At 32.3% G+C, this 68,539-nt stretch overlaps 11 protein-coding genes across 23 annotated transcripts; 5 read left to right on the forward strand and 6 right to left on the reverse strand.

Moving 5' to 3' along the window:
* Positions 1-207: 207 nt before the first annotated feature.
* Positions 208-903, forward strand: LOC114164669 (peamaclein-like). Its single transcript, XM_028049409.2, has 2 exons — positions 208-388; positions 535-903. Exons 1-2 carry the CDS (start codon positions 307-309, stop codon positions 717-719), a joined length of 267 nt encoding a protein of 88 aa, XP_027905210.1. The 5' UTR covers positions 208-306; the 3' UTR covers positions 720-903.
* A 9,939-nt stretch (positions 904-10,842) lies between these two features.
* Positions 10,843-13,890, reverse strand: LOC114164555 (pumilio homolog 15-like). Its single transcript, XM_028049270.2, has 5 exons — positions 12,794-13,890; positions 12,500-12,662; positions 11,679-11,842; positions 11,323-11,581; positions 10,843-11,205 (listed from the first exon to the last, which is right to left on the reverse strand). Exons 1-5 carry the CDS (start codon positions 13,621-13,623, stop codon positions 11,095-11,097), a joined length of 1,527 nt encoding a protein of 508 aa, XP_027905071.2. The 5' UTR covers positions 13,624-13,890; the 3' UTR covers positions 10,843-11,094.
* A 6,139-nt stretch (positions 13,891-20,029) lies between these two features.
* LOC114163979 (metal transporter Nramp2-like) lies at positions 20,030-23,936 on the reverse strand. 2 transcript variants are annotated; one of them, XM_085667060.1, is made up of 4 exons: positions 23,125-23,936; positions 22,469-22,605; positions 21,657-22,309; positions 20,030-20,715 (listed from the first exon to the last, which is right to left on the reverse strand). In XM_085667060.1, the coding sequence occupies exons 1-4, from the start codon at positions 23,694-23,696 to the stop codon at positions 20,695-20,697; spliced, it is 1,383 nt and encodes a 460-aa protein (XP_085523186.1). In that variant the 5' UTR covers positions 23,697-23,936; the 3' UTR covers positions 20,030-20,694. The 2 variants fall into 2 exon arrangements, with proteins under 2 accessions (XP_085523186.1, XP_027904202.2); XM_028048401.2 differs by having other exon boundaries at positions 20,030-20,773; positions 23,125-23,912.
* A 2,438-nt stretch (positions 23,937-26,374) lies between these two features.
* Positions 26,375-30,707, reverse strand: LOC114162616 (RING/U-box superfamily protein). Of its 8 annotated transcripts, none has more exons than XM_028046564.2 (9): positions 30,319-30,707; positions 29,998-30,224; positions 29,805-29,880; positions 29,648-29,725; positions 28,857-29,077; positions 28,698-28,764; positions 28,277-28,610; positions 28,145-28,199; positions 26,375-26,701 (listed from the first exon to the last, which is right to left on the reverse strand). In XM_028046564.2, exons 1-9 carry the CDS (start codon positions 30,413-30,415, stop codon positions 26,648-26,650), a joined length of 1,209 nt encoding a protein of 402 aa, XP_027902365.1. In that variant the 5' UTR covers positions 30,416-30,707; the 3' UTR covers positions 26,375-26,647. The 8 variants fall into 8 exon arrangements, with proteins under 8 accessions (XP_027902365.1, XP_027902367.1, XP_027902366.1 ...); XM_028046566.2 differs by having other exon boundaries at positions 28,857-28,972; positions 29,805-29,904; positions 30,319-30,706; XM_028046565.2 differs by having other exon boundaries at positions 29,805-29,904; positions 30,315-30,703.
* An 849-nt stretch (positions 30,708-31,556) lies between these two features.
* Positions 31,557-34,694, reverse strand: LOC114162669 (DNA-directed RNA polymerases II, IV and V subunit 8B-like). The gene is made up of 5 exons (XM_028046623.2): positions 34,557-34,694; positions 33,609-33,747; positions 32,883-33,016; positions 32,174-32,268; positions 31,557-31,861 (listed from the first exon to the last, which is right to left on the reverse strand). The coding sequence occupies exons 2-5, from the start codon at positions 33,700-33,702 to the stop codon at positions 31,744-31,746; spliced, it is 441 nt and encodes a 146-aa protein (XP_027902424.1). The 5' UTR covers positions 33,703-33,747; positions 34,557-34,694; the 3' UTR covers positions 31,557-31,743.
* Positions 34,695-36,167: 1,473 nt separating this feature from the next.
* On the forward strand, positions 36,168-38,785 carry LOC114162348 (putative cyclin-A3-1). Its single transcript, XM_028046205.2, has 8 exons — positions 36,168-36,512; positions 36,615-36,847; positions 36,943-37,018; positions 37,141-37,217; positions 37,298-37,331; positions 37,420-37,569; positions 37,656-37,790; positions 37,874-38,785. Exons 1-8 carry the CDS (start codon positions 36,246-36,248, stop codon positions 37,937-37,939), a joined length of 1,038 nt encoding a protein of 345 aa, XP_027902006.1. The 5' UTR covers positions 36,168-36,245; the 3' UTR covers positions 37,940-38,785.
* Positions 38,786-40,031: 1,246 nt separating this feature from the next.
* On the forward strand, positions 40,032-42,353 carry LOC114164363 (putative cyclin-A3-1). 2 transcript variants are annotated; one of them, XM_028049003.2, is made up of 9 exons: positions 40,032-40,378; positions 40,501-40,655; positions 40,818-40,893; positions 40,995-41,071; positions 41,157-41,190; positions 41,271-41,420; positions 41,514-41,648; positions 41,738-41,918; positions 42,007-42,353. In XM_028049003.2, exons 1-8 carry the CDS (start codon positions 40,109-40,111, stop codon positions 41,858-41,860), a joined length of 1,020 nt encoding a protein of 339 aa, XP_027904804.2. In that variant the 5' UTR covers positions 40,032-40,108; the 3' UTR covers positions 41,861-41,918; positions 42,007-42,353. The 2 variants fall into 2 exon arrangements, with proteins under 2 accessions (XP_027904804.2, XP_027904805.1); XM_028049004.2 differs by having other exon boundaries at positions 40,033-40,378; positions 40,501-40,583.
* A 1,247-nt stretch (positions 42,354-43,600) lies between these two features.
* Positions 43,601-45,859, forward strand: LOC114164370 (putative cyclin-A3-1). Of its 2 annotated transcripts, none has more exons than XM_028049019.2 (9): positions 43,601-43,983; positions 44,064-44,290; positions 44,384-44,459; positions 44,539-44,615; positions 44,703-44,733; positions 44,822-44,971; positions 45,068-45,202; positions 45,289-45,476; positions 45,572-45,859. In XM_028049019.2, the coding sequence occupies exons 1-8, from the start codon at positions 43,738-43,740 to the stop codon at positions 45,349-45,351; spliced, it is 1,005 nt and encodes a 334-aa protein (XP_027904820.1). In that variant the 5' UTR covers positions 43,601-43,737; the 3' UTR covers positions 45,352-45,476; positions 45,572-45,859. The 2 variants fall into 2 exon arrangements, with proteins under 2 accessions (XP_027904820.1, XP_027904819.1); XM_028049018.2 differs by having other exon boundaries at positions 43,602-43,983; positions 44,700-44,733.
* Positions 45,860-48,594: 2,735 nt separating this feature from the next.
* Positions 48,595-51,380, reverse strand: LOC114162454 (putative cyclin-A3-1). Of its 2 annotated transcripts, none has more exons than XM_028046357.2 (8): positions 50,826-51,380; positions 50,506-50,732; positions 50,335-50,410; positions 50,133-50,209; positions 50,024-50,057; positions 49,782-49,931; positions 49,547-49,681; positions 48,595-49,460 (listed from the first exon to the last, which is right to left on the reverse strand). In XM_028046357.2, exons 1-8 carry the CDS (start codon positions 51,093-51,095, stop codon positions 49,395-49,397), a joined length of 1,035 nt encoding a protein of 344 aa, XP_027902158.1. In that variant the 5' UTR covers positions 51,096-51,380; the 3' UTR covers positions 48,595-49,394. The 2 variants fall into 2 exon arrangements, with proteins under 2 accessions (XP_027902158.1, XP_027902157.1); XM_028046356.2 differs by having other exon boundaries at positions 50,506-50,738; positions 50,826-51,375.
* Positions 51,381-52,491: 1,111 nt separating this feature from the next.
* LOC114196324 (WD40 repeat-containing protein HOS15-like) lies at positions 52,492-58,749 on the reverse strand. Of its 2 annotated transcripts, none has more exons than XM_028086931.2 (14): positions 58,532-58,749; positions 57,934-58,079; positions 57,431-57,800; positions 57,230-57,363; positions 57,099-57,145; positions 56,237-56,387; positions 55,879-55,942; positions 55,597-55,755; positions 55,381-55,502; positions 55,119-55,193; positions 54,703-54,756; positions 54,549-54,622; positions 54,129-54,203; positions 52,492-52,810 (listed from the first exon to the last, which is right to left on the reverse strand). In XM_028086931.2, the coding sequence occupies exons 1-14, from the start codon at positions 58,590-58,592 to the stop codon at positions 52,591-52,593; spliced, it is 1,752 nt and encodes a 583-aa protein (XP_027942732.1). In that variant the 5' UTR covers positions 58,593-58,749; the 3' UTR covers positions 52,492-52,590. The 2 variants fall into 2 exon arrangements, with proteins under 2 accessions (XP_027942732.1, XP_027942733.1); XM_028086932.2 differs by having other exon boundaries at positions 57,230-57,324; positions 58,532-58,747.
* Positions 58,750-59,117: 368 nt separating this feature from the next.
* On the forward strand, positions 59,118-59,881 carry LOC114162267 (MFP1 attachment factor 1-like). Its single transcript, XM_028046092.2, has one exon. It carries the CDS (start codon positions 59,214-59,216, stop codon positions 59,730-59,732), a length of 519 nt encoding a protein of 172 aa, XP_027901893.1. The 5' UTR covers positions 59,118-59,213; the 3' UTR covers positions 59,733-59,881.
* The last annotated feature ends 8,658 nt before the right edge of the window (positions 59,882-68,539 follow it).

The following is a 68,539-nucleotide window of genomic DNA, read 5'->3' on the forward strand; positions in this document are numbered from 1 at the left end:
TTAAATTCAAATAACATTTATTATTTATATTGAATAATACATAATGATGTTACGAGTACTAGAAAATGGCCAGCTGTATCCTGCTTGCAAGTTTTGATCGAACTACGAAGTAGTAATAAATTTCACACGTAAGATCTTCCCAAGTCCAAGTAAGTCCAAAAACCTTACATACCCTTCATTCGCTACTATAAATTAGATCTTGAGTTGCTCACTCCACCACAACACAACACAACACAACCTAGTAACAACCTTAACATTTCGTGACAAACAATACTGTGTTCTCTATTCTGGTGTGTGAAGAACAGGATGAAGGTTGTGTATGCAAGTGTGCTCCTTGTGTTCCTCGTCCTTAGCTCCTCTTTCATGGAAATCTCAATGGCTGGTTCAGGTAATTGATTAACATTCCCTCCATCACTCGGTACATGTATAACTGCATGTGTTTTGGTTCAAATGTTGGTTGCTGCATGATAGGAGTGTGTATTTGTTGAAAATGGTGTAATCAATTATAACTGGTGTGTTGTGTGGTGGATTTAGAGTTCTGTGACTCAAAGTGTGAAAAGAGGTGTGCGAAGGCTGGGGTTAAGAAGAGTTGCTTGAAGTTCTGTGGAATCTGCTGCAAGAAGTGTAACTGTGTGCCATCTGGGACTTACGGAAACAAGGACGAGTGTCCTTGCTACAGGGATATGAAGAACTCTAAGGGCAAGAGCAAATGCCCTTAGTTGTGTTACCCCTTCATTGCACAACACTTTCCATTTTCCATGTTCATTTCCATTCTACCATACTGCATAATAATACTGTGCCAACTTTATGTATTGGCTTCGCTAGCTAATTAGCTTACTATGTATCATTGTAATCATGTTCCTCTATCTACTCATTCATCAATCTTATATCATTATTTATTAATTGGGTGTGACGAAGGCTAATTTAATTGGTTTTATCGTTGGCCTTCTGTATACTTGAAAGGCTCTAGTTTTAATTAATTAGTCTTGTGTGAACAATCAATGTTGCTAATTCCTTTTTAAGGTATCTTTTACCTTAAACTACCTGAAACGTTACTTATATATAATGAAAACTTGGTTAGTTAACTCATTATATCATAAGTAACTTTAAGATGATTTTGTTAAGGTAACTAATAATTATAAAATGAAATATATAGATATGTTATTTTTAAACTTTTATATATTTATTCAAAATCCAATTATTTTAATTATATATTTTACTTTCAATTATTATGTTATTTTATATATATAATAAGTATCATACTTTTTATCTGAGCCTACATTTGCAACCACTCATTATTGATGGGGAAAACAACAACAAACAATATACCAGAGAATGCAGCGGATATAATTTCCCCTAACTTGCAAGAATCTATGAGGAGCAATAATCAAAGAGCAGCAATAATAAATCACCAAAAACACAAATAAAGGCACCAAGATTTTTAATGTGGAAAACCCCTCAAATCAAGGGTAAAAACCACGAGTCGTCCAGACCAAAGAAATAGCTCCACTATGATGTGGTCTTACGACTTTGCGGAGACCTGTGTTTTTGGTAAACAGTCGCCCGGGCCTGGTCACTGCGACCCCCTTTGTGAGGAGGCACCCCTTCTCCCGAAGTTACGGGGCTATTTTGCCGAGTTCCTTAGAGAGAGTTGTCTCGCGCCCCTAGGTATTCTCTACCTACCCACCTGTGTCGGTTTCGGGTACAGGTACCCATTTGTTGAAGGTCGTTCGAGCTTTTCCTGGGAGTAGGGCATGGATTACTTCAGCGCTGTAGCGCCTGGTACTCGAACTTTGGCTCGAGGCATTTTCTCTACCTCTTATTACCCTGAAAAAGCAGGGGAAGAGTACAAAAGAGTCTCAATCAATAGCACAAATTAGTGCCAACACCCAACCAAATAACAAAGCAACAAAGCTTTCAAATAGAGAAGAACAAGAGGGGAAAACCTCTACAAATCACTGCTGTTGTGCGAAATTAATATCTCCCAACTCAGACCTCGTATCAAAGATCCGACCGGTCAGAATGAAGAGCAATGAGTTCCGAACCTGCTGTAAAAATTTCAGCCCGATCCAACGGTGAACGAATCCGCAGCGCCGAATTTACTGTGACAGCTCTGTGAAAAACGTGAACAGAATTTTCCTTCTACCTCTCCCTCTATGTGTTAGGGCTTTCAGTGTATTCTGACTCTATTATTCTGCCTCTCTCTTTTTATAGCCTCCTCTCCACTAGGTTAAGTGAGACATGGGCTTCTCAAATTTTGGGCCTTTTCTCCACATAGGAAGGGAGCCCAATACCCAACAAATCTCCCCCTCACAACTATGTGGAGATAACCGCCAAACCGGCGATCTCACAACAAACTTCAAACTTTCCTCTTGGCAATGCTTTAGTCATCATATCAGCACCATTATCATCTGTATGAACTTTTTCCAACTCCAACAACTTAGCATCCAAAGCATCACGTATCCAATGATACCTCACATCAATATGTTTGGATCTAGAATGAAAAGTTGGATTCTTACCAAGATGGATAGCACTTTGGCTATCAACAAACAATGAATAGTTATCTTGCCTAAAACCAAGCTCCTGCAAGAATTTCTTCAACCATAACACCTCCTTGCATGTTTCAGTAATAGCAATGAACTCTGCCTCTGTAGTAGACAACGCTACACACCTTTGTAGTCTTGATTGCCAAGCCACAACTCCTCCTGCAAACTTTATCAAATAGCCCGAAGTGGACTTTCTGGAATCAATATCCCCAGCCATATCTGAGTCTGAGTAACCCATCAAAGTAGGTTTATCACCTCCAAAACAAAGCTTCATATCAACTGTACCATGAAGATACCTCAAAATCCATTTCACAGCATTCCAATGCTCTCTACCTGGGTTTGACAAAAATCGACTAACTGTACCAACAACATGTGCAATATCTGGTCTTGTACACACCATCGCATACATCAAACTGCCCACCATAGATGCATAAGGAACTCTACTCATATTGGTCTTCTCAACTTCATTTGAAGGACTCTGTTTAACACTCAGTTTAAAATGAGTAGCAAGAGGAGTACTCACAGCTTTAGCATTTTCCATCTGGAATCTCTGCAACACCTTCCTAATGTATTGCTCTTGTGATAGATAAATCTTCTTTTCTCTCCTATCACGTGAGATATGTATGCCAAGAATCCTTTTAGCAGCTCCCAAGTCTTTCATGGCAAAAGACTCGCCAAGTGTCTTCTTTAACCTGTCAATTCTGGAAATATCTTTCCCAACAATAAGCATGTCATCAACATATAATAACAGGATAATAAAGTCATCATTAGAAAAACTTTTAACAAAGACACAATGATCAGAAGTAGTCTTCTTGTAACCCTGCTCACACATAAAAGACTCAAACTTCTTATACCACTGCCTTGGGGCTTGCTTCAAACCGTATAGACTCTTCCTTAGTCTACACACGTAATCTTCCTTGCCTTTAACAAGAAAACCATCAGGTTGCTTCATGTATATCTCTTCCTCCAAATTACCATGAAGAAAAGCTGTCTTCACATCCATCTGCTCAACCTCCAAATCAAGAGTAGCAGCTAAACTTAGCACAGTTCTGATGGATGACATTTTCACCACAGGTGAGAAAATCTCATTAAAATCAACACCCTTTTTATGTCTGAAACCTTTCACCACTAATCTGGCCTTGTACCTTGGAAGCGTAGAATTTGAATCTTGTTTCACCCTGAAAATCCACCTAGTTTCCAATGCCCTTTTGCCCTTAGGCAATTTCACCAAGTCGCAAGTGTGATTATCAAGCAAAGATTTCATCTCATCTTGCATTGCATCCAGCCACTGTTTCTTCTCTTCACTATCCAAAGCCTCTTCAAAACACTCAGGTTCTCCACCGTCAGTCAAGGTTATGTACTCATCACAGGAATACCTTGTAGAAGGTTGTTTTTGTCTATTAGACCTCCTGAGTTGGACTTGAGGTGATTCAGGTATATCACCAAGATCGTCATCATCATCATGTTTCTCTTGAGCATCATCAATTGGAACCTCTACTCCACTTCCAAACTGTTGATCATCAACATCACCATGTTGCTCATTGTCTTGAGCTTCCGTTTCAACATTATCCAAATTGTGAGCGGGCAACCTCATCGGATTACCATCAGTGAGATTACTGTCTTTCTCGGGTGTGGTCTTCTCCACCTTATCAATGTCTTCAATGGTCTGGTCTTCCATGAATTGTACATCACGACTTCTAACAAGCTTCTTCTCAACAGGATCATAAAACCTGTAGCCAAATTCATCCTCACCATAGCCAATAAAGATACATTGCCTTGTCTTTTTATCTAACTTGGATCTTTCATCCTTAGGAACATGAACAAATGCCCTGCAACCAAAGACACGCAAATGATCATATCTAACATTCTTACCAAACCAAATTTTGTCTGGCACCTCAGTATTCAAAGCAACTGCGGGACTGAGATTAATAACATGCACAGCTGCAAGCAATGCCTCTCCCCAAAAGTGCTTAGGCGACTTTGCTTCCGAAAGCATACATGTAACCCTTTCAACCAAGGTCCTGTTCATCCTCTCCGCTAGACCATTTAACTGAGAAGTTTTAGGAGGAGTCTTCTCGTGTCTAATACCATGCTGCCTGCAATAAACATCAAAAGGTCCACGGTACTCACCACCATTATCACTACGGATGCATTTCAGCTTCTTGCCTGATTGCCTCTCAACCATAGCATGAAATTCCTTGAACTTTTCAAGTACTTGACCTTTCCGCTGAAGAGCATAGACCCATAGCTTCCTGGAACAATCACCAATAAAAGTAACAAAGTAAAGTGCACCACTAAATGACTTTACCTTTAATGGGCCACAAACGTCAGAATGCACCAATTCAAGCAATTCTGACTTCCTTGAGGGTGGATGCTTCTTAAAAGATACTCTGGTTTGTTTACCAGCCATGCAATGAGAACATTTCTCCAATTCTGCATTTCTCAATCCCATAAGCACATCCTTTTTAGCTAAGCAGTTAAGCCCTTTCTCACTTATATGACCAAGCCTCCGGTGCCACAAAGATGCCTCCATATACATAGCATTCACACTGTCTTTAGCAACCAAAGCTTTAGTCCAATACAATTTAGATTGTTTCTCCCCTCTGGCCATAACCAAGTTACCTTTAGTGAGCTTCCATTTACTAGAACCAAAGTGATTGTCATAACCACAATCATCAAGCAACTGCACAGAGATTAAATTAAAACGGACATCCGGAGCATGTTTGACTCCTTTAAGCAACAACTGCACTCCCATGTTGGTTTGCAGGCAAACATCACCAACACCAATCACTTTAGACTCACCATCATTACCCATCTTCAACACTCCAAAATCACCAGAAGTGTAAGATGTGAAGAACTCCTTCCTAGGTGTAACATGCAGTGTAGCACCACTATCAATAATCCACATGCTCTCATCAGATACAAGATTAACGGACTCAAAGTCACGAAAAAGAACAAGATCACCATCTGTAGCAGTAGTGACACGATCATCATCATGATGATCATTCTCTCTCTGTTTGCCCTTCCTGTCTTTGTTCTCCTTTTTCCACTTAAAACAATATTTCTGAATGTGCCCAGTTTTATGACAAAAATGACACTCTAAATTCTTGTATCTTGACTTGGACTTGCTCCTACTCTTCTCTCTACCACCTTTATGTTCCTTTTTCTGCTTTCTCCCCCTAACTTCTGTAACAAGCATCTCAGACTGAGATGAAGAACCATGTGCCTTCCTTCTCATCTCTTCATTAAGAGCACCGCTTTTTGCCATCTGAAAAGAAACAACATCATTCGAGGCAGAGTTCGTAATTGAAACCCGAAATACCTCCCAAGACTCTGGTAGAGTATTAAGCAACCATAATCCCATAACTTCGTCATCAAACTTTATGCCCATTCCTGACAATTGATCTAGGAGCCCTTGAAACTCATTTAAGTGATCAGAAATAGAAGAATTCTCCATGTACCTCAAATTCATCAAGCAATTTAACAAATACAATTTATTATTGCCTGACTTAGAAGCATACAAAGACTCAATCTTCTCCCACAAAGCTTTGGCATGTGTCTCATTAGCAATATGATTATAAACATTATCTTCAACATATTGCCGAATAAAACCACATACTTGTTGGTGCTCAAAGTCCCATTCTTCTTCAGACATAGAATCTGGCTTCTGTGTAGCAAAGACCGGAAGATGCAATTTCTTGACAAATAATAAATCTTTCATCTTGCCCTTCCACAAATGATAATTTGTACCATTCAAAGCAACCATCTTTGCATTTGCCTCCATCATTCAAGCAAGTAAATATAACCCAACCAAGAGCTCTGATGCCACTCTGATGGGGAAAACAACAACAAACAATATACCAGAGAATGCAGCGGATATAATTTCCCCTAACTTGCAAGAATCTATGAGGAGCAATAATCAAAGAGCAGCAATAATAAATCACCAAAAACACAAATAAAGGCACCAAGATTTTTAACGTGGAAAACCCCTCAAATCAAGGGTAAAAACCATGAGTCGTCCAGACCAAAGAAATAGCTCCACTATGATCAACAAGAGTACAAAAGAGTCTCAATCAATAGCACAAATTAGTGCCAATACCCAACCAAATAACAAAGCAACAAAGCTTTCAAATAGAGAAGAACAAGAGGGGAAAACCTCTACAAATCACTGCTGCAGTGCGAAATTAATATCTCCCAACTCAGACCTCGTATCGAAGATCCGACCGGTCAGAATGAAGAGCAATGAGTTCCGAACCTGCTGTAAAAATTTCAGCCCGATCCAACGGTGAACGAATCCGCAGCGCCGAATTTACTGTGACAGCTCTGTGAAAAACGTGAACAGAATTTTCCCTCTACCTCTCCCTCTATGTGTTAGGGCTTTCAGTGTATTCTGACTCTATTGTTCTGCCTCTCTCTTTTTATAGCCTCTTCTCCACTAGGTTCAGTGAGACATGGGCTTCTCAAATTTTAGGCCTTTTCTCCATATAGAAAGGGAGCCCAATACCCAACAATTATACTTTTCCGGTGGAGTCTGCATTACGGTGTGATGAGTAACACAAGTAAATAATGTTAACTTAAATATAATATCATCATTTAAATATAATTTTATTAATAATTTATCTTTAAATAATAACAATAATAATAATGATGATGAAGATTATGATAAGCATAATGGGACAGTATAATATAGGAAAATTATATATATATATATATATATATATATATATATATATATTAAAAAGGAAAATAATCAATCTCAAAATGACATATTTATATCATAGTAAATGATTTCTTCTTATAAAGAAAGGAAGGTCGTTGTTGACATGCAACAAAATTACGAAAGAACAAATAATATGAAAACAAAAAAAGAATTCAAAAATTAAGTAAAGGGATTAGTGTGAGATAGCATTATTTGATACTAAGGCACCCTGTTTTTCTTTTACAACATTAGTTAAATCATGTTATTCAGTGCATAAAATTGACATTTTTAAAGATCCATCGAAAGGTATTTGATCCATCAATTTGAGAAAAACTAGGCTTAATTAACACTCCTTTACGTGAAATGGTTTGAGTAGAAGCAGCAAAAAATCTCGATTTTGGACCAGTATTTCACCCTTAATCAAGCTTTAATAGTACTTGCTAATGACAAACTACCACGTATCCCTTTACCAATATTTCAATTTATTTTGTTCTAATTGAATTACTTACAAATAATAATAGTTACATTCATGATTTTTTTTCCTTCAGATTTGAACTTGACCCATAATTTATGGGGCTACAAATTTTCATGATTGTATTCATTTGATTTATAATTCTTAACCAATTACAAAAGATAACAATCACTTATCATGCCATAAACAAACCCTAAAATAGTAATTATTTATGCACGCCTTAAAATAAAACCTAGCTCCATTAACTAATTTATTTAAATATCACCTTTTATCTAATATTACTTTGTGTTACTTAGGCAAGTGGTTAAATATTTGAATTACATCTGATTATAAAATAAACTTGGTTCAATTTGTTATTAAAAACTCACATGAACTAAACATAAAAATTAAAATCAAACTATAATGTTTTACGGTTTTAATTAATTCGATTTTTACGAATTTTATCTCTATAAATTGTGAAGAATTTCTTTGTATACAGAATTTTGCAAAATATAAAGACACACTTGTTATTGTTTTAAATTGTTATATTCATCTTTTTAACTTGTTCTTGAAGATATACACTTGTTATTGTTTAAAATTGTTATAAAGCACGGTAGACACTTCTTGGGTACTTATCCCTAACACCGTGTAGGGGTTGGGCAACACTTCAACGTTCAATTAAATGTTTCGATTAATGATTAATGAAGATGTAATTATTTGTGTCCTCTAACATGTTATTTATATTAGTATATTTTGTAGATTCGTACTTGACTGGGTCATGACCAAGAGGTCCAATTACTTGAGAGATTCACATTATTTGTGAGATACAATCACTTGTGGACTCAATGACCTGGTAGGCCCAATTACATATGAGTATGACTAAGTGGACCGACATATATTCGGCCATATGAAATAGATGAACATACTTATAATAAATCATGTTTAAAGAAAAATATTCACATAATATACAAAGTTTAAGGTCCATGATAATATCAACCATAACATTTTCCTTTGATGATGAATAGTTTGTTTTCTCATGATTAAAAAATATTATTTCGTTAATAAAATGTTATGCAAGTTTTATCACTTTCGAGTAATTTTCCTACTTGTAATTTTACAATTCTAAAATAATATTAATTATTGTTTTTATAATTAAACTCTTAATAAAAAAAGAGAAAAAAATAATAAAAAGAAATAAATGGAAGGAAAAATTAATAAAATTTTGCAAATTAATTTATGAGCGTATTATGTTATAATTTTAAAAAAGTTATAAAAAATGTATATATAGTAATTAGTCAAAAATTTATAATAATAAAAAGTTATATATTCAAATAGTGATATAATAGTTTTTAAAATAAAAAATGATGATATTCATTAAAGAGTATGTTTATTTATAAACTATAATAGATAGATATACAATTCGACAGATTAAAGAATTATATTGAGATTGCTTATAATTAGAAGTGTTATTTAAATATAGGGTTTATGAGTTTCTTACATTCAAAGAGAACTCTTTTTAAAGAAAAAATTTGTTTATATTTTATAAATAATTTACTTTAATTTTAAGAAATTTATGTATATAACATCCATATTGAAATAATATCTTTTATTATAAGCATTTGTGGTAAACAACTTTCACTAAAGTTATTTGGGTGCAAGTATAAATAGATAGACATTAATTTTTCTAAAAAAAATTTAAGGACTTCTTTCAAAAATATTTTCAATAAAATAAAATATATAAAATACCATGGTGAAAAGACACTCACGATCACGTAAACCATAAGATCCAGGTATGTTATGAGATGTTTGTTCATATTAGATTTTTTACTTAAATATCGTACAATTTATCTGCAATTACACACAACATTGCCTTCCTCATGATTATCTAAGTAATGTACAGATTTGTATTTTTTTAATTATAAAACTAATCATTATAATTTTTTATTTTAATTTGATTTTAACATTTAATTTTAAATTAATATATTAAAGCATTTTTTAAATTAAGTTGAACTCATTAAATCTTTATTTTATATTACTTTTAATCATAAGGATAAATAGGAGTGAAAATGCAGGTCGGCCCCGCTGTTTAGGATCGTCTTGCACTTAACTCCAAAATGCAGGCCGGAATGGCCCATCGCATATTGAAAGGGGATGAAAAGTTTGGTCCGCCTCGCATAAGTTCTAGCAAGTGAGTCCGCGAGCGGCCCGCTTTTCTTTTTTAATTCTTATGTAAAACTTTAAATGTTCAACAAATTGAAAAATTTTAACAAGTTCACAAAATTAAGCAAAGATTTGGGGGATTGAATGATAAATTGATAATTCAAAATTTTTATAATATTCATTTCTGCATTTTGACATGTGTTCTTCAAATTATAGCATATTCAACAATACATAACATTTATCTTTTGCACTAATACAATAATTTGAAACGTTCATTAGTTCAAAAAGGAAAGTAACCAATATACATAAATGTAATTTTTTTATGCAAGTCATGAGCCAATCGACGTAGGTCGCAGGCCAACCCACACGAACCGCAAGCCAACCCGTGCAAACTACGGGTTATGCGGGTTGAGCTTTTGCGGGCTAGCAGGTTCAATATCTCAGTCCACCTCACATATTTATACCAAACCTGCGAAACCCGCCCTTCAATTTAAGTCCAAATTACCACCTCTAAGGACAAATGTGTAATCTTTTATTTTTATCTATTATCATTTTTTTTTATCTATCTCATCTATCAAATCTTTCAAAAACCTTCACTTCAAATCCATTTAGTTTCACCTCTCAATCCATAAATTAAACAACACTACAATCTCTCATCTATCCCGTCATATTTTTCCATTCACTCTACGTCAAATCCATCCTCCAATGTGAAGAAAAATAAAGAATTAATTCTCACATATTACATTTAATCATAACAGAATACATTATTGAGAGAGAAAAAATGCATAAAAAATTATGTTCCAAGCATTTGTCATTTTTGTTGGAGGTTTGTAGAAAGAGCTACCGCACTAAATCCCCTTAACAAAAATTATCCTCAGGATCCATTTATTGAACATGTAATACAGAGGAACAACACTAGTACAGTTTTAGATTATCATTGTGTTTCATCACATGCTTCAGCCCTCATGTAGGTGCGAAGTAATCTATACAGCAGAGAATTGTTCAATATAGTCCACTCTGTAGTTCAATCTGAACGGTTTTCAGTAGCAAGTCCTACTATCGCATCGAAGGTGACAAAATTGAAAAGAACTAAATAAACTACAAAACTAACACAGCCAAGACATAAACAATGTAATGTTTGGTACCACAGTAATGGAACAGACAAACAATGGAGACACGTGCAACCCCTTGCGGTATGAGTTGTCTTTGGAACTATACAAAGTAACAGCAATGCATGTTTATATTCTTCCCTTGTTAAACCAAGCAAGTAGCTTTTTGCCAAAGAGGTTGCTCTGCATCATCAACGAATTTTGTTTGATCAGTTGCTCCAAGGCATTCCGGACATGACCCTGCAAGTCAAACTTCAGTAACTAGCAAAAGGAGAAATTGCCCAAACTACATTATATGGAAAAATTAATGCACAAACATGCAATCACAAAACACAAAGTGTTTTTGAGTTCGCTGACCCTTGATGCTGACAGTGCTGATTTGATGACATAATTCCCGTATGGATCCACAAGAAGCATTGCAACATTTGGATTGTGGAGCAATTCCAGAGAAATATATGTTGAATGCGGTTCAACCGAGTCTTGAAAGAACTTCTCCACTACATTACTCCCATATTTGTTACAGGCCAGATAGAAGAATCTTCCTTCAAGCTGTCTCCATAGAGATTCTGCAACTCCTGGCATCCCCAGAGACAATAAATGTTGCACAACATAGTTGCTGCCAGGAAACATAAAACCAATAGTAAAAGTCAAGCATATTAAAATTCATTGACTAGAAAAGAGAAAACATCATATAGAAGGCAAAAACAAGAGACCCGTAACAGTCTTCCGCTAAGTGTGAAGCGTAAAACATGACAGCAGCTATCAGCTTCTTCTTTATTTCTCCTTGTGCATGGTTAATGCATGGCTGCAGCACACAACATCCGGTTTTATCTGTTGCAATATCAAAGCACTTGCTTGCCACCACATTCAGAAGATTCTGTCGAAAAAGTCTACAATCAAAACTTCATGAAGCCAGGAATACCAGATCAATGTACCTCATACATAATAAATTTATTTTTCTTTGGAATTTCTGTAAACAAATCGAATAGTGAGGCTTATAAGCCAGCTACATCACTTCCATAACTTCTGTAGGACTTAGCCAAACAGGGCTGTTCAGTCAAGAAGATGTGAATTAAGGAAAAACAAAAATTTCTTAAAAGTATTTGAAATGAAGCAGCACGAAGATCTTTATACAGACTAATTCGATAAACATAGACTTTATTTCTAGTAAGAAACTTATAATTAAGACCTACCAAAGGAGTAGAAGTAACATAACAGGTATTATAAGTTACAGTAATTATTTCTTGAAAGTGTATATAACCATATGAACAGAAACCAAGAAAACAACTTTCAACTTAAATGGCATAAAGGTCGAATTCAAAATGCTCTGAAATAATTATACAGGAGTGGAAAAATCTGTATCCCATAATACACGGAGCTAAACTCACATCACTTAATTCATTCTAAGAACCAAATGTCTAGCCTTATCATTAAACAAAATTTCTCCATATAGTTTCCCCAGTTGCTTGTTTGCAAAGGAAATGAATGTTATAAGGCAAAGTACACTTGAAAACAAACCGTGAACAATAGTTACCTCATTGTCTTCTCTAGGGAATTGTTTTAGACAATGCAGAATCACCCTATGACCACTCACATCCTTTGCCAATACAGCAGCACCGGGACTAAGAGCTGACATAATACGATTTCGATGCTCCTGGGAGGTTATATACTCCAATAATTTCTCAACAGCCCGGGTTCTAGAAAACAAAATACCAATGGCTTTATCGTACATAAATATAAATATAGATGCGTTCAAACCCAATAAACAAAGCAAGAAAATAGAGTAACGAGACAACATTCTTGAAAATGGAAGAGTCAACAACCATACCCATGGGGACTCAGGCAAATTCTGACCAACTGAAAATTACACTGAGTCAGTCTTAACACTAACTGAGTCCGTTGCTCTTCGCTGCAAAGTTCCATCATCCTCTGAACAACATAATTCCCAAAGGGGTCAACCATCAAATCAGTCACGTGATTAATAAGCTCCAAGAAAATGATATCAAACTCTTCTCTCGTCAATGTTTTCAAAGTCTCCTGCAAAGTCCTACACATATGTTGATCCGTAGCCAACGTCAAAACGCAACCACGAAAATTATTGAACCATCGGAGGCGCCTTTCATCAAAAGTAAACCCCAGAATATTGAAACCATTACCACCTAAAACACCACCATTCAAGAAACCGTTGTTGTCAGAGGTCTTCTGCAACACCATTCCATTGGAAGAGAATGGTACAACAGGATAAACACCACTGAATGTGGGATTTTCTATTTGTCTCGTCAATGGTTTTGAATCAAGACACCCATCACCATGATAAGAATAATTATTAACAGTGAATGTGGGGTGCCAAAGATTGGCCGTCTGAGGAGTGGAAATCCCACCATTCCAACTGTTGTAAGGGGGGATCTTGGAAGAACCATTGATACCATAAGGACCATCGGCAACAAAATCAGAATGTGGGTAGTTGAAAGGAGAGGCGGAATGTGAGTAGTTGAAAGGAGAGGCAGAAACACAAAGACGAGAAAAAGCATCTTCTAGGGTTTGGGAAGGGTTGTGGGATTGCGAGAAGAACCGAGACAGTCCCACAGGTTGTTGAGAAGAGGCGGACACTGAATGATCATTGTGAAATGCAGACGATGATGATCCATGCGACATCATTGGAAAGCAAAGAAATTGATGAAAGAATAAGAAGGATTTATAGAAAGGGGTTTTAGAAAAAGGAATGAAGGATTTCTATTATTTGGTGAAAAAGTGAAAGGAAAAAGGAATTAGGGTGAGAAAGAGGGAAGAAGAAGAGTGTGGGAGGTGAGGAGGCAGTGTTGTTTAGCTGAGTAAAGAGAGTCCTCCAATGGGTACCGTTCTGCATGCAATATATAGTAAAATTACATGCGAGAAAACCCAAAACAAACTACTGCTTCAGCAGCTTTCGATGTGAACTCGTGTACCATAGTTTCTTTTCTTTCTCTTATATATCCTCACAATCTCACAATTTTTTTTTTTTCAAATATAAATTCTTATTAGTGTTAGGTGAATCTTGCTACCATTATTTTATAATTTGAAATTGCATAGTGTATAATAGCAAGAAATGTTACAAACTTTCCTTTCGCACGTTATAAGATTTAATGATTTAAATATATTTTTTATCCTCCCAAATTAACTCCATATATTCTCATAATTTCTTCATACAAAATATAGAAATTAATCCTCTAACAAACATTCTGGCTTTGTAGTTGTTAAAACCATTTCTGAACCAACTTCAGTCCTTACTATAAATAAGATTTATTGTTTCTTCTGTGAATTTCTTCACTTATGTAACCAAATTTGAATTTTGTGAAGATACAATAAATACGTGATCGAATTTAACATTTATTAAAAACTATAAAATAATTAAAGAAAATGACTATGTACTCTTGAATAATATGTTTTTTCCACTTTGCCTAAGTATATATACTTTTTTTACAACGCGTTTTCTCTTGAAAAAGCAATATAAACGTACACAATCTCTTAATCTTTAAATTCAATGTTTAGCTTACTTTTCAATGATTTACACATTACTATAATGTAAATCTATAAAAAATATTAATTTATTAAAATAAGTTTCTCTAATAAAATTAATATTAAAAATACTATTGGCATTATTATAAAATAAATAAATAAATATTAATAATATAAAATTAGTTTTTATTTTTGTTTTAGTATATTTCAAATATGTACACAATTATTTATCGATTTCAATTTAAATGCCTGACTGTTTCGGATATATTTTTTTTAAATTTGGGTCAAACTCGTCCAACTAAGAATAATATATAATTATTTTGTTTTTTTTTTCAACCCAAATGAATGTATGTTTGATCCCTTACCTTTTTTAGTTTGGGTCAAAACTTTATCCAACTTCCACAATAGAGTTAGTCTCTTTGTAGGAGTAGTCCAAAAATGGCAAAAAAAGAACAGTAGCTATTTCAGATACATTTTGAACCAATTGCATAAGGTGAACATTTTGAGCAGCTGAATATTATATGGAATTAACTTCACATACACGGAGTCAAACAGTTGACTCAATATTTTCTTTTTTGGGAAAAGAATTAGCTCACAAATATGTAAGTATCATTTTTGGGAAAAGGCTTAGAGGAGAATAATGGATGTGGAAAATAACATTTTCTTTTCTGAATACACAAATATATATATATATATATATATATATATATATATATATATATTATTTCTCTGATTTTATTATATAAAATTCTAAATTATCTCTATGATTTTTCATAATAAACATACTTTTGTAACAACCTAAAAAGAATAAAGTAAATTCATCTCTAGAGTGCATACATTTTTAGTGCATAAATTTTAGAATATCAATTAAATATAGTCAATTGAGCATAAGACATGCATAATCAAATGTATAAAAACAAAGGACTAATGTACATAATACACCATATATATAATATACACAATACAAAATATATATAGATATATATATATATATATATATGACAAAATTTCACATGAATCATCATGGTCTAGTTTCACTCTCATTTACAGAATCATATACTCACGTTATTATAGCGATAATTTCAAAAAAGAAACAATAAATGCACCTAAAAGAAAGAGGATCAACTAATGATTTAAGATGTGAGAATAATATAATTCTTGTTAGTTTGCAACCAAAAGAGACATTCATTTCTTGAGATACTAAAGTCTTGCACCTGTCATAAGATCATGAAACAAATACCATGACTAGCCATATCAAATTGTACGGTCTCAACCTCATCATGACAAGGTAAGTTTACTTAGAAATTTATGGAAAAAGGGGCCCACCCCCAAATCTCACCATAAAAGCCTTATTTATCTCTCACCACCTAGACTACAATACTACTTTATGTGAGTCTCTAAGTCTAATAGAGTTTAAGATGACTTCTCACAACACATGTATCCATATTCATTACACACTAAATTAACAAAAGTAGTCTCCCTCTTTAGGAACACTATGGTAATAAATTATACATCTCTTTTAAACTAACTTTTCAATTCATACATTCCTTTACATCATCATAGAGACTAAATTCATGTATAACCTTTTGAATTGAATCATAATCACCATCACAAGATTCCACAATTTACCATTAAGAATAAATAAATACATACTGCTCAGCATTACTCCAAGAGCACCCAACCATACCCAAGTAGAGAACTCAGTGGGAGAAAAGTCAACCTTGTGTCCAACGGTTTGAGGTTTTCTACTCAACGATGAACTCTTGTGCCCAACGGCGAAGCAGTGAAGCCAATGTCCAATGTCTCATGCCTTAGAACTCTTTGGAATTTAAATTCATGGTGCCCAGTGGTTTTTGAGCAACGCCCAATGATAACTAGCCCTGGAGTCTGTGTCAAGTGAGCATCCAATGGTCTGAACGTGGCGCCCAACACTTCAGAGCATTGGAACTCACTGTCATGTAAGAACCTGTAGGTCTCAAAGTGGTGCCCAACGCAATGGCAATTGGAACTCACTGACTTAGCCATTTCAAAGTGGTGCCCGAGAGCTTTTACTCCATATCACCATTCTAAGAGAACAAGACAATTCAACTTGTACAATTGGCTCAATATATATCTTTTACTTCAGCGCAAATAGAATATGTCCTTATATGTTACAAATATTATATATTATATCGGATCCGGAGACCGATGTAATAAGCCCAAAATAATTGATGTAATAGGTTTTTTCTGCATTAGTGACAATTCACAATTTGAACAAACATTCAATTTCGTAACAAAGAAATCAAATCAAACTTTTACATATTCAATCCAACCATTAATTTCATTTATTTTTTCAATTAATTCATACCAACACAATCATAAAATCTATCAACAAGTAAAAAACACAACAATTAACACTAACTTCTCTTACATTGGTTAAAATTGTCTTATTACTCAAATTTTATTTAGAACTTTATTCCTCACAGGCTGACCAAACTATACACATAAAACCCTGATTAACAATCTAAACATATTATCATGATCACATAACAACAAAGATTTGCTTTTAGCATATTTGAATCACATGCATAATATCCCTGCCAACTTAAAATGCAAAACAACCTAAAAAGAGATAAAAAGTGAATTTACTCTTTCTTTCTTTTTATTGACTAGATATGTAGAGTTCTTCGACACTTCTACGCCTTTCATCATCGAAAAGATGAAAATTGGGATCATAAATCTATAAAGAGGATAGATTTAAAGTTTAAAAATAAAGTTTAGAGATAAGGTTTTATAAAATGAACTTTAATTAATAATTTTTTTGTATAGTTTTAACTTTTTATTATTAAAATATTAAAGTGTTCTCTTTTTAAAAACTACAATTGCTCTTGTATCGTTTTCTAGATTTTTTTATATTTAAAATAATTAAAATTTTGTCACAGTACTTCTATCCTCTTCTCAGGTTCTCTAAAACTTGATTTGCTTTTTTACACTTTGACACATTAATATTGTTGGGTTTGGCACGTGATTATGATTAATATGATGGGAGAGGTATAAGATATATTGGAAAATATCTTCTCATATGATTTTAATGTATAAACATATACCATAAAAATAGAATTATTTTAATTTAAAATGACAAGTATTATCATAGTTTAAACAACCTGGCTTGCAATTCTATAACATTAACCACTTATAAAAAAATACAAAAAATTATCATTTTAAAAAAACTATTGTTCAAGTTTGTTCAATGTTAAAAATTATTACTAATAATCATTTTATCTCTAACGTACACGAATGTTTATACATAATAATAATAATAATAATAATAATAATAATAATAATAATATTATTATTATTATTATTATTATTATATATTGTTAATTTAATACTATTGTTAATTTTATAGGATAACAACTAGATGGAAAATATTTGTAAATATTATTTTTATTATAAAAAAAATTCATTTCTCTTTTTTAATTAATAATTTTATTGTTTTGTTATATTTAATTGTTTATCAAATTATAGAATTATATAATCCTAACCTTAATTTCTGTTAGTATTGTTAGCAAAAATTAATTTGTGGTTGGCATTGACATTTAGACCAGGTAGTGTGTGAGGAAATGAGAGTGAAGATGTGTAATAAAAAAGTGATTACAGTGTCTTGAGTGCAAATAAAAAAAAAATCCAGTAATATCTGAATTCTCTTTCCAAGAGCAGTCCTGGAAGTGCATGTTCTAATCGATTATGGGTTAGATAATCAATTATAGAATGCACATTATCTTGCATGATAGTTGATCATTTGATTCTCATAATCGATTATTCAATCAAGTTTATAATCACAGGAAAACTTTTTTTTTATTATGTGGTTGTTTTATCAAGATGTGAAGCTAAAGCTGCAAGAAAATGGCAGGAGAACAAGGTAATGAAGGTGGACTCAGAAGTTCTTGGAACCAACTCGATGCGTTTCCAAATTGCACGAAAGAAGGGTTGGAGCTACCATGGACGTAGAAAACTTTGTATGTTCAAATAATACCATTGTGCTTATGTTTAAAGATGATGATTGCATCTCCAAGAGGCTCAACAGTGTCGTTGTTTACTTATATTTGCAAGTTTTTTTTTTAACAAAATGACTCATTTTACTGTGATTGGTGATGTGGAGTTGAGTAGATTTTTTTTTATGACAGAAAATATTTGCAACTATTGATCAATAAGGACGGATTGCTTGTGTTAGTTTTGCAATTTATTTGAATATGTAAAATTGGTTTAGAGAAGAAACTTTACCCACATCAAAATCTTATAAGAAATGAAGTATGGAATTAAAGAATACTCTCTTGAAAAGACTTGTAATCAAGTTTTGCACAAGAAATGAAATATGGAATTAAAGAATACTCTCTTAAAAAATTTTGTAATAAAGTTTTGCACGTGAAAACAATTCTCATCTTATTTTAAATTAATTTCATTAATTAAAATATCTTTTATTTAACTAATCATTTATATTTTATTTTAAATTAATTTTGGGCCAATCATATTTTAACTTAAATTAATTTTATTAATTAAAACATTTTTATTTTAATTATTCATTCACATCTTATTCCAAATTAATTTCAACCAATTAAAATTTATTTAAAATTAATATTACCCACAAGGACAAGAGTATAATCTTACAACTTTCAAATTAAACTTTTTTGAATTTTTCCTTCATTTTTCATCAAATTAAACTTGATTTCTCCATTTTTTTTCTTATTTCCATCATTTCGCATTCCGTCAAGTGTAATTAATTTGATGTTAAATGATATTAAAAGACACAAGATTGTGTTACATTATTTTAAAATCTTTGTCTATGAGAGTTCATGGCTAAAACCACGGGCGACAAAACAGACTAATCTGATTCGTCGATTTGACTTTGGCCTACTTAAAATAGTCAAACAAAATCCGACACACCGACAGACTGAGTCGCCAATTTCAAGAATTTTTTTTTTTTTTCATAACGTCAAAGTTTAGGGATTCAGAGGTGTATTAGAAATAATTTAAACAAATAAAGGTCAAGGCAAAAAGATGATCAAACAATTCAATCGAAGTGAAAACCTCTCTTATTCTTCTCTTCATGTCCCGGGTGAGTGCATGTACTCTCTCACCTTGGGAATAGGTATCTTTTGAGGTAAGTGCATGTACTCTCACCTTGGGAACAAGTATCTTTTGTGTTCAAGGGTTGTTCGTAAATCTCGGAAACTACACAAGCCAATTCAAGCTTAACTCTTTCTAAAATAAAGTCTTGAGGTAGATTTAAAGTTATTTAGTAAAAGAAGAAACCACTGAAAAAAAAATGATGAAATGGTTATCCTAAGTAATATTAATTCAAAATTGAGTCAGAAAATGGATAGCAATAAGAGAAATGAGTTCTTTTACATATAATTTAACAAGTAATTCATCAAATTAGTTTGACATCTTTTTACTTTTTCACCTAAAAATTAACCTATTAACAACACTCTAATCAGATTAAGGCTCTAACAGTTTGCTAGTGTGTCCTCAGCAACTGAGTAGCACCTTCAAGTAAGGTGAGATCATAACTAACCAGAAAACATAAAGATAATAGAAAATAAATGTAGTCCAGATTTTACTATTGAGTACTCCCTACAACTTATGTCTGCTGTTTTAATACCTTTGTGCTCTCAGCAGGTAGAATGTACTCCGTGTTCCTTCATGAAAGGAACATGTACCAGTTCCAAGTTACATACAAACTGTATACATCAAAGAATAATGGAGCAATTCACAACTTGTTAGAAAAAGAATAATGGTAGGTATGTTGAGCGGTAAATCGATAATCTATCCTGCAAGTTGTAATCATGCTCTCTCCTCGTCTTCCATCCGAAAGGTATATCCATTTTCATACACATGGAAGGTACACTTTGTAAGGCTATTGCAAAATTGAAGTGCAGTTAAAACTAAGTGTTTTTCCCTACCTGACCTTGTATTCACTTTAATTCAGGTTTCATAGTTAGAGAAACTCTATAATCTCTATGGTGTATGAAGCAAAACTCATGCAAAATTGTCTAGCAGAAGTTTGCTGTACTATTTCCAGATTTTTCATCAAAGTCTGAATTTGGTTGAGTTAATTCCCAGTTGAAGAAAATCCCTTGGGAAGACGATTAAACCATGCAGAAGGAAGAATACCGCTCTGAGAAACCAAATATACTATGAACGCAATATAGGCTGTCGTGCAGGAGCAGGCTAAAAGACCAAGCATGACGCCATTCACCTCAGAAATGAAGAAATCTAACAATAGATACCCATTAATCACTATTATCAGTCCAGCAACAGTCCATGCTACTCTCTACAAGTATAAAATAAGTAAACTTTAGTATGGAAAAAAAGAGAGAAGAGTTTGTAATCTTGAAATCAGTATACTTAACGAATATGGTATTTGCTCATTGTTTTTCCTTAAATTACTTCTTCATCAACCCAATTCCCACAAAGAGGCCCACAAGCACGTGAATCTTTTATAGGAAAAAATCTTGTGCAGGATTTTCAATATGATACTTATGTAAATGGAAGTCAATATGTAGCAATACTTTTCCTTACAGTTATGAGACAATTCCTTAAAACTTTAGGAATCCATGAACTCAAGCAAGGAGCTGTATAAATTTTCTATAGAAGAATGAACTGAAATTAAAACATCTCCACATTACACTGCACAGAAACAGATCTTGAAGCAACTTAAATTCATGTTTGCTGATCATTTCTGTTGCAGAAATTCAACTGGAGAATTAAAATATATTTTTAAATTCACCTTCACATAAAAATCATTGAAACCAAATGCACCTAAGAAGAAAAACAAGAAAAGAAAGTGGATAGAAGCAACTATAGAGAAATATCAGGCATCAACCACGTTTCACTCTCTTAAATATAACTGGCAGATCTATTTCTAGTTTTATCCAGCAAACAGATATAGATTGTTATTGAATTACCAACACACATCTTAAATAACTTTAGATTTGACAATCAGATTGGGCACTGACTGTCAAGCCTGACGGACAACCATCCTTAACAACAGAAAAAGATATATTTATAGCTGCAGACACAAACCAAAAACATTGGACAGCTTTACCTTTGTTCCCTTACTGAAACATAACTTTGAACCATGAGGGAAGTTGCTTCAGGTAGATCTTATAATTAACAATCAATAAAATGAAAGAACAGTTAGATGATTAACTAACCTCAAGAACAGGTCCAACTCTAAAGGTTCCCATGAGCTGCTCTTTGGAGACCAATGTGAGGAGGGGAATCAAAGCAAAGGGAATTTGCATGGACTGAAGCACATTGAGCCATTCATTCAAAATGTCCAAAGAGGCTTCTGATCTATTAAAAACTATAGCTACAATTATAGTTGGCACAATTGCAAAACTTCGAGTGATCAATGCTCTCATCCATTTCTTTAAACGAAGGTTGAGGAAACCCCCCATTATGAATTGGCCAGCGTATGTGCCAGTGATGGTGCTGCTCTGGCCAGCTGCCAATAACCCAATTCCCCATATATAAAGAATAGGGAAAACTCCTCCTCCATACTTTTCTTCAAGATATTGCCCTGCATTGACCAGTCCTATGTTTTTTGCCTGCTTTGTTCCATAAAAACCTTTAGCAAAAACTGTTGTGACAAATAGATTGATCATGAAGGAGACTGAAAGTGCAGCTGATGACTCGATTGAATAGTAGTTGAGAGCCTCCTGTACCCGACCTTTCTTATTAGGATCAACCTTCCTTGATTGAACCAAAGCAGAATGCAGGAATACATTGTGAGGCATGATGACACAACCCACAACACCCACAGCTTGACGAATTGTTTTTGAGCTTAGTCTCGGAACCAAAATACCTATCAAAAGGAACAAAAACAGTTATATTATATCCATGGACTATGAAAGGCTAGGTATCTTTTAACTTGTGAAACACCAGTGAGAAGGGCAAGCTAATAAAGAACACATGGGTCATATAAAAAAGTGATATTTCAACCACAACATCAGATGAAATTTACCCATTAAAAGCTCTTCTCTATTAGGTCTTGCATCAGCAAACATCCAGGCAAAAGAAAGACCCATAACAGAAATGAGAACTGCAAAAGCAGCTTCCAACTTCCTCACTCCATAGTTCTCGAGAAATAGAAAGAAAAAGCTGTTCAACAACAGAGAACATACCACAGTTAAAACACGTTCCGACGAGAAAATGGGAAGCTTGCAAGGAATTAATGAAAGGGAACAATATACTACAAACAAGGGTACATATAATTTGTAAGAAAAGTAACAAGAGTAAAATAAAATAAAATCCTCCATCAACTAAAATGAGCTCGTGAATGCATCAATTAAAAATAAACATGTAGAGAAACTAATTTGAAAAAGAAAACTAGAATTAAAAAACATGAAATCAATACCTAACAAATAGCCGCTTAACATCATAAAAACCACCTCAAAACTTGACTGGTGGAGTTCAAAGATCAAGAATTTGAATAAAGTTGTATTAATAGAAAAACGAGATAAAAGGGTAAAATTAATCAAACTTTTTCCAACAACTAAAATTAGTTTTGAATGCAAGGCTCTCTCCAAAATTTGAGGTAAATGCATTTCAGGTATATAAAAAATCCTATCGAAACATGAGTTATATGACACAGGAGTTAGCAACAGCAAGGAGGGATACCAGTCGGAAGCAGTGATTAGAACTCCAACCCAGAGAGGGAGGACGCCTCGGCTAAGAATTTGGATGGCGATGGCACTTCCAATGACCTCTTGAATGTCGGCGCCAATCAGGGCCAGCTCGGCCATGAACCAGAGCACAAGACGGGCCCAATGGGGATACTCATCCCTGCAGAGCTCGGCGAGGTGGCGGCCCGTGGCGACCCCGACCCTGGCGGACAGAAGCTGGATCAAGAGGCCCATGACGGTGGCCCACATCAAGAGCCAGAGGAGCGAGTAGCCCGCGATGGCCCCAGACTGGAGATCCCCCTCGAGATTCCCCGGATCCAAAAAAGCTATGCTCATCAAGAACCCAGGCCCAGTGAAGAGCCACAGCTTCTTCCATGAGAAAGGAGGAACAGTCGCATCGTCCACTGTGTCAAACTCGAAATCCGCCACCAGGATCTTCTCCCCCGCTTCGTATGCCACATCTTCTTCCGATGATGACGATACCGCTCCTGCTTCCTCTAGAAGCCGGTTCGCCTCCTCGTCCTTCTCCTCTTCTTTCGACCCATCTTCTCGCGACGGAGCACTCATTTTCTGATCAAACTTTCCGGCGTGCGCGGGCGACGGAGGAAGCCAGTTCGCGGTGGCCTGCTACCTGCTACGTGTGCATACTCGACGCACCTATTTATACGGATCTATCTACCGTCTGGCCTAGCAATGTGTCCCGCGGCTAGTTACTCTCTACTCCGATCCTAGATGCAATCGTTCGGATTAAGCTAACATCGTAGCGACACGTCACAATTGCAGGGTTTATTTTCGTCGTTTCTTCTTGCATCTTCGCGTCTGTGGCCGTTCGATCATTTATTTCACCATCATTCTTTTCTTTTGTTTTTTATCTTGATCTTCTCTTGTCAGGTGCGCGGTTATTACTACAATTTATACAAACACTTCGAGTCCCGTATCGTATCTGACTTCTGGTTTTTCCACCAAACATGGTGCACTTCAGGTCTCCTTGTTGACATTATTTTTGTTAATGATTATTTATGTTGTTTAATTATAAATTACTGTCATAAATAATATAATTTTTAAAATAGTTCGGTATTAAGAAAGCTAATAGGAGCATTTTGGACTTTTTATTTATTGAACATTATTTCTTCGTAAAACATTGATTAAAAAATAAAAATTAACTAATATATAATTACTTTGTTGTCATTCATATTTTACATCTTCATAAACTTTCGCATGTCATGAACATAAACATAAAAATATCTAATATTAATTTTTAGAATCTTTTGATAAGTTTATTAACAAGATCCATTATACGTTAGGATCTTTATAATTATATATTTATATTTTTGTATTTTTAAATTAATATTTAATAAAATAAAATAGTATATTATTTTTCTATTATACAATCTGTGAGAAGATCCATATATTTCAAATTATACATAAGAATGAAAGTTATTTACTCTATTTTGTAATTTTTTGTGGAAAGTATGTGTGCAGTTAATAATATAAAGTTTTGTTCAAAACTGTTAACAGAATCTACCATTTAGCTGAGTTTTTTCTTATACTCAGACTGTAATATGAGCTTAATTTTCAATTTCTTCTATTGGTCAGAAACATATAGACTTTTTTAAATAGATTTTCAACAAAATTGGACTTATCTAATACTAGAAAAGAGTGTTTATTCCCTGATGGATTGAGGTGTAAGAAAATGTGACTGTATTTAACATTTATATAAATTATTAAAAGGTATTTATTGACTAGTTTTCAATACTTTCGAAAGTGTTTTTGGACTTTTCAAAATAAGGTTGAGGTGTTTTAAGGACAATGAAAACTTCCATGAGATCTCTGACATCTCTAGAAGGCGTGTGGCAATCGTGAAATGAAAATTGTATTTTCTTGAATGGAATGATGTTCAAGAATTTGGAATATATAAAATAAACTTTAAAAAGATGAGATATTATTTATAATTTTTTTTTGAATTTTTTCATATAAAATATTTATTAAATTATTATAATTAATTTTATTTAATTTTTTCTTTTCAATAGATAATAAGATTACATTTTTTTGAAATATTGTTAATCTTAAGCTTGAGAAATTTTTTATTGTTAAAGTGATTAATACTCAAATTGTTAATACTATTTTATAAGTTATATATGTATTTGAAAAATAATCTATTATTTTTATATTATTAATAAGAATGTTAATTGATTTATATTTTTTCAAACTTATAATTTCTCGTGAAGATATTTAATTTTAAAAATAAATCAAGTCCATCAATATCTAAAAAATTATCATATTTTAAAAAACTTTCAAGGTTTATTCATTTATTCTTTAAAAAATATAATCTAGTAAATTTTTAACACTAAATAAAAAATAAAAAATATCTTAATATATTTTAAATTGTTAAAATATACTTTAAATTGACTAAACAATTTATACAAAAATATATGATTATATATATATATATATATATATATATATATATATATATATATATATATTACCACTAAGTATTTATATTCTAAAATTTATTGGAGTAATTTTAGTTAGGTATAATTACTGATTTGATCTCCTAATTCTTTATTTTAGTTCAATTTTGTCCTATATTTTTGGTTGGTTCAATTTAGTATCTCAATTATTTCAAAGGGTTCAATTTGATCATCTTCGTTAGGTTGGAGTTAACATCGTGTCCGTACAAGACACGTGTCAAGCTATTGAATTTTTTTATTTTTTTTTTAATTTTAATTTTTTTTAATTATAATTTGTCATGTATCAAGTTACTGTCCTGCCACGTGGTAGGAGTAAAACTTGTTTTCCTTTTATCATTTTCTACACTTAAAAAGTAAGATAATTTAAATATTTAGGTGTGTGATTTGATGTATAAATTCAAAACAATTATTTTAATATGTATATAAGTTATAATTAAACTTATTTATTAATTTAGTCTCAAATTGGACAAGACAAAATTAGATGATTTTAAAGAATTGGATACTAAATTGAATCAAAAATTTTAATAAAAGACTAAATTAAAAACAAATTTTATCACTGTCATGACTGTAAACTGTCACGACAGTAACTGACATGTAACAAATTGTAAATTTAAAAAATAATTAAAATTAAAAAATTTTACAGCTTGACACGTGTTTTGATGACTGTGTTAACTTCAACTTAACGGAGAGATCAAATTAAACTCTTTTAAATAATTGAGATACTAGATTGAAAAAAAAATGTGGAAACCAAATTAAACTAAATCAAAAAACTTAGGAGAAGAAAAGAGTAATTATAACTTTTAATTATATAGATATAACATTGGGGGAGCCAAAATATGGTGGCATTGTAGTGTAGTGTTGTCTCTTGCCACAATACTGTTTAAAGAAGACAATTCCAAAAGGTAAAACAGTGTGATGAACTGAAAATACAGTCTTCCCTAGTTGATACTGAGCATTTTATGGTTGTCTGAAACTCATGTCTCAACAATAATCCATAGAACAGGTGTTCTTTGTGGAAGAAGATCGAAAGTCCAACTCCAACCATTACACATAAAGTTTTGATTTTGGCGGTTTTGTCTGTAGCTTGTATTGTAGCATCTGCAACCATAACACCAGCCATCAGATTTTGATGAAAAAGCCAAGTGGGGGCCATCCTCATACACTTTCACCGGTTCCCTTTTCTGATTCTCTATTATGTACCCGTGCTTTTATTCACCTGCAAGCTCAGAAAATCTACACCAGAATTTTTGTTACTCTCATGATGTGAGAGTATTATGAGTTAAGAGGGTTTGTGTCAGACTGCAAGAGAGAAACATGACATCTGTTTTCCACTCAGAACCATGTTGGAGTCATTGAAAGGTGAAAGAACGACTGAAGTGAAAAATTGGCATGCAATAGTCCATGTGAACAGTTGCATCACCATTTGAAGCCACTCAACTAGTTTCCTTTGTAGACCCTTTTGGCAAACCACTCCATACACTTTATCCTCGGAATATTTCTTTGGAGATTGAAGATTAAAATTCCACGAATAGGTGTGAACTTTCTATCCTTAATTCGAAACATGTTATAATCATTCATTTCCTATCACTAGCTATCTCTTGGCTGTGGCCACAAACTGATACAAGGTTAATAGTTTTTGGGTCAAACCACTGTTCCCAAGTCATAAAACTAGTTGTGGTTTATGTACCATGGTGGCTCCAGCAATCTGACAAACAATGTTTTGGTAAATTTCAGCTTAACAGTTTATTGCAGAGGATTCCGATAAAGTATCAGGACAACATGGAAGAGTGAGTATACAACTTTCAACACAAAATGACTTCAAGGGCCAGGACTATATCATAGGGTAGAATATTTCTATACAAAGTGATAGACTTTGATTTTGAAAGAAAATTGACAAAAGCTTTTTATGGCGGAATAAGCTATATCATGCTCGATATAGATAAATTCGTGCCCTCACTCATGAATTACTGCTCACTAAAAATGATATTAGTTCGCAGGGAATACTGAGCTGATGCCAAATCCGAACAAAAATCTGTCTTGGAAGTGACTCGGAGTTCCTTTATTCTCAGAAATTTCTTTTACAAAAATGCTTTTAAATAGTTTAAGGGAATAAAAGTACAGCTTTTAGTTCATAATTGTAACAAACAAACGCAAAGCTATTCATGGTTGGACCAAGAAAAAAATACAGACTTTTTATATAGTAAAAAAGCATTGTTGTTGAGAAGTAGCATATTTTGTTAAATATAAGTGTCAGTTACGGGTAAGAACAAATTTATCTGTGTGAACTTATGCCGAAAATATGGAAAGAATATATAAGAAAAGTACATTTTTTTGGTTGCTTAGTTATGCCGAAACGATAGTTACCCATTTCCCCTGCAGCTTCAAGCAAAAAATAGAAAATAACATCATTCAATCTCTTCACAAAACCCACTCCCAAAGTCTAATTCCCAACCAAATTTTCCCAACTATCTACATGATCCCTCAAATCAAATCACTAAAAGACACATGTCTGTAAGCCTAAATGATAAACAATCTTCTTACTTTGTGAATAAGCCTTCGGCATATAGGACACACTTTGCTCTCCCCATCGACAATCCTGCAAAATGCACTCAAATGTGAATCTCCTTAAATTTGTATAAACTGAAACCTATGAAAATATTCAGTAGTGAGTACCTCTGTGCACAGTCATAGCATGTGGCACAGTGTCCACAAGGAACAAAGAAGCTGTTGCGTTGTTCATCATAACAAATGCAACATAATTTTTCATCATATAACTCCTCTGACGAAGAGCTACTATACGTTCCTGAATTTTGTTCATCATCTTTTGCATTTGTTCCATATGACATTCGATTTTCCTCCACTCGCATCAATGGTTCAGTTTCGGTGTGTGTTGCAACCACATTACTTGTTCTGTATGTAACATCGATTGTAACATGACTATGCTGCTCAGCATCATCATAAACTCCAAGGACTTTCAGAATCAGAAAAACAACAATCGCAATAACTCCTACACGCAAAAATGCGGCATCTTTAGCAACAAAAAGTATATATAGTTCGACCAAAGGATTCAGAACAGAAATTTTAATCATTGTACCTAGAAGTAATATGTAGACAAACACACGGGCCACTAAAGAAATTTCAACATACGATATCCCTTCTCCCTGTAACCAATCGACGTAACAATGTATTTTTGAATTACTTCGGTGAAGATCTCCAAAGTTAAATGAGTCAGACAAGGTTTCTTGAGCCTTACATTGTCGGCTGCCGTAAGAATAATATAATGAGTTTCTGGGAAGAAAACACTGAGCCTACAAGGTCCATTTTCAGTGGAGCACATCTTCTTGGCTTTGGTGGTATCATATACCTTTGCTGAAACATTAACTTCCATAGTCAAGAATATGTTCTTTGCATTCATGTTTAGAACCCCAATGTGGTATCTATCATCTTCCTCAACCAAGTATTCAGCTTCTTTGCCTAGCAATGTCCACAAAAATCAAAATGCCCTCCTCTTTCAAAATTTTCATATACTTAGCAAATCAGAGATAATTGGGCGAAACACTAGAAAATAGAATTGGACATATTGCTGTTTAATTGGTAACAATTTCTTGATTGAAAGAAATAATGATGGTCGTAAGCTTTCTAAAAAAGGATTGGTTCTTTATAATAAAATCATGACAAGAGAGGAGCAACTTATAATGAAACAGTAAGTATTTGCCGATTCTAGTTGACTAGTAATATGACTAAATAGTATGGTAAATGAGAGTCAACTATCTTCTTTTAAATTAGTTTTTAATGTTGAGTTAAATTTTAAGATGATGTAAAAGTTTGCCTTAATAATTGTTAAACTTAACAAACAGGTTATCAAATAACTCAAATGAACAATCTTTGTCAATAATAGAGTAGGTTAAGAATGTCACGTTAATTATAAATATGAAATAGTGTATATAAGTAGAAGAGAATTTTGATATCATGATAAAAAATATAGCACTAAAGAAGTTTTTGACCCAATTTTCTGCTAAGACAGCTAATTCTGTAATCAATTACCATTAACAGTCTCTCGAAGAGAAATTGCATTGAGGAAGGTCGGCTGTGAATTCTGTAGTTGTTCAAACTTCATGTCTCCTGCGAAATAAGAATGATTCTTCAGGCAAACCTGAAATTCATACTAAAAATAATGTATAAAAAGAGAGACAGGCATGACCTTTAACCACCATCCCATGTAGCTTATCCAAACCAGTAGTAGTATGTTCTTCCCACCTAATACGGATGGTGGAACCCTGATTTAACCACAGAGAAATCACCTGAAGTTGAAAAGTCAATTTCTTCAAAGACATTCTTCTGGGTGATTGCTTCAGAACAAACCAAACCAAACCAAACCTTGTAACAATGTTTACCTTGTTTTTATACGGTTCAACGAGGAAAAAATCCGACGCCGTCCAATTAGTTTGGGAGCTCAACTGGGGCTTCTTATTGAAAGTGTGAATAAAGACTTGATTTTTGTCCTTGGTTGACACTTGAAGCTGCTTCACAAAAACAGAACTGGTTGTAATCAAACGGGATGAGACGGGACCAAGCAAGATAAGGGAATCCCCGTAATATCCATAACGGAGTGTGGCTGAAACTGCAAAACAGAAAAAAAAAAAAAAAAGGCAATGCGTGAGAAAGAGTGATGAAAGGAGTGAGGGAAGCATAAAGAAGATGAAAAAATTACATGCCAGAAATCCAAATGGCGAGAGGAGGCAGCATCCACGCATGTTGCCAGCGGTGAGTCTGAGATGGTGCAGTGCGCGTGGGTGGATGTAACAGAGCCATTGATAAAATTCAAGATAGCACCATTGAGGTTTGCCTGTTCTTTTATGAAGCTAAACGTTAGGTGTGGTGCGAGTGATTGGCTGGTCTTTGAATTGCTGGTATCAGGCATGCATGTTGAACGTTAGGTGCTACTTACTATAACTTTAATTACTTTCCACATCAACTACTTCAATTCTGCATTTCTTTTATTAATATTCTTCTTCAAGGGTAAACACAATCAAACGCTAAACACTGACTGACAAAGATTTTAAGTAACAGTACAAACTGATAGTAACCGTGACGACAAACAAAATACATGTCTTTTACGTGCAAACAGGAAAAATGAAAACACACGCTGATATGCAGATAAGGCGGAGAAACCTATAATTGAGATATGATTGACAGATGATGTAAAAGTTAAAAGCTGAAGAAGAAAAAGAAACGCCAATATATATTATAGTACAAGAAACAAAATATTTGGGTTTTGCAGTGAAAAGGTTTAAAAGCAAGTAAAAAGACCGTGTCTATGAAAAATATATAAAAGATAGAATAAGACAAACATTTCTACAAGAACAAAAAGGGAATAACTATTTTGTGTAGACTGGCAACAAGGGTTGGTAATTTCACCTGTCTATGTTTTCTGAACAAACTCATTTTTTACCGATTTTGTTTTAAATTTTTTTATTGTTGAAAATACAAATAAATTTTACTGTAAAAAAAAATTGTAAAAAATTACTTATCTTTTTTTTAAAATAATTTGTATAAAATTCTTTTCGCAACAAATTTTGTAAATAATACTTACAAATTTTATAATTTTATAAAAAATAATTATCCATGAAAAAATTATCTACCAATTTAAATTCTTAAAAAAATATATATTTTCTTACAATTTATTTTAACAAATTTGTAAAAAAATTCATGTAATATAAAATTTTTGAATAATAACTCTACCAAAAGAAAGAGTAACAAATGTGAAAATATCATTAGTGAAAATAATATGACTCCATGATTATAATAACCATTTAAAAATTAACATGACTCCGTGATTATTTCTATCCACCTAGGTAAAACTTTTGAAAGTTAATTCATATAATTATATGCACAAAATTCTATATTAATAAAATGTTGACACAAAATAAAAACTTATTCTGATTATAATCGATTATAAGAATAATTAATCATTGAAATAATATAATTTTGCAATGATCTCAAACACATTTAATATGAAAAAAAAAACTTTAGAGAAACACTAAAAACATAGTTCTTGCAAATTACTTATACAATATAAAAAATAATTCAGTAAAACATGTTAGGGTCTCTTTCTTTTTCAGGCCACAGCACCATCAGTTTCAACTTCCAATCTTCCTTATTAGTAAGAACAAGTTCTTATCAACAGCAAACTTAACACAATGAGAAGCATGTCCTCTCAGCATCATCTGAAGTCCGCCAAATGATGCATATACCTCCCTGGTGCAAGAAAAAAAAAACTTGGTTGAAGAATTGACCAATCTGTAGGACTATGAAAGAAAGAAAAATATGCGCCATCATACTGTGTTTGCAAAGATACGAGATTCCATTAAGTAAAATGTAAATAACATTCTAATCAAACTCCATGAAATAATTAGACAAACATAGCGCTTACAAATATGCAACTAAACTATTTCTCTGCTAATTCAATTTGATGTAAAACACGATTTGATTGAACATCCTAGATCCCCAAATGATACTTTTAACAAGAACAAAAAGAGTAAAACACCAATATGGAAAAAATGTACGTACACTTCAAGCTCCTCAGGTTTTGAACATCCCTCAATATTATACAGCCTTCCATGCATGATGTATTCAAACTTGTCTTGAATTGACACCGAGCCATCCTGGACAAAGATCAATTCAGTGTGAGGCCAGTATTCACTACTTTGGTGACAAATATAAATCATTGAATTTAATTTAACAGATACCTTTCACATACTTACATATTACCGTAATATGGTAGTTAAAGATTGAAACACACTGCTAAATTTCTCTTTGTTTATTCTGACACTAATCATTAACCATCTATAATTTGTTTAATACCATACAGGCGTTACAACTATTTGTTCCAGTTTCTAAGTAAGTGCATTTGCACGCAGATGACTTTCAACAGTCACTTTGTGGACCTTTCTCCACATTCAACTACAACATGACTTGTATTTTCAAAGTATGGAAGGCATTTAATTTAATTTAACTCGGTGCCTTTTCGTTTGAATCTACCCTAACCAGTTCATGTTGTTTAGTTAGCACCATCAGACAGTGCCATCCCATAATATACGTAACTGAGTGACAATGAGCCAAATTGTGGCTAAGTCCACAAAATGATCAGGCAAAAAACAAAGCCTAAATAAGAGTTGGATTATGGAAGAGGTTTAAATAAATTGTTGAGTAAAGAGAACTAGTTCATATTGTCTAAAACCACAGTTAAGCACACCGAACTGTAAATGAATTAGTTTACCTTAGTATTCAAAACAAGTGAAGGAGACAAAGCCATTAAGAATCTTTCTTTTTCCTTCATAGGATAAATCTCTGTATTTACATCTAGAAGCATGTACATATCACGCTTCTCACTCCGTGCCACAATCCGAGAAACTGCAAAAAGATAGCTACGATACTGTAAATGCTAAAAGAACTTTGTCTAGCAAATATTATTCATAACATAAGATCAAATAAGTTTGTCAACTAATAAAACTAGGTAATAACATAGGCCTACTATCCACCTAAAGTAACAACTAAAGTATAAAATTATTGCAAAGCTCTATCATGGTCTGCCATAACCTGAATACCAATGTTTTCATAATTAAATTCTCCACTTGTACCCGGTTCATAATCATTTGTTAGTAGGTGAGCTTTACTGTTGGAGCCAAAGCAAAATTTTATTCTCCTTAATTTTCTGAAAAGACCTCAGTTCAATATGGTTTGTTTCATATATTAAAACTTCTAAAAAAAAAATAGAACCTAGCATTTTATTTATCTATCTGAAAACCCATAATGATTTTGGAAAATAATAAGAATAATGTTCTAGCCAAAACTACTGCAGTGCTAACATAAACAGAATAGAGCCATAGTTTCTAATAATCAATGATTCTTGTTGAGACAACTTTTCAAGTTCAAAATCATACAGCAATTTCATCTTTAAAAACATGAAAATGAAATGATACAAAGAAATAAAAGGTGTCCATACCCTTGTCATACTTTTTACCATCCGGATCTAGAGTCTCAACCATGAAAATATCATCAAAAAGAAGTTCATTCATCTTCTCTTCCTTCAAAGCCATTTAGTTTCAGTTATCCAAACTCAAGAGCAGAGCAGTAGCCTGACACTGAACATATTGAGATTAGCACTAGAATTCAAAGGAAGAGCATCTTTATGTATGCCTAAAAGAAAATTTAGATGTATAAGCATTAGAAAAACCACAATGGCACTACTGTGATATTCAACCTCGTGGCATCTCGTCACAATATTTCATATGTCAAGGTCTGATTAGACCATTCAAGAAAAATAGTAAAACACTTCAACAATTACAAATTGCAACATCCCAAAAATTTAATCTTCCAACTTCCAAACCAGTATGATAATTAAATCCTAATTACAGATATGAATACAAGGCATTATGGTTTATCACCACTCTCCAGTTTTCTCCAATTTTTGCTCTCTCAACAAATAACATAAAATATAGTGAAACAGTTGTTATAAAGATAACTTTTGAAATTGAAAAAAACTACAAATGAGGTTCTTGAATTGTGCTTTTTAGAATCCATCTGACTTGTGCATAAAGGCGTCAAGGGATTCTATATAGGACAAGGAGTGGTAAAAACTCCTGACCTGGGGATGATCTTATGATCCTATATGCTCCTACTAAAATATTTTTACAGTTATGCATTAAAGCAACATAAATGTCACTTTAAAACAAATGAAAAAAAAAAAATCACAGTTGTGATGTCACAGCATAAGATTCGAATTCAAACATACAATTTCTTAATAGAAAGTTGTTTTACACAGACTAATAACAAAATCCCATTCAGAGGTTCAGCCTCTTTGGTTCAAAAGAAAATTTACAGAGACCCTTTAAAAAACCACAAAAACAATAATCGAAATGGAATAGAGAGTGATTGAGTAGGTGAGACCAACCAAGAATAGAATAACTGTCTTAGTTATCCGCAGGTTCAATAAGCGGCGGCTACCCGAGGCAACAGCGGTTGTGAAAGAAGAAAAAGGTTGAGTGAGGGCAAGATATACAGATTTTCAACTAGACTCTTTTTGCTAGAGAGAAAGCTAAAATAAAAAAATCTTCACTTAAAATATTTTGTATCTATAAAATTAAAATATATTTACCTTTTTCAGTTGTTTATTTTATTTTATTCTTTTTTATATTGTTCACTTAAAATATATTTACCTTTTTCAGTTGTTCAATTTATTTTATTTTTTTTATTTGTTCATTTAAAATATGTTTTATCTTTTATTTTAAATCTGATTTTAGGTTTAAAAAGTGTGATAATATGCTTTATTTTTATTATATGTGTTACGTGTTTATTTTCATGATAACAGAAAAAAACAAAATAATTTTTACTGTAATTCTTAAATAAAAAATATGATTAAATTTATAAAAATAATTATGAAATAAATATTTTTTATAATTTATTAATGTAAACTATCGCTATCTCGCTTACATATAAATATTCTTTAGATATGTACAGTATTATGCTAATAATTAATGATATCTGTAGATAATTATAATGTAATATTGTAATATTATTAAGTTAATATTTAAAATAAATTTATATTTATTAAAAATAAAATACAATACTTTTTAAAAAAGAATAATTAATGAAGGAATAAAAAAGTAATTGTTAGTATAATTTTATGAAATTAATATAAAAATAATAATTATTTTTTATAAAATGAATAAATAATTATATTATAAAATATAAATTAAAAATAATTAATTATGAAAAAAATATTATATATATATATAGTTATAAAATATATATTATAATATTATAAACAGTTAATTAAATATAAAACAATAATTATAAATTTTAAAATATAAAACAATAAAATAGATATATTAATAAAAAAATGGTAACTAATGCATGTATTAAAAGCTGTTATAAAAAGAAAAAATATAATTTATAATTATAAATAAATTACATCATGTGAAATTTAAAATTTGATTTTTTTATAGTTTTTAAAGAATTAAATATAATTTGATCTCGTTATCTTTGTCATTAAGAAAATATTTTATATCCATAGCCTTCTACCTATATATTATAACTTTAAATGTTTTCATACAAAAATATACACACAAAATATTTTATAATAAAAATAAATTGGTACCTAGACAATGGGGCTATGACTATGGAACACAGGGACTAAGAAAAGTTTGTTAATTTATAAAGATTGAAAAAACAAATAAAAATGAAAACAAAGTTATTCTGTCACATTCTCTTACTATATATTAAATGAAATAATTAAATAATTTAGGTTAGCGCCTAAAAAAATACTGAACTTTTTATTCATATGGCTTCCGCGGAAAAGAAGCCCGCCTTCCCCGGTTGCGCGCCACAGGGAATTTTTTACTTTCAATTCAAAACATTTGTCCAAGTAAAACTACATGTTTGAATTTAGAACCAAAGTGAAAATCCTCAAATTTTCAGACACACCAAATCATTTTGGTTTTCATTTGAAAACCCGCTCTTTGTTTTGTCTACCCATCATATATAAATAAACATTATGGCTCTATCTCTTCCTTACCCAGCACCCCATCTTCATCTTCTTTCTTTCTTCTGTTCTCCAAAATAACAACACACAAGAAACGAGATGGAGACGCGTGCAGCTGCAAAGAGAAAGGCAACCGCTGCTGCTCCCATGGTAGTGGTCGAAAAACAACATCCCAAAAGGCAGCGTGTTGTGCTGGGTGAACTTTCAAATCTTCCGACTGCAACTCAAAATCAACGCAAACAGAAACTGCAATGTAGGAAGAATCCGAATTTGAAGAAACCATCTCCCACAGAGTCCATTCCCTCTTCTTCCCAGATTGATCAACCTTATGTTTCCGACATCTATGAGTATCTTCATGATATGGAGGTAATTCTCATTCATCAATGTCTTTAAAGTTTTAATTTTGCCCAAGCTGACAACTTGGTGATCTTGGATGTCTGTTTCAAATTCTGAATTTCTGATTTTCAGATGCAGAGGAAGAGGAGACCAATGGTTGATTACATTGAAAAAGTTCAGAGAGAAGTTACTGTAATCATGAGGGCAATATTGGTGGATTGGCTAGTGGAGGTAGCTGAAGAGTACAAGCTTCACTCCGATACCCTTCATCTCTCTGTTTCATACATAGATAGATTTTTATCAGTGAATCCTGTTAGCAAGTCAAAACTTCAATTACTGGGTGTTTCTTCCATGCTAATTGCTGCGTAAGACATCATTTCCTTGTTAGTTTTTGAAGTTTGCAACAAATGTTCAATTTGAATTGTTTAAACATCACATTTGCATTCATTTTTTTATTCAGAAAGTACGAGGAAGTTGACCCACCGCGTGTTGTTGCTTTTTGCAACATTACTGATAACACATACCACAAGAAAGAGGTAAATTCCTTAACTGTCTCTTTTATCTGTTATTGATAATACCAAATTATGTCATTATTTTTCATTTTTTGTGATCTTTATTTTACCCTTACTCTAGTTACATGGGTGCTGGTAATATATAGGTTGTAAAGATGGAAGCTGACATACTCAAGTCTCTAAAGTTTGAGATGGGAAATCCTACTGTGAATACCTTTCTAAGGTAAGGGGATATACACTTTAAATGTAAATATGAATATTTAGCTTTTATTGAAATAACATTGAGTGTTCTCATTGTTTCAGGAGGTTTATTAATGTTGCTTGTGATAACCAAAAGGTGAGTTAAATAGTTCTACTTATTATTTTTCATTCTCTTGAAAGCTTTATTGTGTTGTTACTAATTGTCGTTATCTTATTGTTTCCAGGCTTCAAATTTACAGTTTGAATTTCTAAGCTGCTATCTTGCAGACCTAAGTTTGTTGGACTATGATTGCTTGAAAATTTTGCCTTCCATTGTGGCAGCTTCAGCTGTATTTCTTGCCAGGTTTATCATTGCTCCTGAAGTCCATCCTTGGGTAAATGTCTAATGTTATAGTGTCATTTTAGAAGTATAAAATGTTAATTGTGTTCTAAGGGATTAAATGTTGAGAACCTTTTGCAGAGTTCTTCATTGTCTGGATGTTCTGGTTACCAACCAGTTGAACTGAAAGAGTGTGTTCTCATCTTGCATGACTTGTATTTTTCAAGAAAGGCAGCGTCTTTCAAAGCTGTTAGGGAGAAATACAAGCACCACAAGGTACTTATCTTTTTCATTTATTATGATATACTTCAATTATGATTTGAACAAATTGAGTGACTTGAAATTTTCTGCTGGAACAGTTCAAGTTTGTAGCAAGATTGCCTTCTCCTCCGCATATACCAAGACATTACTTTGAAACTCAGTGATGCCGTGGGAGTTCCTTCATAAAAAAGAAAAAGAAAAAAAACTCAATCAGAAAAGATATCATTTTTGTATAGTGATTTAATTTGATGGAAGTTGGTATCTGTTAAATGTTACTTGATATGGCATGTGTCCAAAGGTTGGTTTGTTTGGCCATTATTTTGATGTCCTTTCTTAGAAAATACATTAGTAAGATTTGTATATATGATCTGGAAGAGCAATAGGATAAGTTTAGGTACCACTGTTCAGTCACCTTTGCCTGAATCATCAAGGAAAAATGTGATGGGTCGATTAACAAGATGCAAAACTTTTATGTGCATTGTTATCACTGAGCCTTTAAGAATCAAATGTGCAAATTCATGATCTGGATACTACTGGACACAGTTGCGTGTATTATTGTTGTAATTCTGGTTCAATAAGGAGTAAAATTCACAAGTTCATCCAAGAGAACTCTCAGGTGAAGTATCCGGTAATGGACATATGAGTTTGTCTTAATGAAAAATTCCTCTGAATTTTGAAAGATTTGAACAAAGTCGTATGTGAAAGAGGAATTTGAGATCTTGCCTCACATCACTGATTCACATGATGATGGTTGCAATATCGAGGAAGACGGCAATTCAATCAAGAAAGCAGCAGTTCTAAGCAGAATACGAAGAGGATGGTAGAAGTTTTGTACATTGGAGATTAATATGTAATCACTGAAATTAAGGAAGACCAAAGGGGAAGGTGTTGAAATTTCTAGAGATGTGAAGGAAATACATATGTATAATTTTTAAATGGTTTTATTTTTAAATATTTTGTTAAAAAGAATGGCTTTTAATTTTTGTTAGTTGATAGTATTTAAAAAGTTATACTAGTGTATCTTTACACAATTTTTGTTTTAGTTGATAGTTGTATTAAAGATGTGGACAAAAAATAATTCTTTTAAATATTCATTGAGAAGCAATGGTGTCAAGAAAAAATTTGGTTTCTCAATTGAAAAGTAATAAATTTGACTGATATCAATAGAAAAGGGTTCGAATATAAATAATTTTTGAAAACTACAAATTTACTATTATATATTATTGGTTTGGATAAAAAAAAACTATCACAGAAAATGTTTCAATCTATCTACGCGTCTTATCAAACCTTATAAAAGAAAATCTTCACCATGAGGGATTATTTCTTTTCTACACAAATATCTTCCAATTTTACTACTTTTTAAATTTAAATAGAATAAAAGTTTTACTTTTTTTCTTTTTAACAACTATTTTTTTTAATTTAAATAATTGTCTATAATAAAAAAACAGTTGCATAATAAAAATTTCACTTATTATAAAATTATAAAAATAATTTATTTTTATAAATACCTATGACAAATATTTTTTAGCTTTAAAACTATTTTTATTAATAATTTATAATTTAACAATTTTTTATTACAGTAAAAAAATAAATACACATGCACAAGTGTTTTATTTGTATCTAATTAAGAGAATAATCTCCTTTAATTAAATTAATGATAAAGAAAATTATATAACATATATATAGTATCTCTAATTATCTTTTCTTTTCTTTATATATAGTTACCTTATTTATATAAAATAATTAAGTGAATCACGTGCCTGAAAATATAATCAAATATTTGATTTGGGTTACCCGAATTATCCTCATTAATATTTTTCATTTGTAACACTAAATCATTTATAACTAATGATAAAAACTAAAACAAATTAAAAAAAATATTAGAGAATAAAACAAAAGTTAAAGACAACTCAAATAAATTCATATTTCACATACTTGAAACAACTTTGAGCCTGTAAAATATGTCACTTTGAAGTTTAGGAAAAATAATATAATTAAACATATCTATGAATAAATAAGTTTTGAATCTATTTTAATAATATTATATAAATATGGTAATGAAGGAAAATATATTATTATAATGTAATTTGAATAAATAATTTATATATTAAATAGTAAGATCTACTAAAAATATTTTTGTATATAGATTATTGAGTATTAAAATGTATTTTAATAGAAATATCTCATCTCACACGACACCTGTATTTTTTCAACACAAGCCAAATTGAAAGTTGAAAAGCAAAACACTTTTCTTTCCTCTGTCTATTCTATATAATCACCCCAAATCTTAAAAACTTTTCGATCCAAATTAACCACACTCAAGGAAAGAAACAATGGAAACTCGTGCAGAAAAGAGAAAGTCAAATGTCATGGCCTCAGTTGTGGTGCAGAGACAACATCCCAAGAAGCAACGCGTTTGCTTCACTCAACCTTCCAATCTACCAAACTTTGCCGAAACTTCTAGTCTTTGCGAAGAGAAACTGCAATCTCTGTGGAATAATGTCAACCTTAAAAGATCAAATTCCAGGAACAACTTTCTTCCTTCCTCCCAAATTCATGAACTTGATGTTTGGGACATCAACGAGTATCTTCGTGCCTTGGAGGTGACTATGTTTTTTTTTTTTTAAGATTAACAAATTCTTAATTTTTGTCAAAACTTATCAGTTTAGTTTTTTGATATTGTGAGGTGTCTGAATTCTCTCCTTGTTTGTTTCTTGGTATGCAGATAAAGAGAAGACCAATGGTTAACTATATTCAGAAAGTTCAAAGAACAATTACCTCCAACATGAGAGCAGTATTAATGGATTGGTTAGTAGAACTTGCCGAGCAGCACAATCTTCTCTCGGATATTCTTCTGCTCTGTGTGTCATACATTGATAGGTTCTTATCAGTCCATCCCATGATTAAGTCGAGGCTTCAATTGTTGGGTGTTTCGTCCATGTTCATTGCTTCCTAAGTTTTTCATGTCCATTCTTAATTTTGCAAAGGTTGTTTTCCTTAATTTGTTTTAGCATTACAATTTCTTTCTCACCATACATTTAGGAAGTATGAGGAAGTTGATCCACCCAGTTTGAATGAGTTCTGTAACGTCACTGATAACACCTGTAATAAGACAGAGGTAAATATGTTATTTTTGTGTTACTAGATTAAACTCTTGTTTCTTATTTTTTGATTATTTCTTCCTAACTTTGGTTTCCATGGTTGTTGATGATAACCAAGATTATAAAGATGGAGGCTGAAATACTCAAGACTTTGAATTTTGAGATGGAAAATCCTACTGCAATCACTTTTTTGAGGTGGGAGTTTTATATGCAAATATGAATATATAACTTCCACAAAATAGAAGTAATTTGATTAACTCTGGTTATAATATCGTTTCAGGTTTTTTTCTTGGGCTGCTTCTGATAATCAAAGAGTAAGTTGAATTGGTTTTCTCATTCTTCTTGATTGTCTCAAGAACTATTTGTGTTGTTTACATCTTTTTTTATATTTCAGACTCCAAATTTGAAGGTTGAATTTTTGGGCTGGTATTTTGTTGAGCTGAGTTTGTTGGATTATGATTGTATAAGATTCTTGCCGTCTGTTGTAGCAGCATCTGCTTTATTTCTAGCCAGATTTTTGATTGATCCTGAAGTGCATCCTTGGGTAAGTATATGTTATGGATGATGATAGAATTTTAATTTTAAAAGAATAAGCTAAATGTGTTTCAAGTAACTCAATTTTGAGAACTTTTTACAGACTTCTTCCTTGTTTGAATGTTCGGGTTACAAACCAGTTGAATTGAAAGAGTGTGTTCTCATCTTGCATAATTTGCATTTGTCAAGAAAGGCAGAATCTTTCGAAGCTGTTAGGGAGAAATACAAGCAGCACAAAGTGATTATTTTGGCATTTCTTTTGTTATAATATACTTCTATTCTCTTCATGACAATTTGAGTGACAAAATTTTGTCTACACTTGAATAGTTCAAATACGTGGCAAATTTACCTTCTCCTTCATATGTACCAAGTTACTACTTTGAAGACCAGTTGCATATGAATGATCAGCAAACGTTATGTACGATTGACAATGTACATTCCACTCCATGAAAATTTCAACCTTGTCACTGTATTTTTCTTCTGACATTGATCATCATTATTGTGGGAGGTAAATATTTTCATACCATTTATCAACTTGTGTTTTGAAACAATCATATATTCTGCATAATTAGAATTTGTTTTCATGTTGTTTGCAGTTGTTCGAAGTTATTGGATTCAGAGTTTGTGCAATTAGAGATGATACAGTTTGCAAATCTGCAACCCTCTAGGATCAATGAGAATTTCTATCTTTTATGGCAAAAGCTTTCATGGATAGGATCTGTAGTTTTTACAGCTATGAATACTTGTTTAGGAGGCATGCAGAAATATTTTGTTCATGTTTATTTTTTGTTCACTTTTGAATCCATGATTTTAATTATTAGGCTCTGGTTATTTGATTATTTTATGCAAACTGCATTAAGGGGTTAATGGCTGCATGATCGTCAATGTCTGTGTTCCCATTGTCTATTTGTAAGTGAAAAATTAGCATCGTTTTAGTTCTGGTGATTGTGATTTGCAATAACAAAATTTTCTAATCTTCTATGTCAGTTATCTAGAGAGTTAATTTTATATCACAGGTCTAAAAAGTCGACATAAATAAAACAAATTTATGTTGGTTGTATCTGACGAGTTCAAAATCATTATAAGAAACATATTTTAACCATCATAAAAATTATTCTGGCACTAGTATTATGTACTTAAATATACATATACTGGTATCTTAAAAGATCAAATATTTTATTAAACTAACTATTAATTTTTCTTACATGGATAAAAACACTTATATTAAAAAATTCTTTGTCAAAATTTCAAGAAATCTATTTAAAAAATTCAATAGTAATTTTTTTAATTTAAAAATGAATGACTATTATAAATACCAGTGAAATCAGTGTTCACTTTTTTTAATTTTAAAAATAAATAAAAATATTTTTCAAAATTTTATTATAAATATTTTATTTATTTATTTATTTTATAAATAATTTAAATTAAATTAATTTGAAAAAAATAAAAAATAAATGAAACGGTTAAATCTAACAAAATGATTATTAAAGATAAAAATGATAAATAATTATTTTAATTTTAAAAAATAATTATTTATTAAAAGATAAATTTAAAAATAGAAATACAAGATCAAAATAGATTTCTCTTTATATATATATATATATATATATATATATATAAAAGATCTTTCGAACATTATTAAATAAATTTAAATGAATTTAAGTGGGTTATTAATACTTTCTAATCATTTATAGATGTGTTTAGGGAGTTCATTTACTGCTTTTTAAACCAAAAGTTGGCTTTTCCTATGTAAGTAAAAGAGTTATCCAATTCTAGTTTTGTGATCTTTTAATTCAAAAGTTGTAAATAAACATTTATTGGTAACCATATTACTATAATTAGATTTATCAGTATAGATATCTTAAACCTTACACATATCTTCATTTACACGTTAATTACATATATTTTTATACAATATAAAAAATTTATTTGTATACTCTAATCATATTTTTGAAACGTCAAGAAGAAACTCTTTACTCATGACAATTTTATAACCACAACTCTTTCTCCATGTACATACAATTTGATATATTTTTGTAATTTTTTAGTACAAAATGAAATGAATCAATTAAATAATATATTTGAATAGTATTGATTTGATGCCGTGAACTAAAGTGGCGCGCCCTCACCCGCCCATAGAAAAACAAATCTTTGAACTGAATACACAGACCCAAATCCTCAAATTTTCATTTTCATTTCAAAAAAAACCGCTCTTTGTCTTCTCCACTCAATACACAAAATTGATAAAACATTAGCTTACTCTTCACTCTTCCATTTCTTGCCTTTTCACAATCTGTTTCAAAATTAACAACACGGCGAGGAAGAAGATGGAGACTCGTGCTGGGAGAAAGAGAAAAGAAGCTGTTGTGGTGGTGGAAAAACAGCACCCCAAAATGCATAGGGTTGTATTGGGTGAACTTCCCAATCTACCAAACCTTATTGTCCCCGAAAATCAAAATCTGTCCAAACAGAAAGTTCCATGTTTGAAAAATCCCAACATCAAGAAACTATCTTCTCCTCAGATAGACCCCCATTATGTGTCTGACATCAATGAATATCTTCGTGCAATGGAGGTGAGTCAAGGGTTTTTTCTTGTTTTGCTTTTTTGTATATATCGACTGGTGCTTACTTTTTACCCATTTATGGCATGCAGACCAAAAGAAGACCAATAGTTAACTACATGGACAAAGTTCAATTGGTTGTTACCACAAACATGAGACAAATATTGGTGGATTGGTTAGTAGATGTTGCTGTGGAGTATAAGCTTCTCTCTGAAACTCTTCATCTATGTGTGTCATATATAGATAGGTTTTTATCGGTCAGTCCTGTGACAAAATCGAAGCTTCAATTAGTAGGTGTTTCTTCCATGCTTCTTGCCTCGTAAGTGTCTATGTTGAGTTTTGTAAAGATTTTTACCCTTATTCTATTATGTAGACATGTAGATTCACTATTACATTCCTCTCAAATTTGCAGGAAGTACGAGGAAACTAAACCACCCAGGGTGGACAAATTTTGCAGCATAACTGATAACACTTTTGAAAAGGAAGAGGTAAATATTACACTTGTCTGTTCGACCTATTAAAATATGTCATTTGCCTCTTTTTCTACTCACTCTGTTCATGACATAGGTTGTAAGGATGGAAGCTGAAATACTTAAGTCTCTGAACTTTGAAATGGGCAATCCTACTGCAATCACTTTTCTAAAGTATGAAATTTGTACTGAAATGTCATTATCTAGCTTCCTTGAGATGAAATTAATTTGACTAATTGGGTATGGTTATTGTCCCAGGAGATTTTTGAGTGTTGCTTCTGTGAACCAAAAAGTAAGGGGATCTGCTGTCCTCATTCTTCTTAATTATCTTAAAATTTGACTGTGTTGTTTTGTAATCTTATTTCATTTTTTTGTTTCAGACACCAAATTTGAAGATTGAGTTTCTGAGTTTCTACCTTGCTGAGCTGAGTTTGTTGGATTATGGTTGTATAAGATTCTTGCCTTCCATTATAGCTGCATCTGCTTTATTTCTTGCCAGGTTTATTATCTCTCCCAAAGTGCATCCTTGGGTGAGTATTTATCTTATGGATAGTGCTTCATGTTTCTCATTAAAAGAGGAAAAGTACTCTTGTTTCGAGAAATTTAAACTTCACCACCTATTGCAGACTTCTTCCCTGCATGAATGGTCAGGTTACAAACCATTTGAGTTGAAAGATTGTGTTCTCACTTTGCATGACTTGTATTTTTCAAGAAAGGCAGCATCCTTCCGATCTGTTAGGGATAAATATAAACAGTGCAAGGTAAAGCTTTTGCATTTCTTTTGTTATAAAATACTTCAATTCTCTTTATGACAAATTGAGTGACAAAAAGTCTTCTGCGTCAACAGTTCAAGTGTGTGGCAAACCTGTCCTCTCCTCCACATGTACCAAGTTATTACTTTGAAGATTGATGATGCAGTGACAATTCCTTGACAAATAATAATTTTGAACATAAACCTTTTTTAAAGTGCACTCTTATGAATATTAATGTAGAATCTTTCCCAAAGTTGCATTTAGCAATCAACCTATCTGATAGGTACCTTCTTTGGATCTCTTAATTTTGATTGAGTGGAAATGCTGAGCTCTATTCAAGTTTTGTCCTACCTTTAACTAACAATTTCATTATTGCAGGGATCTTAGATTGAATGCTTCTTGGAGACTGAAGTTGATATCACTGATGTAATGATTTTTTTGTACCGCCAATGACCATGATAATCAGAACTAAATTAGTGTTGTAACTATTATAAGGGATTAGATCTAGGTTTAGTCTTAGGAATTTAAGTGTAATGAATGGTAGAAATGAGTATGATAACTAAAAGGGATGAAGATTGAATAGTGTCTTAATCTTTAGTATTGTTGGTTCATGGTTTATTAATATCAAACATTCTCTTTGAAGAATCCACATTTAGGTCCTATGAATGAATGATGTATCAATTAACGCGAACATCTGAGGTTAGATTTTATTCTTTTACAACACCAGCTCCCCCTAGATAACGAGGCTATTAATCCTTGTAACGTTTATAGTGGACAAAAAATCTTAATAGTTCAATTTTTCTAGATGGTGTCAAAAGTTGCTGATCCTTGTTTTATTTCCTCCGCATATCAATATGTTATTTTGACCAATTCACTAGCTAATAACCTAAATACATTAGGTATGTCTTGTCTTACATACGATTGAAATTGTTCATCTTTTAAAGTTCAACCTTGTTGCTTTTAAGAGAGACATGAATGTATGCGTTTAGGAGCAATTTAATGGTAGGTCCCTAAGAAAAGTTGGGATATTGGGTGGATGGAAGAAAAATTTGGCAAGCTTAATATATTGTGTTTAAACTGTCTTCTAGTTTTGTTCTGAAATTCTTTTAAAAAATTTATAGTGTTAAGTTAAATAGATTATTGAGAAGGTTAGGCACTTGTTTAGGACATAAATCCAATCCATCCCCTCTGGATAAAATATATTTGGAACTTCTTATCACGGAACGAAGAGTGGTCATAATTGTTTTTTTTTTCCCTTATAGCAAACATTGTTCTATTTCCAGATATAAGCCATTGTTAACCTCTCAATCCCACGTTGTTTGAAAAAGTCATTGAACTCATCATGTTTGATACAGAACATTTTTAGACATTCAATTGCCTTATTCATACATCGACTTATCCATACTAATTAATTATGAACTTCTCATCTCATTGCCTTATCCATACATCAGAACATTCTAAGCTTGTGGTTGGATTTGAAGATGAATATGGAGAAGGTAACATACAAATTTCAGCACTTTAAAATTATTAAAATAGGATGTTTTATTATAATATTCAAATAAGATAATCCATTGTATAAAATACATTATTACAAAGTTAGTAGACTCTTTGAATGTGGATTTGCTTAGCGAGTGTATTATCGCTTAGTGAGTCTACATAATCCTACAGAACCTAATTCTGCATACTTATGTTATTCCAGTCCAATCTAAACATTCTAATAGTCATTACAGATATCAAAACATATCAATTACAAATTCACAACATTTATCAACTCAATTGATCATATTTGTAGTACTAATCATACATTTCAAAATCTCATCATACAACCATACAACCCAAATCATATAAATTTGAGGATTTAACCCCCAATTCAACAGGTAAAACTCATCACACTACTCAATCATGTCGATAAATCATAGTACAATCAATACAATCATGCAATTAGTAATTCAAACATGTTTATAACTTAAAAGTAATGCAATTAGCTTCTCTGACCTGTTATCCAGCTTAGACAACTCTATAAATGTCGAACACTTCTCATAAGAACGATCAGAACATACTGTTATAATCAGTGATCAACAAAGACTCATACTCTGATTATTTAAATGACACATGCAACCAAAAGAAAGACTGCATGTAAGGGCAAAACAGATTGGACCAAGAAAAGGAGTAGAAAACTAATTTACACGAAGAGCTTGTCGAGATGATCAATCCAAAAAGGAATAACTCTTAGAAAGAAGTCATAAAACTTTAGAGAAAGTGAAAGATGTGTTTTAAAAATAATAAAACGATTTTATAAAAAACTATTTATACTAAAACCTTTTGATATCATTTTTATATTTAAATAATCGAGTCTTACTATTTTTAAACCATTATCACTTCTAAAACACAATAATACAATTTTACGCCTTTACACAAAAGTAGAATTAAGGAGAAAGAAAGATAAAAGTGAAGTTATTTGGATTTAAAAAGGATTAAGAAAAATGAAAGAAAAATTTATAAAAATTAGTGAGAGATGTGATAAGGATGGATTAAAAAAATTGTTAAAATTGGACGATTACAATTTTATTCTTTATCATAAAAGTAATTTAAAATAAAATATAATGAGTGTAAATTATGATAAAATAAAATGTGAGTTATTACTTCAAATAAAAAGTTAAAAATTGTTGAAATTTTATTAAAATAAAATGGGATCGATAGAAATTAAGTTAAAAGAAATTACGGATAATTAACTCAAATAAAATTAAATAATAATTTCAATTGATAAAATTATTTTAAATTGAAATGTGATTGTTTAAAGTTAATATAAATTAAAATGTAAGTAATTTAAAAATGATGAAAATAATGTAAAAAATGTCAGTAATTTGAAGTTAATAAATTAAAATGTATTAATTGATAAAAATAATTTAAAAATAATGTTGTTCATGATGAAAACTGATAATAATATTTTAGATGTGATGCTCATATAACAATGAATTACAATAAGTCTAGGTAATCATATTAAATTATAAATATATACAAATAAAAAATTATAAGCCCTTACACATTAATCATGATAATTTAATTTTAATACCTAATTACATTAGTAAAAACATAACAATTCTAGAGACTTAACAGTCTGAGAAACAAAAATAACATAAAATTAGATGAAGATAGGAAGACGTGAAAAGAAGATATTTATTAATTTTTTCATCTCTTATCCTTCTTCTATTTTTATATCATTTTTACAAAATTTACTATTTATATTTTTATAACTATATAAACTTTCTAAACCTATTCAAAACTTAACTATAAACTTAAACTCTATTAATAAAAACAAACAAATATCAATATGTGCTTATGCATAAATTTAAAACTAGTGAATATAAAATAAATACAAGAAAAAGAAAAGCACGGAGAACTAGAATGAATGACACTTTTATTAGAGTATGCTTGGATAAACAAATGTAAATGTGAATGTTAACAAAAAAAAAATGATAAAAAACAAATATTAATAAATATCCCTAAAGAATAGGACATTTTCAACCAACCAGAAAGATATTCTAAACAAAAATTCTAATGTTTGTTTTCGCTACTTTCTCTTCATCTAAAACTCCTTCGCGCCATGACCACAGCTTGATAGATGATGAACAAAATTCAAATTTATTGCTGACAACATCCCTAAATCCCAAGATCAACACTCCTGGTTTGCTGTCTAGAAGCACAGTAAAACCCTCATTCTTTATTGATTGAAGCACAAACTCTCAAGATTGCAGCCATTTCTCGGATTAATGATACCAAAGACATCTCGCAAGATCCCAATGACGATTTTTGACATGGGGACTTTGTTCATATAAAATTCTATGCAATGAACTACACAAGTTTAGCCTCATCCTCCTAAATCATACTATTGAAAAACTATCATGATTGTTCAGCAGTAAGCATCAATGATGACAAAGAAGCTGTACAATCTACGATGTTAATGAAGCCGTTTGCATCTTTAGAGGTCTTCTCCATGGTTGTTCAACAGAAAAGGCAATTGAGCATTGATATCTTATCTACCTGCCGATCTTGCACTTTAAAGACAAATCTATGCATAAAATTTCTAACGCCAGGTGTGTTCAAACAATGATCAAACTAACCACACTTTTGACATGTGCTCTATCAAACATGATTTAAGAGATAGCAACTGAGATATATATTCATCATGAAATTTGCTGCATCACTGGTCTTCAAAGTAACAATTCAGTACATAAGGAGGGGAAGGCAGGTTTGCAACACATTTAAACTGTTCCAGTAAAATATTTCAGGTCAATCCATTTGTTACAATGAGAATTAGATACTTAATAACTAAACAAATACAAAAATAATCACCTTTTGCTGCTTGTACTTATTCCGGACAGCTTTGAAAGACGCTGCTTTTCGTAACAAGTATAGGTCATGCAAGGTTAGGACACATTCTTTCAATTCAGATGGTTTGTAACCCGAGCATTCACTCAAAGAAGGGGTCTGGAATAGGTTTTCAACTGTAAGTATCTTGAATAAAGGCTAATAGCTCAAATTATTTCAAAGATCCCCGTATAACTAGTCATAACATGAAAATACTAACCCATGGATGCACTTCAGGCGAGACAATAAATCTGGAAAGAAATACAGCTGACGCTGCCACAACAGAAGGCAAAAATCTCAACAAATCATAGTCCAGCAAACTTAGCTCAGCCAGATAGCGTCCCAAAAATTCAATCTGTGAATTTGTAGTCTGAAATAACAAATAAAAGGAAAGCAATTAGTAAACAACACAATGAAGCTTTTAAGTCAATGAATAACAATTGGTGGAGCAGTTTAACTTACCAATTTGTTATCAGAAGCAACATCAGCAAACCTCCTGAATAAATAAACACTTAATTAATTTCATGTCAAAAGAGGTGAAATATTCATATTCACAATTCTCAGTCCTTACCTGAGAAAGGTATTCACAGTAGGATTTCCCATTTCAAAGTTTAGTGACTTTAGTATGTCAGCTTCCATCTTAACAACCTATATATACATATATGAATATATATAATCAGTAGCCATGAAAACCAAAGAGTTATAAAAAAGACAAATCACAAACAAGAAATCAATTTGGTGCTCTCAAAAATAGAATAGCATTGTATCTTTACCTCTGCCTTGTCATATGTGTAATCAGTGATACTGCAAAAATCATTCACACAAGGTGGATCCATTTCCTCGTATTTGCTACACATTAAAAAGACACAATTGTAATTTTGAAGTAAGTTAAAGAGAACAAATATTGAACAACATAAAAAAAAAAGTATCAGCAGCAGCCTTACGATGCAATGAGCATGGAGGAAACACCAAGTAACTGAAGTTTCGATTTAGTCACAGGATTAATGGACAAAAACCTATCAATGTATGAAACAGAGAGATGAAGAGTGTCCGGAAGAAGTTTGTACTCCTCACCCACTTCTACTAACCAATCCACCAAGATTGCTCTCATGGTAGGTGTAACTAGTTTCTGCACTTTCTCAAGGTAGTCAACCATTGGTCTCCTCTTTTTCTGCATCTGAGAAAAACGAAATTTAAAACTGAGATACCTGAAATTCTCAAAAACAAGATTAAGAGTTTGTTAATGTGAAGAAATCAAAATTACCTCCATTTCATGAAGATACTCATAGAGATCGGAAACAATGGATTCATCTATATGGAAGGAAGAAGAGTGGTCAGATTTGGGAGATGGCTTCTTCGCATTGAGATTCTTCACACCTCGCGATTTCTCTTTGGAAGGATTCTGAGTTCCTGGGACAATAAGATTTGGTAAATTGGGGAGTTCAGCCAACGCAACCCTATGCCTTTTGGGGTGTTGTTTTTGGACCAAGACCATTGCATTTGCCTTTCTCTTTGAGGCAGCACGAGTCTCCATCTTGTTCCTTCTGTGGTATGAATTTGGAAGAGAGGGAGAGAACAGACAGAAGGAAGAAGATGGACTTGGAGTTTTTGGTGGGGAAGAGAGATTGGTGCCATGTTTATGTATAATGGGAATAGAGATTGGAGGGTTTCCAAAATGAATTAGTGTGTCTGAAAATTTTGGGAGTTGGCGTGGGTGAAAATTTTGAGATTTCGTTTTGGTTCCAAATTCAAAAGGTATAGTGTGGTTTAGGGTTTGCGTAGAAAAAGAAGAGAATTTTCACATGGCGGGAAGGGACGCTTCTTTTCCGCCCTAACAAATCTTTTTACACTTGTATGTGTAATATATATATATATATAATCATTTTTTTTTATTCCTTAAATAAATTTTATAATTTTTATTTTTTAAATGTAATTATTTTTTAAAAATGGAATAAGTTTTTATAAAAAAAATATTTTTATTTATAAAAAAAAAATCTATAAAAATTTCATTAATTATATTTTATTATAAAAAAAATTGAACATACATGTACGTAACCTAGAATAGCTATAATATTCATTAATTTTGTTTCATATCTAGAAGTTTAAATATGATTTCAGTTCTTGAAATATAGATAAATTTATTATTGGTTTCGATTCTTTTTAAGCATTTCCTTTTTGTTTCACTCAGTTTTTGTAATTTTCATAAAATTTATATTTTGGAAACTCTTCAAAATTTATACTACCATCTACAATTACTTTTATTCAATTTTTATTTAATAATTAAATTAATATTTTAATTATTTAACTTAATTCAGTATTTTATTAATATTTAGAGTTGTTAAGTAATTTGAAAAAATAATAAGTTTTTTCCTTTTAGTTTAGTTCTTCTATTTCTTTTCAAATTTTTATAATATATATAGATGATTTAGCTGCAGTCCATACAAAGTATTTTTTTAAAGGAATAATCTAAAATGAATAAAATATTATAGAGAACAAAATAAAAAATACATAACAAGGAAAAAGATAAAATACTTACAAAAAAAGTAAATAAAAAGTCATTTTAGAAAACAAAACCAAAATAGGACTATATTTTAATGATAAAAGCTTACTAAAATGTTGAAAAATATGCATATTACAACTACTCGATCTACAAGTTTTCCATTTAATTGCTTTTCTTGATAATTCAGCTATTTGTTCAATTTACATCTCTGGAACTTTTACATGTTTTATATTTCATCATTTGATTCTTGATTACTTCATTAGTCAATGGTATATTTTCGATTCCTGTAATCAAATTTCTTCCGAGACCTGGCAATTCTCGACACTTTATCAAACCTTACAATTTTAGTTTACAAATCCTGCATCATTTTAATAATTTTGAAATAAGTACCCAAAACGTAAACAAGGTTAACAAGTAAAGCCGGGTAACGTGGAAGTAGAGAAATGTAGCAAATGAGCCTGTACAAAAATGCTGTTACAAATAACACAGGAAATGAATATTAGAGTACTAGAGGTATGTCCCCTATACTTTACATTCGGAAATCCAAAACACAAACTATATTGTTTGAAAAACAAGCAGCAACTTTATCACCATCTTTGTTCCAATTAACTTCAAATATCCCACCTTTTCCGGTGTATGTTTTTACAATCTTGCCTTCCTTCACGGACCATATATGCACGTATCTGTCCATAGAGCCACTTGCCAGATACTCCCCATTAGGACTGAATGCAACCGAATATACAGGATCCCTGAATGTTACAACAGAAAACAGTGTATTAATTAAAATGCTAAAATTGTAATATGCAGGGACATTAATGATTTTTAATGCATTTGCTTGTCGCTGGTGAAATCCTGTTGGAATCCAGTTATTCTGTTACCATTCACTTCAGTTATTGTCGGTTGTCAATTACTGGAAATGTATTTATAAACCTCTTTGTACTGAGATCCAGTTCATCATTTCTCTCTCTAACTCAGTATTAGTAACAGGAGATTATTTATCTTTGCTCTATCATTTTGCTTCTTCGTCCTTTCTGTAGGCATCAGTGTACATGGTAGATGCTTCAAATCCCTTTTTTCTTCACCCGTTGGATAATCTTGGATTGATTCTTGTTTCTCTACCAATCAGGTGATCCATCAATAGCTCTCTTTACATGACTCAAAAAGAACATCAGCACTAGCTTCAGCAGCAGCTACAGATCCAAGTTACATAAGCTTTGGTTCCCACAACAGAATCATTTACTTCACACCTTAGTACATTTCTCAACCATATTATTACTGCATTTATCTGAGGAACATGGATCACTAAAAAAGTAACCCATGGTATTTCATTTCATTCTCCAGCCAAAGCTGAGTACCAAGCTTGGTGTGTTTTACGACAACCAAAGAAGCAACTTATATCAAAGTAACTCATGGTGTTTCACTCTTCAGCAAAAGTTGAGTACTGAGTCTGGTGTGTTTTACCAGTACACTATAACCAAAGAAGCTACTTAGGTCCTTTGAGTTAGTTACTGATGCAGTTATGGATTTCTATGATATCCACAATCAAAGCTCAAAACACAGATATTAACTGCCATCTCATCTGAGAACATGTTTACTGTAGATTCCTATAATTCACACCAAATCCCAACACCAATAAGCAGATATCCTCGCAAAAGCTCTGTTAAGAAACTTGTTCAGGCCACATGTCCAATGTAAGATTCCTTGAAATCTTCCTCCACAGTCCAACCATGTTAGGGGAGTATAAAAACATTTATTACGGTTTGTGACAGTCAGATCCCGATTATTCTGTTATCTTTTCAGTTAATGATGGTTTTTGATTACCTGCCAAAACATTTGACTTTATAGATCTCTTGGTTTCTCTCTAAAGCTTAATATTTCCTATTTGTTAGCAACTGCCTATTAATCCTCTTCAATTCTTCAGTTTTGTGTCATTACCAATTAATAGTATATGGTACATGATATATGAGCCTGGATAAAAAATGCATCCATCCATTCCTACAAATGCATATGCATGAGTGTCTGTGCGTGCATTATGCTTGTGAAGCATGATGTTTATAGTTTCTTCACCTGTGACCATTTAAGCTGTAGATTACACTCCCTAGTTCCACGTCCCATAGCTTTATCGTTGAGTCAAATGAGGCACTGTTTGAGGGAACAATAATCGTAAGTAACAGGGAAATACAAAATAATGAGATTTTTTGGGTTTATTTTAATGTGTGCCTTCAGGGACACAGTTCAAGGACAAGTAACATTTATTATGTGCATTAAGGACTTAAAGATAAAAGAAAAGTATTGATTTTTTTAGATTTTTAAGATATTAAATGCTTGTACTTTTCATTTAATAGTATATATTTTTAGTTTTTAACCTCCACTCCCAAGACACAAGTTAATAAAACCATTTTTTCAAAACAAAAACTTTTTCACGAAGATACATTTTCATATCTTACTACTATTGCTGATTTTGCATGATATTGAAAGCATATTTACCTTGCTAGCACTAACTGCTGATTGGGACTGTTGGTACCAGGGCCTGTAGGGCTCCATCGAATTGTATATATCCCCTAAAGGATCATTTCTTGATTAGAAAGAGAACAAAGGGAATAAGAAAGAACAAAGCGCACAGACAAACATCTCTCCAAACCTTGACATGTTCCTTCAAATCATGCAAAAAGTTATCCTGCTTTAAACTCCATATCTGCAACATAGTTTCATGAAACAGCCAATTGGACATGACAAATAATTAGTGCCAGTGATGTTTACCCTTCCACAAACAATTTTCTATCAATGTTTTTTGTCCTAAAATGCAAAAAAAAAAAAAAAAACAGACATTTCGTGTTGCTTGTTATATATGTTATCAAAAACTAAATTTAATAAATATTTTTTCTCACTTCAACTCCCATTTTTTTTTTCTTCACGACCCTTATCTGATCTTCACTGATTATATTATAGCATTAAAATAAATTCTTTTAAAATAAAATGTACATCTGCAGTTCACTGATGTATCTCTGTATTATATAACAACCAAGTGAAACCAAGGGATAGTTTTCTGTTGATTACTTTTGCAGTGTGATCATCGGAGCAGGAAGCCAGCAAAGAACCTGTTGGATCCCATTTAATGGCATTAACTTCATCCTGAAACAATAGCATTACAGAATGTTTGAGGAAAGATTAAAAACCATATTTGAATATGCTCATAGCTTAATACAATGAACATTTTATTCTATTTTTTTTATGGACAATCACCCTGTCCTTTCAATTTAAAAGTTGGTAGTTTAACAAAATAAATTTATCAGAGGACTGGTTGACAAGGACGAGATACCTGATGCCCGGAGAAAGTTTTGATTGGTCTATTTTCTCCAATTTTGCAAACATGTATCATTTTATCAGTGGAGCATGTAGCAAACGTAACATTGTTTCGCCAATCAACATCAAGAGTTGGACCTGATACAATTTGCTAATAACTAAGACTACAAGGAAACTCATACAGAAAATCAAAAGCTTTATTCACCAGAAGATATGCAAAAAACAAACTTACCAGTATGAAATTCGAATAGTTGTTTCCATTCCCCAGTCTTTATATTCCACACAATAGCAGTCTTATCCACACTTCCACTAAGAAGATAATCCCCCTTCTTGTTCCACTTCAAGGAAAATATTGGACCTTTGTGCTTGTTTAGTGTACTATTCAACTCCCCTAATGAACCTCAAAAAGGAAGAGGTCAGTTAACAGCAAAGGATACAAGACCCAGGGTCACAAATAATGCACATATCATGCCAAGAAATACATATTTATAAAATAAAATATCTAACAGCTCACCATCTCTACTCCATATTCTTGCTTGACCATCGTAGGAACCAGTTGCCAATAGTGTTCCGTCTCCCTTTGTAATAAAAACCACACTAAAACATATTAGCTGGGGAATAAAATTGAAACATAAGTGGAAGAGGAAATTCTTAGTATTCTTGATTGGCCATCATAGGAACCGGTCGCCAATAGTGTTCCATCCCCCTTTGTAATAAAAAGCATAGCAAAAGATATAAGCTGAGGAATGAAATTGAAGACAAAATTCATAGTGTTTGACTAAGGTGGGGTGGAAGACCCAGAAAAGGTAAAATTAATTGTACAAAGATTTTCATGGTACGTATGCAACCACAGTAATGCTACAAAGACTTACATTCCAATCGAGTGTTGTCACATCCTTGCTCTTTTCATTGGTGCTTTCTTTAAAGTGCTGCAGCACCACAACATTTACTGGTTCATTTTCCACACCAGAGTCACAAGGCCCATCAGCAATTTTCCAAATTCGAGCTGTTGAATCTCCAGATCTGGAATAGTTAATCAAACAAAATTGACATATTGGCCAATTTTAACATAAATTTGAAACAAGGAAACAAAAGGATAGCTGTTCATACTGTTTGCTAAGTGTTCATCCTGCATAAGTAACATCACAAACTGAGCTACTTCAACATTAAAATGATTTTAATAAATAAAATATTTACTTCACAATTAATTTATGATAGAAAACAGCATGTATTGTTGCTGTAGGCAAATTACACTGTCATACTCTATGTTCCGTAAGTAGTTTAAGTTATAGTTTTACTGAAGGTATAAATAATTCAACATTGGATCAAAGTATTAAAATTTGAGGATTTGAGAATTTCAATCAATTTGAAGTACAAGCCCACGGACAAAACTTAAAAATCAAGGGAATGCTTGTCATGACAAGCATACTACCCAATTGTATATTGATACATAACTAGTTCCTTCGACTTATAAACATTAAGAAACTAAATTTCAAATTCTTCGTAGCTAGAGAATTACTATGTGTCCTATATTACGATGGTTGTCATAAGGAACTTATAAAACACTGTTTCAAATTTGGAAATAACCAGCAATTCATGAATAGAAGAATAAAGGACAGGCAATAAAAGAAACAGAAAGAAGAAGAGCTACTGTCTTCAAAATAGAATGGATTAACAGGGAGAATATACTTTTGTGAACAAATGTGTTTTCTTTACAAAGTGGCTCGTACTCACCCAGACGCAAGAAGTGGAGCTGATGGATTCCAAGCACAGGCAAAAACCTGTCAGGAATGAAATAACTTTCAATAAGCCTCACAATAGGAGGAAAACCTACACGGAAAATAAGAAAACAGAAAAATACAAACCTCGGATGAATGACCTTTCAAAATTTTTACATCATCACATGGAGTATCATTAGGCGACGACATGGGGCTCTGTGAAATCTCCATTGGCTCAGGCCCTGTGCATAACAGCTTTACTTTTTCCCTTATATGACATCCTATATTCATAAAGATTGATAGCCAATGGGAAAAAAACTAAATAAAACATTATACAGTAATATTTACCTCCATGTGCTCTATTGTTTAGATTTTCAACAGTAGTCTTATCTTCATGTTTCTCTGTATGGTTTTGGTTTTGATCGGTATGTTGTGTTTCTTTATATTCATCCTTTGGTTGCTCCTTCTCTTTTTCTAACCTTATTTTTTCCAGTCTCTGTTCATTTTCCTTTTCTTTTCTCTCCTTCTCTCTTTCCTGAACATGTTCTCTCCTTGCGTTGTCGTGAGTCGAGCCATTCACTATTTTATTCGATTCGGATTTATGTTGACGTAGATTTTCCTTTTTGGCTTTTACTATATTGTGTAGCTCATTGGGCTCCTTTGTGATAAGATCCAGAGGTTGTAAAAACGAGAAATCCTCATCCATGTCAGCATCACTCTGGAGACCTAACACAGACACCAATCAGCTTAAGGTCCTCGAGCAATGCATTCATTATGTGCATTTAGTACTAATGACTTGAACATCGGATAACATATTACGAAGATGAACAACAAAAATTAAAAATGCTTACACCACTCAGGTTAGCTTCCAGCTCAAGATATTGAATGCCTTTCTGTATGAATGTAACAAGAGCACCCGGTGGAACCACATTATCATCATTTTTGCATCTATCAATCCCCGCTTCATACCCGAATGCAAATGCAGAATGTGTAAAACCTGAAATAAAGCAGCCATCAGAAAATATGTGAGAAGAAATTCAACAGAGGGGAACACGTTATCTTCAGTATATTTTCCTCTTTTAACAAAAATCATATTACAGGAAAAATTATATGATATGTAACTATGAAACCAAGGTTATGACAAGATATTAAAATAATAATTACCCTAATATTGCAAACATGACCGAATCTACTAACTTTCTTGAAACCATGGTTTCGAGTAATAAATTATATCAAATGAGAACTTAAAAACTTCTCATTTAAACTAGTTGACAAAGGTAATGATTAAAGCTTTGGGTTTACAAAAGTGAAGCAAAGAAATGGAAGCTAAAATGAAAGAGTTCCTCCTAACTAAGTACCGTAATAGATATTGATATTTAAGAGTTTGTAATGTGCAAGAAAAGAAGCGAAAAATTAAAAGAAAAAAAAAAGGTTAGGAAAAGGACGAGCCTGATTCGTGAAGGTAACGGAAGACTAAGTAGTTCAATTCAGTGGAGGTGATTGAGATCATTGTGATTGTTGATCAGTTTATTTAAGGGAATAGCTTGAGTGGCTCAAGTGTTAACTGCAGAGAAAATGCTCGAAGAAGAGGTGTTGAAGTGAGGTGGTGGTGGTGGTGGTGGGTTGGGGTTTGGGCGGATACCGGGTCGCAATCACGTTTGGGCTTTTCTATTTCTTACCATTAAAGTTTGGGCTTCTTTTTCTGGTATCCCATAGTTTTCCTTTTTTATATATTTTTATTAGATATAACTCAAAATGAGTTCAATAATTTTTTTGAATTATATGTCCTAAAATTCCCTTTACCATTAGTTAATTTTAAGAAACAATTACTTGTATATTACATTCAAAACTTAAAATAAAAAAAATTACTCGTCTAGTTTCTTAGTTGTGCAAACTTACTTTTTATTTCTATACTTACAAATGATTTATTTTTTCTTTTGTCTATTTTAAAACAACGAATAAGAAATATTTTTTCTATGATTAATTTGTGGTTTTTTTTTTCGCTTGGTGAAGTAATATAAGTCCTTTCCTGAAAGCCAAAAGTTTCGCCACTACTTCTTTCCTTACTAGTCTGACAGGCAGGTCTTGCCTCCAATCCAATTCCACTGTTTCCCTCTCCTCTCATCTCAAAATGTCCGAACCGGAAAACGCACCCGAACCCCAATCCGAACCCCAATCGGAGCAAGACTCCGTCCCGCCGTCGAAGCTGTCTACTGAAGACCAACCCGCCGCTGCCGCCGCCGCCTCCAAGCTTGGTCCCGCTAGCGTCTCCTTCACCATTTGGCCTCCCACTCAGCGCACGCGCGATGCCGTCATCAACCGCCTAATCGAAACCCTGTCCTCCCAGTCCGTCCTCTCCAAGCGCTACGGGACAATGCCTCCCGAGGAGGCCTCCGCTGCCGCGCGCCAGATCGAGGATGAGGCCTTCGCCGTCGCTAGCGGCTCCTCCACCTCTGATAGCGACGGGATCGAGATCCTCCAGGTTTACTCCAAGGAGATCAGCAAACGGATGCTCGACACCGTCAAGTCTAAAGCCACAACCGGCTCTCCCGCCGTGGATAACGGCGTTGCTCAGACCCCTACCTCCGAAGTTGCTCCTACCCCTGCCGCAGAGAGCGATCCTGCCGCTGCTGCCGAGTCTGAAACCTGATCTTTCGGGATTATAGTATATTATCTTAGGGTTCCCTTGCTGAGGGTTTATATTTTAATGTTATATACTCTGATGATGTTCTTTCTGTAAAACTAAGTTTATTTGTCGTGCAACCAATTTTCATTATATATATTATCTTGAACATCTTAGTTTTTCTTTGTTTCCTCCAAACATTACTGTTTATGTCTCTGTTTTCGGTGCATATTGATTGTTTATTGCAGACTCTCAGTCTTACATTCTTTTGGTAAGCCTGCAAGTCATGAAACTCTTTATGGATGGTTAAACTTGTATACTTTTCTGTTGCAGTATTTTCCTCTCTTGTGTTGTGCATGTGTCTTTTTCTCTTTAAGCTTGCTTTTTTTATGTTTATACTGGTAGTAAGTTGGAATTAGATATACAACGAGAGAATGTAGTTCAGAGTTGTTAACTATAACCTGTGAGTAATGAGTAATCAATACTGATATTTTATTTGTAAATGGATAAATTTCTTGTTCAAAGTTTGGCTTGCCGTTGTATCATGTTCTATACCCTTGTGTGACAGGTTACAACAAAGCATGTGTGTTGTAGACCTGGGGTTTAAAGTGAAATGTGGTATTATTTGAAAGTGACAATGGGTTGCATAGGTTTGGAGATGGGAGGAGTAAATTTTAGATCAAAATCTGAAAAGACTTCAGGATTTCTATCTAGTCCCAGAAGGAAAAGGCGTGCTCTTCAGCCCTTCTACAGGAATAATTAAGTTAAACTCATACATGGTAAGGCTTCTCTACTTAGTTGAAACATACTTAAAAAAATCTATTTATAGGATCCCAAAATTTGAATGCTTAGAGCTGATTGCGGATGACAAAATTTAATTGCTTTTTGAATTTAGAGAATGATAATGGTATATTATGCAAGAGAATGTAGTTCATAGGTGTGCATATCATTCATGTATATAGATTCTTATTTTCATAAGAAATATCTACTGTCTATGCGATTACTAATTTTCTTAAGTGAACTTGACTAGTCACCTTTAGAGGAATCTCCCCTTCAATCTTGAGACATTGTTTAAAGAGATTGCATTTTGTATAACTCAGACATAGCTTAATAGAGATTGTTTGTTTCATAGGCTAATAGTACTTTAGTGCAGATCCCTAAACATCTAAACATTAAATACATTTAATCATGAACATACTAGTATTTCCTAAGTGCATAAACTGTAATCATTTCCAACAATTTATTGAACACTAAAACCACAAGCTTGAGATTAAACTTTTCCACACTTAGAATAGCAGAATAGCGACTCTTCAATGACTTGTATAATTAATATTCCTCATTGTGCATCAACACACAGTTATATCTATATTATCCTTTTTCATGTGCTGTGAGGTCTTGTTGATTTCTGATTTCATGGTCCTATTCATCAAATTTTGGGTTGAGTCTAATATTACTGCTTACTTGATTTCAATTTTAAATCACCATTAGTTTCTCAGAAACAAATTCTCCTTTGTTATTAGTTGGAGTGTCAAATTTCTACTATTGTTTGTGCCAAGTATTTGTATCTTGTTGTGACCCATACATGCTTATATTTGAGAGTTGAACAGCTTGAAGTTTTTTTATATGCTTTATGACTGTTTATTTGTTGTGTATTGAAGTTGTCTATACCTTATGACTGCAATTATGATTCATGAATTCGATGATTAATCTATTTAACTAATATATTCCCATTTGTGCTCAATGATCAGAGCAATTTGCTGGGCCATGTGTGTATTCAGATTAAACAACTTTACCTTGGTTAATATGTCATTAGGAGCATTTTATGTTATCATGCACCAGTAACTTAGGGTCGTTCTGAACTGGGGAAGGCATCCTGTATTTTGATAATCTTTTATGGAGTTTTAGAGAATGTATTGTCTGTATTATATTGTGTGTTTCGATGACTGTGTCTTTGTTGTCTATTAGAGTTGTCTATACCATAAGACGATGCAATTATGATTGAATTTGATGATGAACCCACTGAGCTAATATATTTCTGTGTGTGCTCAATGATCAGAGCAATTTGCTGGGACAACGTACATAGTACTGTTCTGTGGATTCAGATAACACTTTACCTTGGTTAATATTTCATTAGGAGTTTTATATGTTCTCATGCATCTGTAGCTTAGGGTGGTCTGAACTAGAAAAACATTTCATATTTTAATAATCTCTCATGGAGTTGTAGAGAGAGCCTATTATCTGTATTATGTATGATGTGTGCTGGTTATGAACATATTTTGTAATAATTGTGTACTCTTTCTAGTCATTGCATTCTGAACTTATACTTTCTGTATAAATACAAACTTACCGTGTGGATTAAGGTCTAATGGAAGAAAATAAAAATGAAGAAAAAAGTAGTTGAATAATTATGCAGTATTTAGAGTCCAGATTCAAAACAAAAAAAAATGTAGCAAATCATGCATCCTTATTGTTTCATTATTGTTTATTCCACAATAAAGGATGACCACTACATACTCTTAAGGATGACCATGAAATATAGTTTTTGAGTGGTCGTATGGAAAGCAGCTCATTGGTTCGCATGTGTTGTATCCTGCTCTGTATTTATTGTTAGAACATGATGGCACATGTATCCTTGTTTGATGTCCTTTGTAACATGACTGTGTATAATGGAGTTTTGGGAACAAAAAGAAAAAAAAAATCAGCATCTGGGTGCATGATTTTCTATTATATCGGCTTCTCTTGTAAGAAAAAGGAAACTTTATATTTCTTACCAGGATTTGGGGTGGAGGAATGGTTGGTTTTTCATGGTTCTTTTCTTACCCACAAATTTGCAGAATGGCAGGCGCTCGTGTCCTTATCGCAATGTTTGTCCTTATCGCAATGTTTGGTACAGTTCTTATACTTTCTTCTCTGAGATGCTGAGAAAAATAGTACTAACATCTTGAATGGAAACTCTTAATCTTGGGCTACTTTCTTTATTTGAATTGTGATTCCATTCCTCCTTCCTCGCCTCCCTCTGACAATGCATTACATCTTATGTTGGCTTTGGGTAATTCTATGTTGAGGTTGTGTCTTTTGAGCATGTGTTTAAACATAGACATTTTTTACGATTTTGTAATCAACAACCAATAATGTGAGTTAGGAAAAAACAATTCATTCGATGATACGTCAATCTTTTGAGTGGCCTACTTTTACTGAAGGTTATTTGCCATTTCTATATTTCAATTTGTGGTGATATGCAGTTGAATACTAAGCGAATGCAGTTATCTGTGTTCCATGGTCATGAATATGGTATAAGCTTCCAACTGTGGCTTTCCTTTCCTTTAGATATTTACTTTTATGTGGATTTTCAAATGCAAGATGTCAACCCCTTGGCTGGTATGTGATTTTTTGATTCACACGGTGACTGTTCATTGTTTTTGTTATATTCTAACTGGACATTTTTTTTTTGAATCACTTTTGATTTTGACTCTCTATCACTTGTAATGGGTGTATGAACTTACAAAGTTCTATTCTAAAAAATATCATACAACTTGGAATTAAGACAATATGAGTGGTGTTATTTTTACCCTAGTCCCTAACTTGGTTTTTTCTCTTTACTATTGATTTCTTCTTACTCCTTTCTTCAATTCTTTTCTTATACTATAATTTATTTTTCTGTCAATTCCCCCAACCTCCAAAAGCCTCCTTCTTTTATTAAACAATGGTATTCTTAGGCTCATAAAGTGTTTTAATTCTGATAAAGACTTCGTAAACTTTAGAAGTAATATGTAACAAATAAGTTTTCGTAAGGAGATTAAAAATGGTTGAAGAAGTGATAGGACAAATAATACGGAGAAGTTAACGTTATCAATGTAACTACCTGTATTCAAATGCATTATTTTTATTTTGGGTACACTTAAAAAAGTTAATAAAACAAATAAAATTAAAATATACTGGTTACTTTAAATATTTAATTAAAATAATTTCATTTGATAAAAGTATTAGATCGTACATGTACATTATTACCTGAAATGAAACAAACATATTTTATTTTGAAAACACAAAATAATAGTTAATAAAAATAAATTAAACACAAAAATGCATCTTTAATTATACCGCATATAAAAATTATCTATTGTAAATAAAACTTACACGTTCCCTAAATAACAATCTGAAAAAAATTATATAAAATGAAACTTTACAAAGATGTTCAGTATTCGGGTGGGGAAATCAGGAATTCTAAATATAATATTCAAAGAAAAAACAAATGTATGCTGTGATTCGAGTTTAAGATTCTCGAATTCATTACATGAACAGTAAAAAAAAAAACATATTTTATATTTGAGTATTTAAATTTTGTTGGGAGCTGATAGGTATAAATTATAATAATGTTAAAAAAATTTATTAATGTAAAAAAGTCACGGTCCACGATAGCCCGGTGTTCGTGAACTTGAATTTGCTAGTTGACAAGTTCGCGCAAGGGTATGCTGAGTTTATTTGTACAAGAGAGACACATATAAGATAACAATGACATTTAGTTATATTAATCCTTTTAATTTTTTTATATAATTAAAATAACATTGTCAAGAACTATTTAAAAAAGTTGTCAAAAAAAAAAAATATATATATATATATATATATATAAATCTTGTGATAAAATTATTAAAATTAATGATAAAATATCATTATCCTTTACAGATTATCCATTGTCAAAAAAATCTTTTTCCTTGTCAAATACATGTTCATCTTAAAAAGTAATTGTCGGAAAAACCAAATACGATCGTGTATACACAACATGGTCAAGTTTTGACGCAGCGTCCCTCATTCAAACATTATCTTGTCTTTGACTTTAATTCAGGAGATTTGTTAAGGTCTGCATTTGGGAAACACTTCCACATTTATGCTTTGAAAATGCAACAATAGTCTATTATATACTTTATATTCATTATTTTACTTTTTAATTTTTTTACAAATATTAAAATTAACTTTTTTAATAATCAAAATACTGATAAGAATGGATTGTAAAGAAACATTTTCCTATGTCAAAACCACATTTCAAGATCCTCACTAACTTTAACGCATCTTCCCGTCGTCATGTTTACAATGAATAATAAGTTGATGATACGAAGTCGTTTGTAGGGTTATAATTAATTTTCCTACATAGACCACTTAAATATTAATGTAACTAAATATAAATACTCTTTTTATGCTAATAACTCAAATACTCAAAATAAGATCTGCATATACATTGATTAAAAACATCAAACATCTATCTGTCACGCCTTGTTTTTACAACGAGCAAACACTCTATGCAAAGTACAGACTGCATAACGTATCAGATCAGTGTCTGTGAGAGAAGTTGTTTTTCTTCTCAAAAAAACATAGTAACAACATGGGAAAAAACAATGTAAAAACCAAAATCGAAAGAAAAAATAATTTAATGGCTGATTCAATGTAGTTAGTTAATGTCCAGGTCCTTTTTTGCTGGGTCCAGAAGCTAGTCTAAAAGACAAGCTGCGTTTAGAAACACGAATGGTTGAATTGTTGGAAGATACAGCAAAGAACCCTCTCCAGAGAGAAAAACCCGATCCTTTCAACTCCACACAGTCCTCAGCTACCTCTGTTAGCACCTTCGATCGAAGAACTCGGCTATGCACGGAACAAAACTGTGATGACAACACAAACACTATGGTAACCAACGAAATGCAAAGGCTCTTCTTCATCGACATCGTTGTTCGGGAAACAAACCCTTTGACAAATAATAATAATCCTTATTCAAAGGCCTCTTGGTATTTTTTTTTTTTTTGGTATATTTCCAGCTATTGTATGTTTTGGTCTAAACCAAGAGCCACACTTGGTTTATATACACAAAAGTTTTGGTGAGGACGGTGAAGCGCTTTCCCACGTGGGCCCTTAAGAGTTGCATTCTGATTTGACTTTTGATTTTATTATGCTGTGCTATTTCTTTCCGGTGACATCGCTTGAAGATTTTGTGGTGGTGGCGCCCGTGTGGGGTTGCGCATCCTTTTCCTTTGAGGTTCTTCAACTTCTCCAAATTTTGACTTGTAATAAATTCCAACAATAAGTTTTCACCAATAACGTACCAGTTCACATCCCAGCTCGTGAAGGACAATAATAAAAAACAGTGACAATGAAGAATGCAAAATAAGGAAAAGTAGGTTAACTTGTTAAGGATGTAGTCTAGGTGGGTCTGCTTTTGCATGTTCACGTTCAACCATTAGTTTCACTTTCACACTGGTTTTGTGGTTTTGTTTTGACTTGTGGTTGTGTTTCTCTTACGCGGTGCATGCTGTGGTCATTCATATTTCAGTTTTTAAACATTTTATGTGCTTTTTTGCATGCTCCACACACTAGTTAACAACTATGAACGTGTCCTTTCAAATTTATTGTCCACCTGTCAAGTACGGAAAAAGAGTGTGTGTTGCCTTTTCAAGTTCAATGACGGTGGTGTATGTATGTGGCCCATACCATCAAAACCATGCGCATACAAACAGCCATCTATATCTATATATGTCCATTACTCGACATAACAAAATTTAGGGTTACTGATTCACAAGGGCGATTTAGTGATAATTTAATCGAAAAGTGTCGATAAAGAATTTATAACTATGTCAAAACTTATAATTGTATAACTCTAATACTCTTTCTTAACAACTGTTCACTGAAAATTGAATTTATGATCTAGATTTTAATATCAATTATTATTGAATCGAACACTTATTTTCAAAAATTATAATTGTTAATGAAGATATAATTCTTTCTATTTAATAGCGTAACTATCCTACAAATCTAGTGAAACTCAATTCACTTAACTTCTGTTATTATGGACAATTAATATCACCTAAACATAAGATGTCTTTTACGTATATTTCTTATATAACAGTTTTCATGATTACAAATGCTACAAAATTTGAACTAGTACTCCTTCCCTGCCCCCACAAAAGAAAAGCGTGCAGCCACTTGCCTGTTCCTGGGTTCTTAGTTTATAAAATAGAGATTTAAAACCCCAAAAGGCCTTCAATGTTTTGGATTAATAATGCTATTTATGCAATCATTTAACAAATATATACATATACACTGCGCCGAACTTTATTCTCACAAGATCATAATTGGATCTTAGTTAAGAGCAATCACCAAACTAACCCCGTTTCTAATTAGCACAGTTGTTCCAATCTTAGTATGACTTTTAAAGGTCTCCAAACACATACTTCAATAGTATATACCCTTCACGACACAAAAAGGTAACCATGGTTACGAAGCTGAGAAAATAGGTTTTTTTATATTTCGGAGTCCATTTAAACTCAAATTTATAGAAATAAGTCTGTTAGAATTTATTTTTTTTTAAAATAGGTTTAAGTCGTCATGATAGACGACATTATGAACGATTTCACCCTATTTTTAAGAAAAAAAAAATTAACGGACCTATTTTTATAAATTTGAATTTAAATAAACTCCATAATACAAAAAATCGAGAAAATATCATTTAAATGCTGAACTTAATTTTTAAGTTCATAAATGAAAGTGTGTTTATTTTTAAATTACTCGCTCTTCAGCTCTATATTTTTCTATATTTTGAAATGTATTATCAAGTATTTCTTTTATAATTTGCAAAGACATAATAATAATGCATATGGGTATTCAAAACTGGAGTTTGAAACGATGCAACAACCACTTCCGATTCATAATAACACGTGAAGGAATCTCTTGGGTTATAATAAAACACATTGTATTTTGTTATAGTGAATACAACCTTGTGAGGTTGACAAAACAGGTTCCCATAATGTCTTGTTATATTTCGTTGCCTAACAGAAAGGAAACCATGTCAAGAAATACATGCTTCTCAATTCATAGACCTAATTACCTAAAATTCTTACCGATAAAATAATCTGTTAAATATTTCTAATTGCAATCAATGCATGCAATCTCGTGAGCTTCCATTCATGAGACTCGGTCTTCTCACGTTTATCATTCTCATTCACTGACTATGACTGACACACCACAAAAAAATATATTATTTAGAAAAGAGTTTTCAATATTCCACGTTCATATTTTAATATTGAAACGAAGATCTGATTAAAATCCGAGAAGTGTGTTTTTTTTTTCCTTCTAATTGGGAAATTAATTAATAAGTCCCTGAAAGCCGTGACTAATCTGAGTAACAAATAAGTTATAATACATATTAGCTTGTATTAATTATATCTGCAAGATAATTAAGCAGAGAAAGTAGAATATGTTCCAATAAAATTGTTCATTTTCTCTGCTGTCTCCATATCCATCCGCACCTCACTTTATTCTCCGCAAAGGCTTTGTTTACATTTGTTGAGATTTGAGAACTCAACCTGCATTTAAAAATCTCCTCTGTACAGTTAAATTATCAAATGAATAAATGATACCTTGTAGATCTGATGTGGTTAATTACCATACGACTTGTTCTATCAGTGATTCTTGGCAAAGAAAATAAATAAATAAATCTGCTCTTACATCTAAAGTTCATATCAATAGATGTAAATTGTGTTTAATGTTTTTTCATTAGTTAATGTAGTCCCTCTGTCACTTTTAATTTCATGATTCAGATTCACTTTTCATTTGCTCAAAACCTTTAAATTTTGATGTTCTATTCAATTGATGTTTGAGATAAATTAGAAAACAAAATATTTGATAGTTTCAAAAAGAATTAAACAATTTGATTTTTTTTAAGAAAATATAAGGTGCATATATATATATATATATATGGTTCTTTAAACAGCGTAAGTTACACCAATAAAAAAATTGTCATGTTTTTTTCGTTTGGATCTGCAGCCCAAGGTTTTAAATATTGGACGGCCCAGGCC

This window comes from Vigna unguiculata, chromosome 9, assembly GCF_037176805.1.
Source record: "Vigna unguiculata cultivar grain cowpea cultivar isolate G323 ecotype 2 chromosome 9, ASM3717680v1, whole genome shotgun sequence".
Lineage (NCBI taxonomy): Eukaryota > Viridiplantae > Streptophyta > Magnoliopsida > Fabales > Fabaceae > Vigna > Vigna unguiculata.

Coding starts and splice junctions, on each gene's coding strand:
- LOC114162267 (XM_028046092.2), top strand. CDS start 59,214: ATGTCCGAACCGGAAAACGCACCCGAACCCCAATCCGAACCCCAATCG.
- LOC114164363 (XM_028049003.2), top strand. CDS start 40,109: ATGGAAACTCGTGCAGAAAAGAGAAAGTCAAATGTCATGGCCTCAGTT. Junction 40,656..40,817: donor TGTGTGTCATACATTGATAG/GTTCTTATCAGT, acceptor CCATACATTTAG/GAAGTATGAGGAAGTTGATC. Junction 41,072..41,156: donor ACTGCAATCACTTTTTTGAG/GTGGGAGTTTTA, acceptor ATATCGTTTCAG/GTTTTTTTCTTGGGCTGCTT.
- LOC114164370 (XM_028049018.2), top strand. CDS start 43,738: ATGGAGACTCGTGCTGGGAGAAAGAGAAAAGAAGCTGTTGTGGTGGTG. Junction 44,460..44,538: donor ACACTTTTGAAAAGGAAGAG/GTAAATATTACA, acceptor TTCATGACATAG/GTTGTAAGGATGGAAGCTGA. Junction 44,972..45,067: donor CTCCCAAAGTGCATCCTTGG/GTGAGTATTTAT, acceptor CACCTATTGCAG/ACTTCTTCCCTGCATGAATG.
- LOC114164669 (XM_028049409.2), top strand. CDS start 307: ATGAAGGTTGTGTATGCAAGTGTGCTCCTTGTGTTCCTCGTCCTTAGC. Junction 389..534: donor AATCTCAATGGCTGGTTCAG/GTAATTGATTAA, acceptor TGGTGGATTTAG/AGTTCTGTGACTCAAAGTGT.
- LOC114162454 (XM_028046356.2), bottom strand. CDS start 51,095: ATGGAGACTCGTGCTGCCTCAAAGAGAAAGGCAAATGCAATGGTCTTG. Junction 50,411..50,505: donor TCCTCCATGCTCATTGCATC/GTAAGGCTGCTG, acceptor TTTAATGTGTAG/CAAATACGAGGAAATGGATC. Junction 50,058..50,132: donor ACTGTGAATACCTTTCTCAG/GTAAGGACTGAG, acceptor TTATTTATTCAG/GAGGTTTGCTGATGTTGCTT.
- LOC114164555 (XM_028049270.2), bottom strand. CDS start 13,623: ATGATGTCGCATGGATCATCATCGTCTGCATTTCACAATGATCATTCA. Junction 12,663..12,793: donor ATTTGCCTGAGTCCCCATGG/GTATGGTTGTTG, acceptor TTTGTTTTCTAG/AACCCGGGCTGTTGAGAAAT. Junction 11,843..12,499: donor TCCCTAGAGAAGACAATGAG/GTAACTATTGTT, acceptor CTTTTTCGACAG/AATCTTCTGAATGTGGTGGC.
- LOC114162669 (XM_028046623.2), bottom strand. CDS start 33,702: ATGGCTTTGAAGGAAGAGAAGATGAATGAACTTCTTTTTGATGATATT. Junction 32,269..32,882: donor CACTTGTTTTGAATACTAAG/GTAAACTAATTC, acceptor ATCTTTGTCCAG/GATGGCTCGGTGTCAATTCA. Junction 31,862..32,173: donor AAACCTGAGGAGCTTGAAGT/GTACGTACATTT, acceptor TTCTTGCACCAG/GGAGGTATATGCATCATTTG.
- LOC114162616 (XM_085666323.1), bottom strand. CDS start 30,357: ATGCGTGGATGCTGCCTCCTCTCGCCATTTGGATTTCTGGCATGTAAT. Junction 29,905..29,997: donor TTGAACCGTATAAAAACAAG/GTAAACATTGTT, acceptor TTTCAACTTCAG/GTGATTTCTCTGTGGTTAAA. Junction 28,765..28,856: donor TTCTTACGGCAGCCGACAAT/GTAAGGCTCAAG, acceptor GATTGGTTACAG/GGAGAAGGGATATCGTATGT.
- LOC114196324 (XM_028086931.2), bottom strand. CDS start 58,592: ATGATCTCAATCACCTCCACTGAATTGAACTACTTAGTCTTCCGTTAC. Junction 54,757..55,118: donor CCGATGATCACACTGCAAAA/GTAATCAACAGA, acceptor ACTATGTTGCAG/ATATGGAGTTTAAAGCAGGA. Junction 52,811..54,128: donor TACAGCTTAAATGGTCACAG/GTGAAGAAACTA, acceptor TGTAACATTCAG/GGATCCTGTATATTCGGTTG.
- LOC114163979 (XM_028048401.2), bottom strand. CDS start 23,696: ATGAGTGCTCCGTCGCGAGAAGATGGGTCGAAAGAAGAGGAGAAGGAC. Junction 22,606..23,124: donor CTAATCACTGCTTCCGACTG/GTATCCCTCCTT, acceptor GTTGTTGAACAG/CTTTTTCTTTCTATTTCTCG. Junction 20,774..21,656: donor GAGTTGGACCTGTTCTTGAG/GTTAGTTAATCA, acceptor TTATACTTGTAG/AGAGTAGCATGGACTGTTGC.
- LOC114162348 (XM_028046205.2), top strand. CDS start 36,246: ATGGAGACGCGTGCAGCTGCAAAGAGAAAGGCAACCGCTGCTGCTCCC. Junction 37,218..37,297: donor ACTGTGAATACCTTTCTAAG/GTAAGGGGATAT, acceptor TCATTGTTTCAG/GAGGTTTATTAATGTTGCTT. Junction 37,570..37,655: donor CTCCTGAAGTCCATCCTTGG/GTAAATGTCTAA, acceptor AACCTTTTGCAG/AGTTCTTCATTGTCTGGATG.